The 60,948-nt window shown below is 38.1% G+C and overlaps 1 protein-coding gene across 1 annotated transcript; it reads right to left on the bottom strand.

Moving 5' to 3' along the window:
• Positions 1 to 17,932: 17,932 nt before the first annotated feature.
• On the bottom strand, positions 17,933 to 20,350 carry tpbgl (trophoblast glycoprotein like). Its single transcript, XM_067433466.1, has one exon. It carries the CDS (start codon positions 20,173 to 20,175, stop codon positions 19,135 to 19,137), a length of 1,041 nt encoding a protein of 346 aa, XP_067289567.1. The 5' UTR covers positions 20,176 to 20,350; the 3' UTR covers positions 17,933 to 19,134.
• Between the last annotated feature and the right edge of the window lie 40,598 nt (positions 20,351 to 60,948).

The following is a 60,948-nucleotide window of genomic DNA, read 5'->3' as shown; positions in this document are numbered from 1 at the left end:
TTAGAATGTTGCTGAATTTGACAGTCATTTCAAATTTCACTCAGGCTTACAGGGGCAATGGACTCTTTAAGGGTTAGTTCACCCAAAAACGAAATTGATGTCATTAATGACTCACCCTAATGTCGTTCCTCACCCGTAAGACGTGTTCATCTTCGGAACACAGTTTAAGATATTTTATATTTAGTCCGAGAGCATATCCAAGTGTATACACATTATACTGTCCATGTCCAGAAAGGTAATAAAAACATCATCAAAGTAGTCCATATGTCACATCAGTTAGTTAATTAGAATCTCTTGAAGCATCGAAAATACATTTTGGTTAAAAAATAACAAAAACTACAACTTTATTCAGCATTGTCTTCTCTTCCTTGTTTTTTTTTTCAACCTCAAATAGAGATTCAAATGGTTAGGAATCAGTGAATCGATCGAGGATTCGGATCGCCAGTGTCAGATATTAGAGCAACTTTGGTGGTTCATGTGGTAAGTCATGGCTCTGACAGTGAGGGAAGCTGGGCAGAGAGTCCACCCACATCTTAGCCAGTTCACAGTTGCATCCATAATAAGGACATTCAGATTGGAAAACAGCAACTCTCCATTCCAGACTGTATCTATCTACATACTGTACCGTCACACTACTGTATTGCAATTTGGCTAGTGCTCCTTTAGTAACAAACATTTTTTTTAGTTTTGTGTAACATATAGTACAGTACATAGCACTGTTCCATTGAGATTGTACTGTAGTGTGAAGTATAGTACTGTGATGTACAGTATCATGTCATTTGTAACATTTCAGTACTTTCATTTTTGGTTGTTGTGAAAACCTTTGTTGGAAAAAACGAAACTATAAGTGTTGCATTGCTTCACAGAATGCTAACGGATGAACTGAATAAAAACAGTGAAAATTAAAGACTACAGTGTTTTATATAAAGTAGACTAGTGTGTTCTCCCTGATCTGAAAGTGTATTCATATGATGCAAGTGTGTATCATTTTGTCATCAGAGTTACATTTTGACAAACGAATGTTAGGTTTTGGTAGCAAAGTTTAAGTTTTGATAGTAGAGTTTCAATTTGACACAGATGTGAATGGTATATTTCCCTGTGTTGTGATATGTTTACTTGTGTGTAGAGTTTTGGCACAACGAGCGAAGTTTTACAAAATGTGTTCAAGAAACGGGCAAAAACTGTAAACTGTGTTCCGAAGATGAACGGAGGTCTTACGAGTTTGGAACGACATTAGGGTGAGTCATTAAGGACATCAATTTCATTTTTGGGTGAACTAACCCTTTAAGTCAGAGGCCTTATTATTTACACACTGCAGAGATGCTGAGAGACTGGGGTCTGGAGTAGTTTGTGAGATTAATATGTTTGAAATAAATGTGGGTGAAATAAAATCAGAGTGAAAAAGAAGATTCACCATCTTTGGAAGGAGCTGAATATAACAGAAGGATGATGCTTAGGCATAATTTTTCCTTTTATAATCTAAGACTTGAACTGATGCCATCAGCACATATTGACACCTGCAGCATTCTTGGCCAAAATCAGCACTTGTTTTGCAATATTTTGAGAACCCTCAAAACTCTATTTTGAGTATGTTTTCTGAAAATACTTTTAACACCATTTATTTAATACAATTTAGGGTTTAAAGGTGCACTATGTAGTATTTTTGCAGTAAAATGTGACCATGTGAAAACCCTCCTAAAGTCATTTTTTTGTGATTCACTGTTTTCTACATAAAATCATCCTACATAATGTAAAGAACATTCTGTTAAAATATAACCTTGATATCTCTTATATTAACTTAGTATGGCTATGTTAAAGTTTTGCTGAATGTCAGGCCTCAGAAAATAAATCATGTTTTTGAAAAAAATTCCAATGTAAACACAAGCTTATTTTTGAAACCGCAACACATTTGATGCATAATTATCCTGAATATGAGTCAAATACCACATTAAAGCTGAGATTCTGCCATTTTCAGTGATATATGACACATTTATGGGAAAATTCTTAAAGGTTTGTAAAACAGGCCTATTTATTATGATGCGTATGTCCAAAAAGCACGAATTGGGGGTACAAGAGCTTGATTGTAGCAACAATTACCAAGTCAATTAATTGAAATTATTTGTATAACTTTATTAATAAAATTAAATATCCATGGAAAAAGTCATTAATATATACATTTATTAATATATTACATTTCAGTAGAAAATCTCTAACTTAAATTATTTTACTTGGCTACATTAAGTACAGTACTGGAGTAAAAATAAAGAGAGGGATAGTTCACCCAAAAATGAAAATTCTGTCATCATTTATTTACGCTCATGTACCCTCAACATGCACTTTCTTCAATAAACCCGGTTATATCATTATTCGGGGTAATTCCACCGAGATTAATATTGGAAAAGCTGTTTAAGCAATGAGCTATTTTCTGTTCCTGCTTGCGTTTAAGTGCTGCCATGTCAAATAGCCTAGATAACTTAATTCATGAATCCAGTGTTTCCCAACCTTTTTTCAGTCATGGCGCACTTTGAAAATGTTCTAAATTTTGTGGCACCCCCTCGCATACGTTACGGTAGGGGTGTAACGGTATAGATTGCTCACGACTCGGTTTTAGGTTCACAGTTTCAGGTTCATGGTTTCTGTATGGTTCGGTATTTGCTATGTTTATGGAAAAAGGACTACTGTCAAATAAAAATAAAGAAAAAAACAAATAACTTAAATAAAAGCAGCAGCACAAATAATTACTATTGAGGAAAGATAATAAAATAATGCTTTTTTCTTTTCTTTTCTTTTCAGATAGGTCTAACATTAGTTTTAGGTAAATTAATTGAATAAAGTAATCAAATGAAAAAAATACTGCATATTTAACTGTTTAAATTAAATATTAATCTTTATTAAACTTACAAAATCTATTCAATCAAGAGCAGTGGGTGATTCCTTATCTTCTTTTTTTGGCATTAAACAGACAGCAGTAAAGGTTACTGCTCCTTTAAGACCCAGGGGTATCGCTTTCTCGACTCTATAGAGTTCTCTTAAGGCATATTCAGACTATGTCTGCTTGGATACTCATCAAGATGGACATGTTGACATCGGCTACTTCTTGTGTGAGTTTGTCTGTTCAAGCGCAAGACTTGAAAGAGAACTCAGTTTGCGCACTGAGACGTGCATGTGTGCGCTTTCGGATGATCGCACAGAGACAAATCTTCTCACATTGCGATCGCACATGAGTTCTCAATCGCGTCTTCTGGCTCTACAACCGTATTCAGATTCAAAGATACAGCAGCACTCACATGCATTGAACAATGTTTACTAAGAGAGTCCGTTTGCCCACGTTTTTCTTTTATTATCGCTGTTGTTGTAATGTATAACTGAGGAGCCAGCACGTGTATCCATCGACAGAAACATACATAAAGCATTATTTTCAAGTTACAACCTATATTAAAGATGCGTCATCAGATGTGAGATGAACCGCGATGCAAGTGCGCGCTGAAACCTTTACGAGGCACCCCGCGCACAGTTGGGAAACACTGCATTAATCTGACGCACCACCATCCACAACATGTTTTAAATAGACACATAGCAGGCCTAATATGACTTTAAATTAAGATGGTTATTATTGGCACAATGTTGAGCAACAAAACAAAGAAGAAAATATTAAAATATTGGTGATGACACGAAAATATCTCGCCAGACATCTGAACCCGGCTTAAGTCGCAATGACCTGATTGCTGCTTGTGCCGATTGATATTAATGTCTTTCTCTTCCTAATGGTAAAAAGAATAAGTTCCTGAACCGATCTATCATACGAATCAGCTGGTCTTGTTGTGATGAAAACCCCCTGAGATGATTAAAATTGACGTTTAGGGAGCCCCCATACAATATTTTTTGTGCAAAAGTATAAAGTATAGTTTCAATAAAATCATTAATTTCAGTATTTATAATGTTATGAATTAAAAAATGAGTATTGTATCTCAAACCCCTTGGTATAATTTATCATTTACAGCAATAAACACAAATTCCCTATTTTCGTCATTTTTATGGCTATGGCACTTTGACGATCAAAATCTCATAATTAAATTTTGCGACTTTAGCCGGGGTTTCACAGACGGGGTCACAAATATCCAAAAACCACTAAACCACAAAAACCAGTGTTATATTTTGTTCAGTTGAGTACTTACAATATCCCAAATGTTTCCAACTATTTGTAAATTGTGAGAAAATAGCTATTTTAACCAAGGACCCGGGATGTGTCAGCATAGTGTTTGAGGGAGTCTTCTGTCAATTGCGTCATATCTGCGTTACCCTCAGTTTTATTTGTCAGAAGCACTTTACTCTTAGCAGTGAGAACATGTCACAGTAGCGCCGAGCGAACGCACAGAGTAACGTCATAACATCATTTTAAACACACTTAAATGTATCTAAAATGATAAACAGAGCTGCATTATGTGGAAATAGTGCAGGTGCCCAGTGACTGTGTCCCGTCCCGTCATAATAAAAGTCCCGGTGCTCGCGAGCCATGTGTTTGTGTAACAATCACTCCAGCAGCCATGCTCAGCTCCACAAAACTTGGTCCTGCTCTGCTTCATACTACAGTAGCATTAAAGTTTTTCTCAATTGTTTACACACATTTTCTGAAAGCATGCCTCATATTCTCAGAACTCTACACACAAACCCAAAAAAACGCACACAATGGGTAAAACCCCTCAATTCTCCTGCAAAATGAAACTTTACATTCAAAACAATGTTATTTCTTCTCAAAATGTGATTTTGTTTTCAAATGACACACACAAACCATCATATGTATAGACATTTATAAGATCCAGCTGAACACTGATGTGCTCAATGTAAAACACTATGATGAAACACTTCTCCATTCATCATAATGACTTAGGCCTTTTTTGGTTCAGTGTTACACTTACTACAGACAGTACAAATATAAGTGTGTTGTAAAATATTTAAGAATATTGTTTTTATACTCAGAACACACAAATACACGGTACAATTTTATTTTATTTGTCCTGCAAAAACAATGTACACAGTGTACATCCCATTCCCAACCAACACAAAGTTGCACATACACCACATACAAAACAACGGAAGAATTTACTGTATACAGTTACATTAAAAAAAGAAAAAAAAATACCTATGCAGCATCCCTCTGTTGCCTTTGATGCTAAAGCTTTGATTGCTAATTGTAAAACTGTGTGACAAGTGTTTGCCCTTGTGATGAGTAAGTGTGCATATTTGAATGGCAGTGTGTTCCTTGTGAAAACAAGATATTTTCTGCATTAAAATTGTGCCAAATGCAGATAATTGTGTGTACTGTTTTGAAAAAAGTGTGTTTTAGAACTGCAATTTGAGTGTAAAGCAGGAACTGTGCTTGTAGTTTAGCAAAATTGGTTCAGGGGGTTGGTGAAAGAGTTACATGCTGTGGACATTGTGTCTCAAGTACAAGAATTTGTGTGTAAACAATTGAGAAAAACTGTAATGATTTAGATAAAATTTTAAAATCAACACAGATCAGTAACACAGGTCGCCAGTTTTTAAGGAAGGGAAGATCTCCCTTTTTTGGTAACAATGTTACGATTGCCCTCTGGCAACTCAGTGGAAGTTTCCCTCGGTTAAAACTTTCCAGGAAAACTGCATACTCAAATTCCAGCAGGCTCTATAAAATTCAGCTGAAAGACCGTCCAGACCCGGGGACTTCCCAGGGCTCAACTCCTCGACAGCAAGAGAGAGTTCTGCAAAGGAGATGGGGTCCTCAAGTATATTTTGATCTTCATCTGATAGCTGTGGTAGATCACAAAAGTTCTTCTGCCACTGATCTGTCACATGGCTCAGCACAGTAGAGGTCCTTATAAAAGGAAAGTGCGTGAGTTTGGATCTCCTGCTGATCAGTTGTCACCCCACCTTGTGGTAAATTCAGTTTATAAAAATACTTATGTTCTCTTGTTTTTTTTTTTTTTTCCCTAAACCAAAGAAGAATGCAGAAGGAGCATCCATTTCATTGAGTTGGGAATATCTGGTCCTTAATACCCCTTTTCCACCAAGGCAGTGCTGGTGCTAAATCGGAGCCAGAGCCTAGTTTCAAATCGGTTCTTTGTGTTTCCACAGCCAAAGCACCAGCTCCGAGCCAGAAAAAGTAGTTCTTAAGTAACACCAAAACATTGCTGGGCTAGAAGTAAGAACCGCTTGCGTCACCGGCTGGGGGCGGCGTTACCGTGATCAACAAGATGAACACAAACCTGTGACCGCCATTTTTTTCAATAGCAGCTAATCAAGCTAACAGCTGCTGGATTGTAATCTCCATCTATACAAATCATGGAGAGCTGCACAAATGCGTTGGATTTGCGGCGTTTTAATGCTGATGTAGGATCATAAAGCCATGAGCCACTGAGGGAAGGCTTGTTCGAGATGCATCGGCGCGCGCTGTGCAGACTGATTGCGTATGACATCAAAGTAGAGCGAGCGCCAACGACCCCTTATGCTTTTGAATCGCTCGCGCAGTATTTGGATATCATATGTGGGTTGGTCTGCGCAGCGTCAATGCATTAGATAGAACACGCCTGGAAATTGTGTGTGTGTGTGTTTCCCGCTGCCTCGCTAGCAGTAGAGTCCTGCAACGGATCGGGTACCCGCGGGCATAAAAGTGGCTAAAACAGGTGGATTGTGACATAAATTATAAAATACACGGGCGGGGTGCGGGCGGATAATTAATTCCGTGTGAGCGGGTAGAAGCGCGGATGAAAAATATGTGCAATATTTTTCTGTGCTGTGGCGAGGCGGAGGAGCGAGCGAGACCGGGGCGTGATGGCGAATGAGTGTCACCTGTGAGCCACACCGGTCTCAAATCCTCTCACGAGGGAGCTCGGCGGCATATAAGGACGAGAGATCACCACCAGACCTGGATTTTACGTTGAGTTGTGTTTGTTTTATTATGTGTGTGCGTGGCAGATGTCCGTGAGGGGCCGCGTTACTTTCGCTTTGTTTGGTTAAGTCTTTTAAATGTTCGCCGGTTCTCGAAAAACGATCAAAACGATCCGGTCGTCCTTCTTCCCCCCCAAACATACTGTATTACAATTTCTATGTCCAATTTACCATTACACATACACGCAACAACTATTTGCCATTTGATCCATCACGTCACCACCACTGTGACTTTTGTTGATGCCACTCGTAGCCCAGATGGAGCGAGCTTTGCAGGATAAGCAATGGATGAAGTAAAAGTAAAGTTGGTGAGTGAAGTATATAAAATTGTTGACAACGAGTCTATAAAGGCACTTTAGCCTGTTTCTTTAGCCCATTCATGATGCTGTTGATGTTGAGAGAAGTGCAATATTAAAAAAAAATAAAGCATTTTAATTGGAATGATTTTAGCGTGTGTGATTTATTGCGGGCACGGATCGGGTAACGGGCAAATATTAACGGGTCTGGGATGGACCCGTGCAGGACTCTGGTATGACGTAAGACCTGGCTCTGTTGTGGCTCTTAGCATGTGGAAAAGAAAACGGTTCTTAGAAGGCTCTCAAGTCGAACCAACTTAGAACTGACACTAGCACTGGCTCCGAACTAGCACCCGGTTCATTCTGGTGGAAAAGGGGTATAAGAGGGCTTTCCTTGCTCCTCCAACAGTGTCTTTAAAAGGAGTTTATTACTCTCAATGGAATCAACAGAGCCACCATGGTTACTTTGTCTCAAAATATCTTCTTCAAGTGATCCCATTTTGTCTTTAAGATCTCTGGTGTTATGGGCAGTATATTGTTGGCAAAATAACTTAATATGCACTTTGCCCATGTCCCACCACAAGGAAAACTACATCTCTCCTCTCTCCAAAATTGCCAAAAAAGGCCAAAAGAGTGATCCTGTAATAATCTGTTGTTAAAGTGCCAGTGTGATTTGTGAATTTTAGAAGATATGTATATATAATAGAATCAGATAGAAAAGATGGTACTCTTTGGCTATTATAAAACCTACCACTATTACTCCCAGCAAACATAAAATTTTATGTTAAAACAAGTCTTGCTCCCGACAAAGTGTTTGAGTTAACTTTTAACTGTTTAACCCCTGGAAAACTATCTCTCCATAAATCAACAAAAATCATTATACCCAATAAAAAATGTTAACTCTTCTGCAGAACTTGATCTAAATCAGGGTTTAATGTGCCGTTAAAATCCCCTCCTACAACCATAACATTATCCTGTGGGCACTGTGACAAAGCATCTGACTTTTTGTTTTTGTTTTTTAAACGCTCATGTCCAACATTTGGAGCATATACATTAAAAAAATAAAACCTCATTTGTCCAACCACAATATCTGCTCTTAAAAGTCGTGTTTTTTGAGCCTGATCCTTTTGAGCCTTTTCGGCAGATCAAGCTCATCTAATGTTGCCTTTCTTATTGCTACTGTACAGGAATCAACGAAAATGTACAGATCTGGGAAGTATGGTTTTCGCTGATTAAAGGTATCATCTGAAAAAATATTAATTTGACAAACTGTATAATAGGGGTGTTTTAATTTAAGATTGTGACGCTCTGCAAACCTTCCCTGACAATTTACAATAGAAAGATTTTCTGCCATATCAGACGCATCTCTATCAGAGTCCATGAACTTCACTTCTGTCTGTGAGAGAGAGAGAGAGAGAGAGAGAGAGAGAGAGAGAGAGAAGAGAGAGAGAGAGAGAGAGAGAGAGAGAGAGAGAGAGAGAGAGAGAGAGAGAGATTTACACATAGTTAATAAAATCTAAATTTATTTTGATATCGAATGACATGTCTGTCTGGCCTTCTGATGTGTTTTTATTGTCACATGTTCCATTGTTCATTTTCCCGCCACTCCTGTGTTGCCATGGTCACCGTCATCATGAGTTAATTTGTCCCAGCTGTGTCTTGTTAATTAGTCTAGTAATCACCTTGTTTGCACAGTGTATTTAGTCTTCAGTTCTCCCTCAGTGTTTGGTGTTTGTTGTCTGAAACAGTTAATTGTTGTAGCAGTTTTCCCTTTCTGTTTAGTATGAGGTTTTCCCCATTCCCTATGGGGAAACAAGATACCTTGTGTGGCAGACGCACTTCCCAAACCACTCGCTCTCAGTCTTTTACCATGCCAGCCTGAGCGAGCGGTCAAATGTGCGTGTTCCAGCGACTGGTTCCAAGGTGGAGTTTGCTGCTTTCGTGGTGTGGGTACTGGTAAACAACCATTCACTATTTACCATCAACTCTGCTGAGGAGGACTGACCAGTCATCCACCGCCAGAGACCAGCCATCTGCCCCGACTGGGGCCAACACGAGGAAGTTGCCACAGACTGTGGAGACCAGTCTGCCGTGACAGATGAGCCTAGACCCAGGATAAAATTGAGCGAAGTCATCACCCCAGAGCCTGGACCACTGCAAGGGTCTGACCAAGTGTGTGAGCCGGTGGAATGTTGTGTATTGTGAAAGGAGTACTCATGGAGCTAGAGGGCTGGGAAAGGAGCCCCACTGCGATGGAGGAGATGGTGAGGACCTCTGGTGGCTATTTGAAGGAATTCAAATACCTTTTTGAGGTGACTTTGGTTGACTGGTATTCTGATGTTTCTCCTGCGTCTCCAGAGTTCCCGCCGAGCCTCCCTCCTCAGTCAACCAGTTACTCAGCCCTGCCATCGCGGCCCTTCTCCGTGTCCTCAGTTCATCAGCTCCAGCCAGTGCAGAGGATCCCGTCATCACCCCCAGTCTCTGCACTCTGGGCACAGATCCACCATCTGATCTGGATACGGCTGACTGCCGTAAACCTCGGGATAAACAGAGAGACTAACTGCCTTTTTTTTTTTTCTAATACTATTCATCACCTTGTTTGCCCTGTGTATTTAGTCTTCAGTTCTCCCTCAGTGTCTGTCGCTCGTTGTCTGTTAAAGGTCCCATTGTTTTTTTTTTTTTTTTTTTTTTTTTTTTTTATAAATGTTTCCTGGGGTGTACTTATTGTTAGTATGTTTTTTTTTTTTTTACTTCAAAAAAAATGTAATCATTTAGAATTAAAAGGCTTTTGTTTTTTTCTATAATGATATTAGGCCTCTGGCTGGAATGCTCTGTTTCAAGGGGTGTGTCTGCTGTGAGTCTTGAGTGAAAACAACCACTGTTGTGATTTGCTGACAATTTTGCATTTGAAATGAGATTATGTGAGGAGGGGGCGTGGTTTAGTCAGGCACGAGCAGAAGCTGCACTGCTGCCAGTTGAGAGGAGTGATTGGAAGTTTGGTTCTTTTCCGCGAACCAGTTCTTTCGGACAGTTTGTTTCAATGAACCAGTAAAAAAAAAAAATGGATCATCGGTTCAATACAATGTGTAAATGGATCATCTGTAATGTCTATCATACCGGCAACTTAAAATACATGCAAACGCATTCATCTAAAGTATTTGTAATCAAAACTTAGTATAGTAATTATTATTGCCATTTTGGATGTTTTTTTTTTTTCGTTCATGTTTTGCAAAAGCACTCAATTCAGCCACTGTCATGCAAACACTGTTTTACACAGATTAAATAAACTTACATTGATATAACAAACTTTCTCTTTCTCAAATTTTCACCCATGCTCATATTATCAGCATCAGCTGTCAGAGAGAAACGGTTTGGTTCAAGACGACGCTACGCATGCTCAGTATCTCAGCTCATCGGTTCTCAGAATCGAACATGACTGAAAGATCAACCATGTCTGATAGAAACCGTTTTCGATTCTGTACTTGTGATTCGAAAGATCGACTGTGTCAGATAGAAACCCGTTCCTGACTCGAGAACTGCTGTATCAGTGTATGTGTGCTGAGCTGCAAATCGCTGCAAGCTGAATATGTAACTTAGTCTGATATTGAACCTACTGTTTTGATTACATTTTAAAATGTGTATCGAATTAAATAAGAAAAAAGCTGTTCCTGAAAATATTAGGAACCAATACCATTATTGATCAAACAAATAAATGTTTAGTTTTACAATCCATTGTGTTTCCAAACTTTAAAATAATACAGTGATAATTTTTGTGATGCTTTGTGATGTTTCCAAACATGAATTGTTTTATACACTTAACCTGCATTTCATTCCTCTGAATAAATAACACGCATGCTCAGATCATCGGCTCATCGGTTCTCAGTATCGAACGTGTCCGAAAGAAACGGTTTTCGATTCTGTACTGCTGATCTGCTGCATGTTCGGTTACACACGCATGCTCAGTATCAGCTGCTTGTGAGTTCATCAGATCTCTCAGGAAAGTCACAGTTCAGTGAAATGTTGGAGTTACAACATATAATTCAAGATATTAGTTTATTTTTATTCAGAGGGACTGTCATTCATGTCAGAATGTTAGTAACTATAGTAACACTGATTTGAGACGCAAACCGTTTAGAACGATTCAGTCCGATTTGGTGAACTGGTTTGACCAGTTCACTAAAAAGAACGATTCGTTCACGAACCGGACATCACTAGTCGAGAGGAAGACGGAGCTGGGAAAAGATTGCTGAGAAAGTGTTCTTGTACTGAGTTTTTGAGAGCTTGAGTTTATTTAATTTGTATATCTGAGAGCTCTTAATAAACACGAGTGAACTTTGCAACATTATTTCTCTCACAGAATGCTTTTACCACAGCTAACAACAAACACGACATCCATCGGAATACAGTAAGAGCTTCTGTTGAGCATAATTACTAGAGCAGCGTCATTCAAACGGGTGATTGACAGATCTGAACATTATAAAGAGTGTTCTTTGATTGCTCTCTGTAGTTTAATCATTTAAATAATAGATTTGTTTCATGCTGCTAACAGAAATGACGTGAAGTTGATGGTTTTGGTCACTGGCTTGATGCATCACTGATGCATCAAGACGGCCGATTTAGAAAGTCTGTGTGAACTTCAATGATTAGCTACACATCAGAACTCACTGATCCCAGATCAGGCATTAATGAACACTGTGAGTATACTCACTGTTTGTGGCGGTGCTGTTGAATCCGTATGGTAAAGCCTGTGCAAGAATTTAAGATCAGCTTGTCTAAGCTCTCATTTTCTCAAAGGCAGAGAAAGACAGCCAGAACTCATTTTACACCGATCAAAATTTCTAGCCACTTGGGGACAATATTCAGGCTAGGGGAACTCATATTAATGTTGAAAAACCTCATAAAATTAAAATGTCATGCCAAGGGACCTTTAACTGGTGTTTCCCTGCGCGTTTGCTGTCATTAAAGTCACTATTTAGTTATCCAGCATCTCTGAGGGTTTTAATCACCAGAGTCTGTAAAAAATACAGCTTCAAATGATGATGGAAAAAAAAGATGCCTGGATAAATTACGGAAGCCCTGAACTGCAAAGTAAAAAAAAAGAAAAAAATCTGTCGAATTTCGAGAATGAAGTGGAAACATTTCTAGAATAAAGTGAACACATTTAGAGAATGAAGTGGAAACTTTTCTTTTTTTACTTTGCAGTTAATTGTATTCACTTAAAAAGTCTTGTTTCGAGTTTGTTGCATCCACAAAAACATTTCTTAAATTAGCATGTAATAGGAAAAGCTCACAAAACTCATTGGTTCACACATATATCATCATATTCAAATTCAAATTGAATGTTGAGAGTGAACAATAATTAATAACTAGAAAAGTCTCCAGCACACTCAAAACGTGAAGTTAATAAACGTAATTTCGGGAGGAGTACGCCCATCTAATCTTTCAATTAATACCAAGGTATAAAACCAGCAGCTTACCTCTTCCCCTTTTTGGTTCCTGAAGCATCCCTCCTCCTCCCCTGCTCCTCCTTTTGTACACCACACTGGTGGTGGTTGAGGAGAGATCCCTGACACGAGTGTAAAGCGCTTTGGGTGTACAGTAGTACATATGAAAGTGCTATATAAATGACTCATTCATTCATTATTTTATTCATTCAATTTGCCTGTTATAGGGGGGCAATCGGAGCTCGGGTAGAATATCCTCTCCGAGCCCCTCTATAGCAGACAGCAAGCCAAATCTGTTTACCACTTTCACTAAGATTATATGGGCACACAAACTCGTGAATAGTACTTAAAATTACTTTACCCAACTTCTCAAATTTCTGTATTACAGAAACCATTGAAGCATAAGAGGCAATGCAGTGAACATTAATAACAAATGTTATATTAAAAATGATTCAGGCTAACTGGACGGAAATTGGTTTGCACAGTACATTCATTTTTTTGTTCAGAACCCACAGGATTTGTATCAGGGGTTGCTGGTGTAAGAATGACCTTGTGTTTAAAATCAAACACCCAATCATAAGGAACCTAGTAATTAAACCTGGGCAAATGAAGCAGCTCAGGGGCAAGACCCAGGATTTATAGGATATCAGCCTCTTATAGTTATGACCCTGATGTGATTAATCCCAGCTATAATTATGTCACAGATTCATCTTCAGCCAATGCCTCTGTTCTTTTATTAGCAGCAAATTATCTCCAACTATCATCAGTATTGGGGTGAGATAGCCTCACTCCGTTATTTAAGGAGAGTGATTGAGATTAAACAGAAAAAAAATGCAATTTAAAAGTAGGGATGCATGACATATTGGCAACAATATCAACTATATACAGGTCCTTCTCAAAAAAATAGCATATTGTGATAAAAGTTCATTATTTTCAATAATGTAATATATTTTAGATTCATTGTACACCAACTGTAATAATTCAGGTCTTTTATTGTTTTAATACTGATGATTTTGGCATAAATCTCATGAAAACCCAAAATTCCTATCTCAAAAAATGTGCATATTTTTTGAAAAGGACCTGTATATGTATATATGTATATATGTGTGTGTATATATATATACACACTAGGGATGTCAACGATTAATCGATGATCGATTAATTGTCGATAAGACATTTGATCGATAAGACTTATCGATCATCGATTAAGCAGGGTCATGCGCGTGCGTGAGGAAAGGGGAGGAGAAATGATGCGAGCGTGCCCGAGTTCTATTTGGGACCATTTAACAGCTGGAGTTACACCTTCATCATGACTGCAAGCTTGCATGTGCATTCACAGCCTTTTGTGCAAATGTAAGTTATAATATTGTGTTTATTTTGTGCAGGCCTATCTTTAGCTGATTTATCTCATAAGGATGCATTTGGTTAATAATTAACGGTAGAGGCGAGCGGTAGTAAAAGCGTGGCAGTGATCAGCTTCAGCTCCAACAGCACTAATAATGACTATGATTGGGACTGTCATATTACACAACATTAATGAGAACACTATTGTAATAAAACATTGTGATTGTTAATTATTTGGGTTTATTTGCCGTGTGTTTCATTGCGTTGATCCAGGAAGAGCGCGTGCACAACATGAGTCACGCATTCTGACTCGCGCCTGTAACTTAGTTCAAGTTCACTTGTGCATTCGCATCAGATTGTGCTGAAGTAATTTGTAATATTACATTTATTTTGTAACGTTATATATGTGATCAATCATATAGGATGCGTTTCTTTCAGCGAAATAAAACGCACTAACAAATGGCTTCAGTCAGTAATGGCTACCGGTTTTCATTCAGTTTAGCGCATACAGAGCGATGCATAATAACGATGATTGGGACAGTCATATTATATAACAGAAATGAGAACACTATTATAATAAATGGTTGTAAAGTCATTGGTTTTAGGTGCCGTGTTCAGAGCATTGTTCCAGGAAGCGCGTCTCCCATTCTGAATATGAATATCAGCAACTCAATTCAAGTTCACTTGTGCATTCGCATCATTTTGTGAAGATATATAATTTGTAATATTTTGTTAACTTTATATAAATCTGATTAATCTCATATAGGAAGCTTTTTGTTGAGTTAAATAACGTGCTAGCAAAGAGCTTCAGTGTAACTTACCGGTGTTGATTCAGCGCATCGGCTTCAGCTCGCGCAGTTCAAACCGCAACGCACGACTAATAATAACTATGATTGGGACGGTCACATTACATAACATTAATGAAAACAATATTTTAATAAATCGTTTTGAATTAATTGGGTTTAGGTGACGTTTCAGCACGTTGTTCTTGAAAGTGCGTCCACACATTCTGAAGATCTGAGGCGGCGTTCGTGTTGTATTACATGTTATATTTGGTTATTAAATAAGTAATTTAATTAAATTATAAATAACATCGACTAGTTTTACAATCCCATAGCCCTTTGTTTAGATAAAAAAAAATCCTTCTCATTTATTTGGTGAACATGGCGTTTTGAGCAGCATTGCACATTCTGTCATGCTGTCGGCTATAAGCCACTGCTGTAGACGCCTATTTCAGTATTATGGTTAACGATTAATCGATTAATTGACCGTTAATTTAAACGACGATCGATCATGGGAATTTGTGAAAATTGACATCCCTAATACACACACATATATATATACACACACACACATATATATATATATATATATATATATATATATATATATATATATATATATATATATATATATATATATATATATATATGATTAATAAAATAAATACAAATAAAAAATGAACCCCCCCTCTTAGCAGATTTTATTTTGTGGCAACTGATGCTCTTTTCAGTGGAAAATGTCTTTCAACTATTTCATTATGGCATTTGGCCGTAAGGTTTAATATGGAGTCAGCCAACCCTTTGGAGCTCTAACAGCTTCACCTCTTCTGGGAAGGCTTTCCACAAGGTTTAGGAGTGTGTTTATGGAGATTTTTGACCATTCTTCTAGAAGCACATTTGTGAGGTCAGGCATTGATGTTGGACGAGAAGGCCTGGCTCGCAGTCTCCGCTCTAATTCATCCCAAAGGTGTTTGTAATAACGCTCAAAAATATGGGAAGAAAGGAGGCGGGAACCGGCGAACGTTCAACAACTTTTAATCAAATAAAAATAAACAAAATGAAAGTAACACGGGCAGTCCTCCATGAGGGACACACATAACAAAACGTAAACAAACTCAACGTAAAGTCCGGGCCTGGTCCTCTCTCGTCTTACACTGTCTTCGCACAGCTTTTTCCTATTAACTCTTTCCCCGCCAAACACGGAAATTTCCGTTATTTGTGAGAAAACGCTTCCAGGCCAATAACGGAATTTTCCGGGTTTCCGTGTTTTCACAGTCGGGTGCTAGGGGGCCGCTATTGTACATCTTCTGAATGAGTCCTGAATGTCCTGATCAAAACACATGCGAGTAAGACGCAGTGAAACGAGTGATTGCATGTAATCATATGCATATTAAAAATAATGTGATCATCCTCATTAAACAGCAAATGAATCAAAACTGCCTAATGTTACTGAATGAAATGTGGACCCAGGACGAGCCACAGGACTGTCTAAGCATTAGGGGTGTTGATGGACTCGATCTACTCCATCTGTGTTTGATCATCACTCTGAATCTGATCTGGAAACAGTCTTTCTCAAAAATTTGATTTTCTCAGCTTTTTGTTCAAAATGTTGCTTTTTTAATGAAACCTACCCATATTCAAGTGTTGATAAAAAAGGAATGCATGAAGCTAGAATAAAACGATTTTTTGTTTAAAAGAAGAGGGTCAGTTCTTTATTTTGATATATTGCATGCTCAGATATTCATTAAACAAAATATTCTATGGGCTATTAAATAGCCCATAGAATTAAATAGCCCTGGCGGGGAAAGAGTTAAACTATGTTATTCCCTGTACTAAGACGAGTTGATATACCTCTCTCGTCTTAGTGCATGCACTTAATCGCTCTGACGTGTGGTGACATTCTGATAGCATTTAGCTTAGCCCACTAATCCGAGTTCATTCATTAGGTACCAAACAGAGATTAAGTTAGAAGCAATCAAATGCCTCCACGTTTTCCCTTTTTAAATACAGTTATACGAACAGTTGAACGAACAAGTATGGTGACACAAAATAAAACGTGGCGCTTTTCTAAGCGGATTAAAAAGGAGAACTAATGTATGGCGGAATAGCACTTCTGAGAGTACTTCGACTCGGCGCAGTAAAAAGTCACGGCTGAAAACATCCTCCCTCACATCTGTATAACAGTTTAATATGAAAAAGTGGTGAAATATCCCTTTAAGGGAATAACATAGTTTAATATGAAAAAGCAGTGGATTATCCCTTTAAAATAATTTCCTTATTGTCCATTCGGAGGCTATTTCATGCATGGCACATGCATTTTTATTCTTTATACGTATTCAAGTAATGTTCAATTACTTTTTTTTTTGTTTTTGTTTTTTTTTGTTAGCAATATAATTAACATTTTTACATTGAGGTTTCATGTATTAACGCATTAACTAACATAATGTTAATATTAGTTATAAAATGTTCATTAACAGTCCATTCACAGTGCATTACTTAATGTTAACAAGTACAAATTTGGATCTGAAAATGTTGAGATTAACATGAAATAAGATTAATAAATCCTGTAGAAGCATTGTTATTCATTGTTTGTTCATATTAAATAATGCTAACAAAACTGAAACCTTATTGCAAAGCATTACCATTTTTTAATAAAGTAAGTTAGTTAGTAAGGCCACAGGAGTGTACAATTTATTTAAAAAGAATCTTACACTGGTTCAAAATAAGCTGTACTCTATAGGCTTATGTTGATGTGTTTGGGACAGGGTAGGTTTATCAAAATTTGTATTTAGATTTATCGGCCAATATCAGCTTACAAATATAAAGAATTATCGGTTATCTGACAAACATTTTCATATTTTTTTCCCCCTATTTAAGAGTTATTCTAATGAGTAATGTTATTCTAATTACTAACTGCCAATTATGTCAATGGCGCCAATCAAATGGCACCTCAAAAAGTGTTTGTGATTTTCTCTCAGCATGGATTGTTTAATTCAGTAATTAAAAAATTAAAATAAAGCATAAAGGGGGGGGGGGGGGCACTTTGTAACAAAAACACTCAAAGAACATTCATTGATATCTTGAGTTTTATTGAGGATGCAAGTATAGTTTGTTTATAAAAGAGTATTATGTCACTGCTCTATATTGTAATTTCATTACTGGGCTGCATCACAGTCATTTAAAATATGTAAAGATTTGATGATGGATAGAATTGTACATCTTTTGTTAAAATCTCCGTACATATAAACAAAATCCAAGGTCTAAATTAAACATTGCCAAGAAAAAGGACTAATGTCATTGTGTCTCACTCTAGACCAAGAGTGTCTGAACTTGGCACTGTATAGAAGGTAATGTGGGCTAATAAAAAATAAAAATAAAGCAGTTATCCAGGAAGTGCATATACTGTTTGTGCATATACTTCACCCTAATGCACTTTAACAACATTCACAACATTCTCATACTATGTCACAGGAGCTGATCATTTGCATGTGTCCATCAAGGCTATTTGTTATTATTATTATAATAAATTATATAGTATTTTTATGCTGCTTACATTTTCCCAGATTTTAATAACTGGATTGTTTGACAGTGTCACTTGATTGAGGGAAGCGCTGCCTATACATATTCTGCACCCTCATATTATTTGGGATTGTTATTTATGTCTTACTATCTTTTTTTTTTTTAATTGCTAAATGTATTTACAGTTGAACTTCCTTAATCCCATAGCATAATACAAATTAACACTTAAAGCATAAAATCGCTTAACAAGCCCTGTTTATTTTCCTGTGTTTACATGGGGGGGGGGGGGGTTCAATTTGTCACAGTCTTAAAAAATTATTATATTGCTTGCAATAAGAGCTACTGTGTAATATCTGAGAAAGCTATCTGTTCCTATTCATCTCAATGGCATTTTAAGCCGCAAAACCAAACCCCTTGATTTATAGTTACAGGCAGATGGGAGGGACATTCTTATTCCAAGAAAAAAAAATGGGACAAGAAAAAATTGACATGCATATGAGTGCAGGAGGAGATATTGAAATTCCATTTCCATTGAGATGCATATGCCATTGAGATGTCTCATTTCAGAAAGAAAAAAAAAAAAACCTCACTCCTTATGAGGCATAAATTATTATTTCTTTGGAATATAATGATTACTTTTCTGAAATTAGTCAACCCAATGAGGCCAACAAATGTGACATGGAGGATGTAACTGCTGAACATTAAATTGGTCAACTTTTAAGAGTAGCCTACGTTAGTCTCTGAGCTAACAGATAAAAGCCACAAAACTTCAGTTTCGTTGACATAGCGTCTCAGCAGAGTTCAAGGAGATGTCTAAGGTTCCACTTAAACGGCAACGTTTGCTAGTCTGGGATCGGAGTCCTGTTCATATCTGTAATGATACACCTCCATTTGATCCCGGCAGGCCTCTCTGATGTTATTGAGCCACCTCTTAATGCCTCGTCTGTTCAAGTACAACACCATGAGGAACACAACTCCGATAAGGGCTAACACAATGCCGAGAAGCACATAAGAACCCAAGTCTTGAGGTTTGCATACGTTCATCACACGTATATCCTTCTTCTCTTCAGGTTGCGCACATTCCAGAATTTCCGAGTCTACACATTGGGAGCTATTCTTAAGCCATGCATTAAACTCCTTCAGTTTGTCACATTTGCATTCAAACGGGTTATGTGATAAGTAAACACTTATTTCCATGAATGCATACAATTTTTGTAAATCGTGTTTATCCAAGGTCGAGATTGAATTATTTGACAGTATTAATGTGGTTAAATTGAGGTTGCCAAACCCAGAAAGAGGAATTGCTTTCAAACTGTTTCCAGACAGGTCCAGTGTCTGAAGATTACACAAACTGTCCGTGGAGAGCGCGATTGGTAATTGGCTTGCGCCTGAAGCCATTAAGGTGTTACTGAGGTAAAGATTACGCAGCTGTCCCAATCCAGAAAAAGCCCCAGGAGTCACAACCATTAGACGGTTGTAACTCAATTCTAAGAAAAGAAGTCGGGGGAGTCCACAAAACGCACAGTTTTCGATCACCTGTATGTTGTTGTCCTCCAGTGACAGCGCGAGCAACTCCATATCTGTCCCGTTGGCTATAAACGCCCTCTCTGTTAAAACGGAGATATTATTTCTGTTTAAAGTTAAGTTTTGGGTCCTTCTGGGCACTTCAAGAGGTAGTTTGATCGCTTTACTGTCCACACAGATCACGGAACTGTCATAACATCTGCAGGAATCTGGACATTCATACGCATCAGCAGACAAAACAAGCAAACACATCAGCCCCACATTAAAATTATATCGCTTTGATATAAGTTGTTTTCTGTTGATTTCCATTTTAATATTAAACGAGTAACACGAGTCTGTCATTCCAAAACGGAGAGGTTTAATTGCTGCATAAATTCTCTTCGTAGTTTGAATTCAGTTCGCTTCGGGAAACCGTTTCAGCCATCGAGGAAAGCAGCCCGCGAGGCCAGAGAGTGAGTGTTCAGCCCGGCAGCATTTTCTCTTCCAGCCCAGCAGCTCCCCTGACGACGCCTACACTACAAATGCGATCAACTGCTGTCTAGCAGCATCCCTGAGGTGAGCAAAACCTCGCCCACTTCCCTCCGTGAAAGAGAGATACACACAGCCGTTCAGTTATAACAGAGAGCGACACTGAATGAACCTGAGAAAACAATGTCCAAAGCATTTTAGAAACTACATGGTCTATATGGGGTAGCCTACCTAAGTTAAATAAAGCATTTTTTTGTGCTTTAGATCTAAAACTTGTTCCCTGAGATTGTTAAACTGCTATGTGCTAAAAGTGTTTACGTAGAAAGACTAGTACTAGTATTCTCGTTTGTTTTGAACTGCTATTTTCTATGTACTGATATGTGACACCAATTCTAATACACACATTTTTAGAGGGGAATGGATAGAATAAGGAAACATCACAACTACAATAATGATAATAATACATTTAAAGTGCTTCAATACAATATAAAAGTAAACATCTTTAAAAAATAGACAATAATATATTAAATTGAGGTACAGATAAATCAAGTTTTATATAGTGCTTAATACAGATCGTTTGGCAGCTTTGCAGTGATAACAGGAAAAGGCAAACCGAGTTCATTTAGACTGTGCAGCAACTCTAAAAGAAGATAGTGTCATTGTTCAGCTGTTGTCAATTCAGAGTTCAGTCAGTTCCGTTGTAAAGATCATAAATTATTAAAAGTAAATTTCATCTATAAAGCAGTTCTGCATAGTGATGTCAGCTCAGTTCAGTTCTTACCCAATAATGTCAGTGCAGTCAAATCAATAATATTGTTAGAATAATAAACAAAATCAGTTAATCCTTTTAAACAAATTTAAAAAGATGAGATTTTAATAATTTCTTGAAACAACTTAAGGTTAATTAAAGTTTATTATGTTTGCTTCAACTTTCTTTATGATGTCAGGTAGGGACATGGAAGGAACCACACATATCTATTCATGAAGCACTGTTGACTTTGAGCAAACTCTACCCACAGGTCTTACATAACAAGAATTCTTCCACCTAGAAAAACGATTCAGACAACATAACATCTGAAATAACAAACTGAAAAATTAATGAAAGTAAAAATAAAAAATATGCAAGCTTCACATTTCTGCATTTAAACCCTCTGGCTGTCTTTGTACTCTAGTAGTGCACAACCAACAACAATAAAGTTGTTGCTGGATCTAAAGTGATTATTGTTTTTTTATGCTTAACATACTGTGATCGCTCCTTTAGTTAATTAATTAATGAATAAAATTTTACTAACCCCATATGCATGGATGGCTTAAAGGTGTAGTGTGTAGTATTTATTCAATTTTCACATTTATGTATATAGCGCTTTTCACAATACATATCATTTCAAAGCAGCTTGTTTGTTATCAGAGGACACTGTGTCCAAGTTATGTATTACAGAAATGTATATATGAAAGGCACACAGTTAGCTAACAATATATTATTAATCAATATAAAAAACAAATTAAGGCACAGACAATGGGCTACGTAAAAATGAGAATGCATGTTGTTAACAATGAATAGGGTATATAGAAATTGAGTAAGGGTGCATGTTGATGCAGAGCCGCATCCTCTGAAGTCCTTGTAGGAGTTGGAGTCATCTCTCTTTAGAGGTAATGGTCATCTGAGAGTCTTCATAAGAAGCTGGATACAAACTGGAATCTGACTCTATAGTTACCTTGGGATGGGCATCCCGAGAAAAAACAGAAGAGGAAAATAATTAGTGTAGCTGGTGTCCAAAGCATTAAGCAAAGACAACCATGTGCACTGACATAAGTACAAGGTTATTAGATGCTTTATGTGAATGCTTGACTAAAGGGATATGGCTTTAATCTGAGCCCCGATTCCCCAAACATTTTCAGGAAGACTGTTCCAGAATTTAGCCTGTAGCGGCTGCATTTTGGACTAATTGTAGCTTGTTTATTGAAGATGCAGGACAGCCAGCTAGTAATGCATAACAATAATTAAGTCTAGATGAATGAATGAAATTCTACATGAATGCATGAACTATCTTAGCAATGTTTCTGAGGTGGAAGAAGGCTGTTTTTGTAACATTTGAAATATGATTTTAGAAAGGCAATTTGCTATCTAATATAACACCCAGGTCTTTAACTGTAGCGGATGAAGTAACAGTACATCCTTCTAAGAGATTCTGTGTACAGTTTTTTGGTCCAATAAGTAATACCTCAGTCTTATCTGAATTTAATGGAGAAAATTACAGCTCATCCAATATTTTATATCTTTAACGCACTGTCAGCTTGGATAATTTAATGATTTTATCTGGTCATGCTAAAATGTATAACTGAGTATTATCAGCATAACAGTGGAAACTTACTCCATGTTTTCCAATAGTATTACCCAGTGGCAGCATATACTGATAATAACAGTTGGCCTAACACAGATCCTTGTGGCAAATTAGTAACATTCTGATATCATATAAACCACTTTAATGCCTGTCCCTGAATATCAGTGTAATTTTGTAGACAATCTAAGAGTATTTTATGATCTATGGTGTTGAATGCGGTACTAAGATCAAGTAAAACTAGTATTTAGATACAGCTTTGGGGCCTAAAGCACAAAAATAGGATAAGGGATTAAGCCGGGATATCTTGGTGATCCTGGCTAAATTTATCCACTATACAGTTATCTTTCGTTGTCATTATCGTTCTTAATGTAAGTGCATTTAGTGTTCAGGGTGCATTTACATGACAGCGGTGTACTAAATTTTGCATACAGATGACAAGATCACCAAGATATCCTGGCTTAATCCCTTATCCTAGTTTTGTGCAATAGGCCCCTGATCAGCAGCTAGAAGTATGCTTTTGTAATGTTAACAAGCGCAGTTTGTCTGCTATATGATGGGGTCTGAATCCAGCATGAAATTTTCATTTTCTTGTAAGTAAGAACACAATTGAGCAGACAATTTTTTTTTCTAGAATAAATTTCTTTAGACAGAAATGGAAGATTAAACTAATTTGTGTCTGTAATTTGTTAATTCTTTTTGTGATTTCTTAAAAAGAGTTTAAAGGTTTAATAACTGCCATCTTGAATGGTCATTGGACACGACCTAGAGATAAAGATGCATTAATAACATTGAGACAAGGTTGCATTAATATGCATTAAGTCATGCTTAACTAATGCACAGATAATCATGAGTTAATGTATTACTAATGGTGAACTAACCCGTTTAATAATGATTACTGCATCAGCAACTAATGAAGATTCTGCATGGTTAATTAAATAATTCAGAATTAATGAAAAACTCATAACCACAATTACATATTACTTAATATGTTAGTTAATAGTCATGTGCCCCAACAATTAAAGTCGTAACATAATGATACCTTACTAATTTATTAGCTAATGATTAATTAAAGCAGAAAACTGGAAGTTGAAATGCATGGCTTTGACCCCTTGTGGTAATTAACACGATAATTTACATTATTAGTTAATATAATATGTTATTAATGAATAAATACATTATGACACATTTAACAAATAACATTTTAATGATTACTTAATAAATGAATCATGTAGTTGCTGATGCAGTAATCATTAATAAATGGGTTAGTTCACCATTAGTAATACATTAACTCATGATTATCTGTACGTTAGTTAAGCATGAATTAATGCATATTAGTGCACCCATATTGTAAAGTGTTACCGATTATTCAAAATATTGGAGATGATTTTAATGAGGCTGTCGTGTCGATGCAGTATTTACATCGCAGAGTTTAATTGACATGGTCTCTGCAGATATTTCAGGGATGGTCATGTCCAGTGCAGGTCCACCATCTGACCTGGATACGGCCCAGATACGGCTGACAGCAGTAAACCTCAGGATAAACAGAGAGACTAACATTAGCATAGATGCCATACTTCTTATGATGTAACGAGTACATCAGGTGTTATGGGAAGTGTTGTAGTGTGGACTGTGTGGAGGTATTTGAAAACGATGATGCATGTTTAGTGATGCATGTTGTACCAATTGATATGCATGTTTATGCATATGCATGTGTTATTCACTTTCACACAGTTGCTCAAATATGTTACTTTGCACACTTAATATCACAGTACTGCAAGGATGACAGAAAATGTACTTGCATTTGCTGTCCTGTGGCAAAACAGTTGAATTCCGTTTTAGACCAAACAATAATTGTTGACCAAGTGCGACCATTTTATTCAGCAAAATATCTCACCCTTCACTTATGCGTATTAGTGAATGGTGAGATATTTAGCTAAATAAAATGATCTGTATCATTTTAGTGAGCTTTTATGAGGTATTACACATGCGCAGTGAGTTGAATTTGGCGCTTACTGACGTTTCAGTGTGAATGAGAAACTTTTGGTGAAAGCATTTTGAAAAAAAAAAAACCCTTTCCGGATTAATGTAGACATAGCCCTAGTTAATGCCGCCTAACAATTATTTAAAGGGGGGGTGAAACACTCAGTTTCAGTCAGTGTCATGTCAATCTTGAGTACCTATAGAGTAGCATTGCATCCTGCATATCTCCGAAAAGTCTTTATTTTTTTAATAATTATATAAGAAAGATGCGCTGTTCCGAGTCTTTCCGAAAAAAGCCGAGCGGGTGGGGGCCGTGTCGTGTGAGCGGAGCTAAATAATTACGTGTGCAGCAGCGCGCTGTGTGTTGAGTCGAGTGCATCGTAAAGCTGTCTCATCTCTAACAGCGGGAAAAAAACTTTATTCAAAATAAAAATATGGCTTTTAATCAGATACAGCCATACATCTATGATCCGGAATCAGACCCAGAGGCTGCAGTTGAACAGGAGCAGCAGCAAAAACGACTAAAGCAGGACGTCTGTATGTGGTACAAGTTATACACTAACTATATAATATGCTTAGCGGCTTGTGTTATTTACATATTTATACTTGAATTATATCGTCATATTTTTGTCTTTGAAGGTGTACATGTGGGAAGTGCAGTTGTGCACGTGTGTGTGTGTTTACGCGTGGTTTGTGTAGACGTTAGTAAGCGGACTAAAAAAAACACAGACATTTGAAGCAGTCTCACTCACCCTTCTAACGTTGGGACTGCTCCATCATTCAGCATTAGGCGATTGGGAAAATCCGGCGTCGAGCTGGGCCTTGTTTATGAAACAGTCGGCACCGAAATGCAGCGAACAGATATAAACATTCGCGCAACTCAGTTGCTGATCCGGAAAAGCAAATTACGTCCACTGTTGCCTTAACGCGGGGTTTTGGGGAATATGTGCAGGACTGTCTTGGTCTGGCAACCAAAAACGCACTTTTTTGGTGACATTGTTATGTGCACATCACCTGTCCAGCATCCTACAAGCCAGCGCTTTGATGGGCGTAGGCTGTTGCTTTCGCTCTCTCCCTCGCTCTCTCTCACGCGCTTCCGGTAGAATTGTCCGTAAGGCCCATACAAGGAAATTCCGCCCCCATTAACGTCAAAGGGGACGCATGATCTCAAAAAACTTGCCGAAACTTATGACTAACCGGAAGTAGTATTTTTGACAAAGAAATACTCCCATCAAACGTCCACCTTAACTTTTGAAACTTTGTCTATGTTTAGTATGGGATTCCAAGTCTTTAACAGTGTAAAAAGATCAGTATGCATGAAACAGCATTTCACCCCCCCTTTAACTGATTTTAAGAATATAAATTGATAATGTTCTGTGTGTATGCCATAGAAAGAGATGTGTTTTTTGTGTAGATTTAAACGGTCTAGATTTAAACTGAGTATGTCATTCTGTGCGAAATGTTGTCTTTCCATGTGATTTTGAAGACCTCTAAATTAGTTTGTTTCCATTTGTGCTCTAGATTAGAGTTTCTCTCTTGATAGTGTGAGTAATATTGTTGTACCATAGTTCAGTACTTTTCTCTTTAACCTTTTTTAATCTGATCAGTGCAACCGTTTCTAATGTACTAGAGAAAATGTGTTCATATTGCTAGTCCATTTGTGTTTGTGTACACTGAGCAGCTAAGAGGGAGAATCGTTCTACCTGTTCAATAATGCGGAGCAGTATGGAAAATTGACAAGGTTGTGATCAGTTTCATAATCACTTTGCAGTATGATACCAATCAGCAGGATTGGTTCCATGTGATATAATTAAATCTAGTGTATGATTAAAACGATGAGTGGGTTCAGTCTTGTGAGCGGTGAGGAGTGGGTTATTGCTGTTCACAACCTCACTGCTAGATGCCGCTAAAATTCACACACTGTACCTTTAACCTATGCTCACAGTTTACTTGCATGCCCAACAACTGAAGTATAACTAAGTTTTGCATTTATAATCAGGACGTAGATTTCTATTTTATTTTATTGACAAAGCTACTGGGAAAAACAACTGTCGCACTATGAACCTGTAAGTCTTTCGTTCATCTTTGGAACACAAATGAAGATCTTTTTGATGAAATCTGGAAGCTTTTTGTCCCTCCGTTGACAACTACGCAACTACCAAAGCATCAAAAAGTTCATAAAGAGATAGGAAAATGAACCCATATGAATTGAGTAGTAGGCTTTTACTCGCATATAAAAATTCACATATCCGTTGTGGTGAACAGAAGCTCAAGCAAGTTTGCTTGACGTGCAAGAACCAATGAGGTTAATTCTTGTGTTACACGTGCTGTTTGAGCTTTTGCAAGAACCAGTGAGGTTCATTCTTGTGTGTCAAGCAGATTTGGTTGAGCTTGTGTTTATGAATGCTGATCAATGTTTACATGTGAATAAAAGCCTAAATTAAATCTGTTCATCATATAAAGTGAAAACATTTTATTCAGAAAATGTGGACTAAATCATTTAATTCAACGGAAGTCTTAAAGGTTTGGAACAAAATAAGGGTAAGAATTGACAGAATTTAAATTTTTGGGTGAACTAACAATTTTATACATGAACACAATTAATATATTCTTTAGAGTCTTGTACAGCCAAAGAATAACTCAGCATACATGTGATGACATATTTGATTTGCTGTAATTGCTTACAGTGTGGCCCCTGCAATTCAATCTATATTGTGAACACCAGCTGTCTACAGGGTCTAATGTTACTTCATCCTGTGGGGTACAATCTATTGGCAGTTAAAGCCTTTTTCAACCCATTGCAATTTTCGCTGTCTTAAAACAGGTCCATGAACAGTATTTTTGGAGAACAATTTCAACCACTGTGGGTTATTGTTTAATACTGATGAGGAAATATCCAGGCACCATGTTGGCTATAACATGGTAAAATAACTTTACTGGCACAATCATGTAGACAAATAGAGACAAGTTATAGGCTGAAACATTTTAGGTGTTACGGGACATTAAATAAAGAAGTTTGTGTGCCCATATAATCTTATTGAAAGTGGTAAACAGATTTGGCTTGCTGTCTGCTATAGAGGGGCTCATAAAGGATATTCTACCCGAGCTCCGATTGCCCCCCTATAACAGGCAAAATTGAATGAATAAATAATGAATGAATGAATGAATGAATGAGTCATTTATATAGTGCTTTCATGTACTGTACACCCAAAGCGCTTTACACTAGTGTCAGGGATCTCTCCTCAACCACCACCAGTGTGGTGTACAAAATTGTACAAAAGGAGGAGCAGGGGAGAAGGAGGGATGCTGAAACTAAAAAAAGGGGAAGAGGTAAGCTACTGGTTCAGGGTATTCTCACAAAAATGCGTATAAATAGTACGAGTGTGCAATGTCGTGGAATGTATACGCCAAAACTCATTTTGGCGTGTTTATGGCACGCTGTTTTTCGCGCGCATATGATACGCATTTTATGGCGTATTATACATACAAACCCCCCACCCCACTACCCTAAACCTACCCAAGCGCGTGTCATATATATACGCCCCACTACCCTAAACCTACCCAAGCGCGTGTCATATATACGCCATAAAGAGCGTATCATATGCACGCGAAAAACAGCGTATCATATGCACGCCAAAATGAGTTTTGGCGTATACATTCCACGACATTGCACACTCGTACTATTTATACGCATTTATGTGTGATCGGGTTGGCTGGTTTTATACCTTGGTATTAATTGAAAGATTAGATGGGCGTACTCCTCCTGAAATTACGTTTATTAACTTCACTTAATTTTAGTGACAAAGCTGAAGCCGCTGGTTCCTTCAGTAGGATGTGGTCACAGAATAAGTCCCTTTTCCATCAAAGGTTACTCGAGTTCAGACGGGAGCACTCAGCATTCAGTCATTTTCTCCAGTCAAGTGGAGCATGTAGCTTTTAACGCTTGGAGATAATTCAATTTTGCGGTATTTCATTACAGTAACCCATCCTCCACCCTTTAGCCACATGAAATGTTTTACTGATCACTATACTTTAAAAACTACCCTTCTGGTTTCCATCTTAACTCAGTATTCAGCATTACATCAACATTGGACTGAGAAGCAGAATCGTAATCATGAAAAATGCATGCATCAGAAGGGCTATAGCCTAAGTGATAGCTGTTATCGAGTGATGCACCATGATTATTTTATTCAGTGGGTACCTGACAAAGTGGCCTAATTGTGATTGTCAATCTATGGTAAATTGGTTTGAGGTGTGCAACAGATATGAGCGATCATGTTCCAAATGGGCATCTTGGTCGGGTACGTTACTTTATCCTTGAGACTGTCTGTCTGGAGTATCACAGCTGGCAATGTGTCACCATGTCTGTCACTTGTACTGTAGCAGGCCTTTAGCCAGAAAGTAGAGATAAATGTGATATGACATTAAATATTGTCTGGAATTTCTCACTTGTTTTAGACCTAAAGCATTGTGTAGATCCTTTTATTTATGACCATTAAGCTTTTGAAAACAGTTGTATTGCTTAATATTTTTGTGGAAAGAATGGTAATGGTATACGATTAAAAAATGACAGTAAAGATTTCTATTTCAATTAAATGTTCTTTTGACCAAAGCATCATGAATCATGAGTCATGAATCAAGAATCCTGAAAAAAAAGCACTTAATCAGTATATTAAAATGATTTCTGAAGGATCATATGACACTGAAGACTAGAGTAACAATGCTGAAAATTCAGCTTTATCATCATAAGAATAAATCAAATTTCACAGTAGTAATGTTTTTACTATGTCTTTGAACAATATAAGAACAATATCATCCAACTGCGGCCACAAGTGAAGTTCACAACATAATTTCGGGAGGAGTGAACCCATCTAATCTTTCAATTAGCAACGTACACAAACGCAAGTTCGAGAGGCGTGAACCCATCTAATCTTTCAATCAACCGCAAAGCATATAAGCAGCCTCCTACCTCTTTCAGGCATCAGTCGTTTTGCTCCCTCCACCTCCCCAACTCCACCTACTTACATTTATGTTTACCTTTCTCTTCTTCCTAGCACTAGTAGTCCCCGGGGGGGTAAATCTAAGCTCGAGTTGAAGCAGCGCCCTCGAGCCCCTCCACCGTGGACAGCAAGCCAAATATGTTTAAACCTTATCAGCTAAAGAGTATATGGGTAAACGAACTCGTGAAATGGGGGTTATCGTGCTGGTGGGGGTTACTGTTTTCACAGACTGGAACGCCTCATTTTTCTTCTTCGCCTCTTATGCTGAACTGCTAGCTGTCAACATCAGGATTCATTTTTCCAACATTCGCTAGTTAGTTTTTCTCAAACAGAAATAAGATCTAGCATCTTGCAACATGACATCATGACTTTGTATGAACATACAGCTAAGTGTTGTGTTATCTGTATGCATTTTGAGCTATCTGCATGAATGTGTACGCCTAAATGAACCATCTGTCACGGTTCATGAATTAATCGTCTCATTCTGTCTGTGTTGTGTGGTGTTGTTGGAGGCGTGGTCACTGATTATCTATCACCGATCGCTCTCACCTGCTGCACCTCATTACCGGGCCCATGTATTCCTGTGTCTCACTCAATCTTGTGTCAGATCGTTACTATAGCTGTGTCCCAAAGTGAAGTGCGCGCACTTCGAAGGCCGCATTTGAAGTGCGATTACGTCATACCTGCACTACGAAGACTGTCCCAATGTGAAGGCTGCACCCTCTGAAGGCCACATTTGAAGTGCGATTACGTCACAGCGGCACTACGTAGGCTGTCCCAAAGTGAAAGCTGCACCTCTGAAGCGCTCTGAAGGCCGCATTTGAAGTGCGATTGCGTCACAGCGGTGCGACGAAGGCTGCCGCAATTCATGAGCGACTTCAAAATGCGCTCTTCGGTTCTCAGGCAAAGGAAGGGTACAGCAGATGGGACCTTCTCATAACTTCGCAGCCTTCCCTATCCCAGAATTCATAGCACACTGGTGACTACAGGATTTGACTGGTCCGCATTCCCGCGGCACTCGATCAGATTCCAGTTAAAGACGGTAGCGGTCGGTAACTCAAGTGTAGCCTGGGTACTATTGAACACAACAGCGCAAGCGCTTGAAGTAAATAAAACGTTCAACGTTAGTGCATTCACACAGTTCCCAGTTCCCTGCCCTGAGCAAGATGAACTTTAATTTCCCAATTTTTAAATGCTATTTATTTCTCAACCATTATCTCAAGAAGAGGAATCAGTCCATTATCACCCTTTTCGCTGTTCCCCCCCCCCATACACTTTCTTTAAATAGCCTTCAAAATATAATCTGCGCCGCTGTATTTTCGTCCTGCTCCCGCTATTCCGCACCGCACGATCCGCTCGCGCAAAATTCACTCAGTGCTCACCCGCTATAAATTATTTTATTCCCGACCCGACTGATCCAGCTAAATTTAGATTTTGTTTCCAGATATCTTTTAAATTTCCCTTACAGAAAGAGAGACACTGGATAGGAATTGTACGTGCAATCATTTATTTTTCTTACAGCCTGCTGTAGCCTATGTCAACACCGTAACTAAAACAAATATCACAGAAAAATAGGCTAAATCAAATGTGACATCTGTCACTCAGAATTATAAGAAAAAATACAAACAAACGAAAACTGCTGACTTAGATGCTAAAATAAAGTTTTAAAAAAAAAATATATATATGAATTAATGAATGAATGAATGTTGACGACGGTCAACGAACATCGATCCTCCAAAGGCTGAATGCGTGGCCGACACAGAACAATTTAAATGGCTAGCTTATTATTTTTTATGCAAGTTATTTGTAAATTAAACGAACTGCTGTCTATTGTTCATTTTCGTTAACTTCAAACGTAGGCTAAATTAAAGAGAAGTGGTTTTTCTATAGCCTAGCTATTGTTTATTTTTGTAATGCACGTTATAATTTGGAGCTACATTAAATGTTTACATATATTTTCTTGTCATGTAATTTAAAATGTGTAAGTGAAAATAAATTGGTCTATTAGCCTACGTAGGCTTTTTACAACTATAGCCTATTTATAGACCAATAAAATAACAAGTTTAACATTAGAAACAACACATTTTTATTATCAGCCAAACCAGAAGAAAACACTTTTCTACACTTTCATTGCACTGAGCGGGAGAAGCTGAGCTGGACCGGGATGGGGAATAATGCACAATAGAGACTCTGGTAAGGCCTGAGCGGGACATCATCTTCTGGGATGAGTGCATATTTCCACTGTCCGCAGCTCTGCGGGGCCGAATCGGTCGACGGCTGCATGGCATGCCATAAAAAATGCATCTGAGATGAGTTGAATAAAAATAAGTAGGCCTACTTAAAAAAAAAAAAAAAAACTTGGACGTATATAGGAAAATATATTGTAACAGTTACATTTAACATAAGAAATAAACTGTTAAATAATATTTGCAATTTGACAATATTTAACCGGCTACAGATTTACATGCTTATGGTCCAGCCCATCGTCGCAGGCTTTGAAGCATGTCAAAACCCAATAGAAAGCTCAAAAAAAGTACACATATATATATATATATATAGTACATATATATATATAAGTAGTAGTATATGCTCCATTTCTCTTTTTAAAACTCCTCACGAACGTCCGCTGTCAGTTGTCAGAACCTGCTCCATTAACGGCGCTTTGGTTCATTGTTGCCAAGTCTGGAATGGGGTTGCATTTAGGCTACTGTTGCTTTGGGGTGTTTGTAGCCTATAGTCCACAGGTTACGTTGTCTTTACTTAAGCAATATTTCTACTGCCCGCGCCCCGCATTTTGGGATATTTTGGCCCATTCTGGCCGTGATTCCGATACTTTTGAATAACAATTGGAGGGGTTTTATTATTCAGACCTGGCAACCCTATCTCTCGGTTCGCCCTTCGTGCACTTCGTGCACTTTGAAGGCGTGGCCTGGTCTGGCCTTCGAAGTGCATGGCCTTCGAAGTGCGCACCCTTCACTTTGGGACACAGCTAGTGTGTCCTGGTGTTCCTGTCTGTCGTGTTCTTTGTGGGGATTGCTTCGCTCCGGTTTTGGTTCCAGCCGTCCGCGTCTGCCCGATTGCCTCCTTACTTCACAAGCTTCTCAGTGCCCAGCAACTCTTCTATGGACTCTGCTGTTATCAGCCTTTTGACTTTCTGATCTATAATTCTGGTATCTTGAGAGAATAAACTTTTATCTTGAGACTTCCTGGTAAAATAAAGATAAATAAATAAATCTAATTCGCAACTGGATCCTCTGTTCTTTCTCCTAGCGCTTACGACAGAACGATCTGACCAATCATGGATCCAGCGAAGATGATAGAACTACAAGGATATCTGACTGCTAACAGTCAACACATGGAGCGGCAGGAGGAGCATGTCACGGGCCGTGCAGGCACTCGTGAAGCAGGTGTCCGAGCTCACGACTCAGTTGAAACAGCTGACATCGCCCACTACGCCCAGCCCACCATCCGTTCCCCACAATCCAGCCGCCATCATCAACACACACGAGCCACGCATCCCAACACCAGAGAGGTACGTGGGTGAGCCCAAGTTATGCAGACCTTTTTTGACCTGTTGTGCTCTCTTCTCTCACTACAGCCCTTTACGTTCGCCACGGAGAAGGCAAAGGTGGCGCTGGTCATCAACCTGTTGTCAGGCCGTGCGGCAGTCTGGGGAGTGGCGGTGTGGGAGAATGATCATCGTTGTTGCTCTTTGTTCTAGGCGCACTCAGCGGAACTCAGACTGGTGTTCGACCATGCTGCCACAGGTTGCGAGGCGGCCCGCAAACTCTCGGATTTACCTCAAGGCAAGCATTCGGTATCTGAGTACATCATTCAATTCTGGACCTTGGCCGCTGAGAGCAAGTGGAATCTAAATTCATTGGCCCGTTTCCTGTCACTAAAATCATTTGCCCATTGACAGTCCGCCTCAAACTACCTCCAGCGTATGGGAGGATTCATCCCGCCTTTCACATCCCCCCCCCCAGGAGTGCTTCGCTCCGGTTACGGTTCCAGCTGACCGCGTCTGCCCGATTGCCTCCCTGCTTCACAAGCTTCTCAGTGCCCAGCAACTCTTCTATGGACTCTGCTGTTATCAGCCTTGTGACTTTCTGATCTATAATTCTATGGCAAAATGAACCATTATGTGTGTGTGTGTGTGTGTGTGTGTGTGTCCACAATGTAAATGGATTTATTAACGTACTAAATTGTTTTTTGTGAAAATGTAAAACTGCTGAATGTTTATTGTGATGGGTAGGTTTTGGGATCAGGGTTGGGTGTAGGTAATCGTTTTTGTGAGTGACATGGCCAATGAAATGTTTAGAATCGGTTGCAGGGCATTTCCGCTGAACTGGTTTGAGGAAATAATCACGCATATGGAAGGGGAAATGACATCATACTCATTGTGCCTTGAGAAACTCATCGTGATTGGTCAATGAGATGCTACCAGGGAACACCCAATTAACTTTCTTGTTTCATGACGGGAACGCCTGAGCCGCAGCTGGACCCTTCTTGATCAGAAAGACATTTTCTGAAACATAATACAAATAAGGTCCAATAATTTGACCGGTAGTAGAAATAATAGAGCACACATTTCTTTTAGGAATGCAAAAAAAGAAAAAAGTAAAGAAAAGAAATTGTGACCTGAACTTGTGTTTTTAGATTGACATCTAGATTTCGAATGGCATTTTACATTCAAAGTAGTTTTGTGTAATTGATTGAGTGTATAGGAGTTTGCATCACATGCATTGTTTGTAAAGTGCATTAATTATGCGTTTGTTCTATGCCTGTCACATTAAAATGTGTGAATTGGCAGCATGTGAATAGCTTTCTGCCTGATGGATCAGTAGTAACTGTGCGCTCTCTCTGGGTCCTCTAATAGCTCATTCTCCATTCTGCTCACTTCCTGTCAACCCAAATGCTTTGCAATAAACCTAACCGCACATTTCCGCAAATTTCCAACATTCAACCCGAGAAGAGCACTTAATCAAACCAGTGCACAGTCACTCAAAAGTCACTCATGCAACACATTAGAACAATCAAAACCAGAGTGCTGAACTATTAATTTGTATACAGCTCAAATAACAAGATTATTATAGTGATGATGTTTTAAAATAATTTTGAGATCAATATTTTATGATACATTATTTAAACTGTAAAGGATTTATTTATGTTAGTATTTGTCTTAATGTAATAAAAGAACAGAACATAAGTTCTTCCCTATGATGTACTGTATTACCAAGTGAAACGGTTTCTTGAACAAGAAAAAATGTAGGGCGGAACATGATTTTGTCCATCAGGAATTGATTGGATGGTTGTTTGCTATAGCTCGATTTCATGTGAGCGACATGTCAGAGAAGAGATGACATTGCAAAAGGGAGGGAAAGTTATTTTGATTTATCATTAATGGGCACATGAATTACAAAATGAAGTGCATGGCTAAATCGGTTATAATAAATACTGCAATGTTCTACTAAGTAAAATATAATTGTCAATTTTGATGTCATGCTTACTTTACACATTTATTACTTTATGTTTGTGTAGATCAAATAAAATAATTATACTATTATAGACAGATCAGGCATAACTGTGGTGAAGTGAATAACACTGATTATCTCTTCATCACAGCACCTGTTAGTGGGTGGGATATATTAGGCAGCGAGTTAACATGCTGTCCTTAAAGCTGATGTGTTAGAAGCAGAAAAAAGCTACTGGGTCAGAGCATCTTCAGAACTGCGACTCTTGCAGTGGTCAGTAACTGTCAAAAGTGATCCAAGGAAGGAACAGTAGTGAACTGGCGACACGGTCATGTGCGGCCAAGGCTCATTGATGCACGTGGGGAGTGAAGGCTGGACCGTATGGTCAGATCAAACAGATCACCTACTGAAACCTCAGTTGCTCAATAAGTTAATGCTGGTTCTGACAGAAAGATGTCAGAATACCCAGTGCATCACAGTTTGTTGCATTTGGGGCTGCATAGCTGCAGACCAGTAAGGTTGCCCATGCTGACCCCTGTCCACCGCCGAAAGCTTTTGCAGTGGTGTGAGCATCAGAACTGGACCACAAAGCAATGGAAGAAGGTGGCCTGGTCTAATGAATCATGGTTTCTTTTACATCACATGGATGGCCGAGTACATGTGCATCGCTTACTTGGGGAACACATGGATCTAGTATGCATTATGGGAAGAAGGCAAGCTGGCGGAGGCAGTGGTGCTTTGGGCAGTGTTCCTCTGGGAAACCTTGGGTCCTGCCATCTATGTGGATGTTACTTTGACACGTACCATCTTCCTAAACATTTTTGCAGAACATATACACCCTTTTATCAGTGTTCCCGGGTGGCTGTGGCCTCTTTCAGCAGGATAATGCTCCCTTCCACAAAGCAAAAAGGGTTCAGAAATAATTTGAGGAGCACAACAACGAGTTTGACATGTTAACTTGGCCTCCAAATTCCCCAGATCTTAATCCAATTCAGCATCTATGGGATGTGCTGAACAAACAAGTCTGATCCATGGAGGCCCCACCTCGCAACTTACAGGACTTAAAGTATATGCTGCTACCATTTTGGTGGCAGATACCACAGCACACCTTCAGGGGTCTAGAGGAGTTCACCCCTCAATGGGTGTTTTGGCAGTAAAAGGGGGACTAACTAAATATTAGGTCATAATGTTATGCCTGATCATTGTATATATTATTATTTTTTTTTTTTTTTTTCTGGAGTGCAATATGTTGCTCTGTATCTTATTTCTCGGTTTTATCCAACAACAAAATAACTTTTTATTTATTAAAAAATTAAGATTCACCATATGTTTTGCAGTACTGAGAGATTTACTTCACATTTCAAAGACTTTTAAATAGTAAAGGGCTGCAATGTAATAGCAAAGCCTGCAGGTATACTGTTGCCAATGTGTGTTTTGTTTTTCATCACACCAAAGTATGTTTTGTTTTTCTCTTGTGACCCAAACAAAAGGGTTGGTGGGTGGATGGTGGAGCCTGGAGGAGGTGATTATGGTTGGACTGCTCTTCTGCTTGCTCTGATAAGCATTAACAGAGGCTTTTATTTCTCATTAACTCAAGGTGCTTTCCTCTTGGCTGCACGGAGGATGAGGAAATCACACAAGGGCGTCTGTGAGGACCTGTATGATGGCAAGCACCTGCACTCAACCATGACGTCTGCTATCAAAGCTGTGTCTACACTGCATGATTACCCTAAACACAGATAAGAAACACTGTGATTATAATATTACAGCTGTCACATTAACCCACAGGTTTGACGTAAACAAGGGTGTCATCCACTGCAATGATTGCAGATGAGAGCAACTGACATCTCTGCCTTGTACTGTCAGCAGAATTTTCTCATCACTTTGTGGTCCCACACATCAAATTCCTTCATCAACTAGGATCTATGTCATTGTCAACAGACTTCTTACCTGAGAAGACTTCCAAGCCTGACATGTTCATTTAGATCAAATATATAAGCCCTTGCCACCGTCGCCAATGCCACCTTTGGCTTTTGGCTTGCTCAGTTGGGGACACTAAATAGTCAACTATATTACTGCCTGCATTGACACTATGATAACTAAACTCAGCTGGATGACATCACTGCTTTCTCCTGAGCGGCTGTACAGCCGAATCAAATTCTGTTGCATTATTTTTATTTTATAGTTAACACTGTGAAGCTGCTTTAAAACAATCGGGATTGTAGAAAGCGCTATATAAATAAAGGTGACTTGACTTATACAACTGCTCACTATGAGACTCTCATACATTCTGAACTCATGCAGATGGTAGGAAAACAATTAATTTTCTTTGTAAAGCGTTTGATGTAAATGAGATGTGATTGGCCTTCCTTTAACAGTTTATCACTGTATTTCTCCTCTGGCAAACATACAAACAAACCTTACCAAGTCAAGCATACACTTTTAGGCAAATGCAACCACATAGACATCATTACATAAGATATAAAATACTATACCAAATACTCTTTTAAAATACTATAATCAAAATGTATTTCCTGGTACACTAAAAAATGCTGGGTTAAAAACAACCCAAGTTGGGTTGAAAATGCACCGACCCAACAATTGGGTTGTTTTAACCCAATGGTTGAGTTGTTCTTACCCAGCAAATGGGTTGTCTTAAGCAACATTTAACACAACCACTGGGTTAAAACAACTCAACCACTGGGTTAAAACAACTCAATTGTTGGGTCGGTGCATTTTCAACCCAACTTGGGTTGTTTTTAACCCAGCATTTTTTAGAGTGTAGCGATTTTAAAAATGTCACTGCTTTTGAAGGACTTACACCGTAACAAGAAGAAAATATATTTTAATATGAATATTCTTTTCATATAAATATATACAAATGTATTAATATATACACAAATGTATTTATTTGTATATATAAATATATATACAAATTATAAATTGCATATACAGTCCAGAAAAAAAAGTTGCTGTTAGGATTTTAATTTGCAAATGATTAAAAGTCAATGATTGGCATATTATTGCAATGTTTTTTATGTTTCTAGTATGTTATATATTTGGCAACAGTTCTTAAAACCCTAATTGGTGGAGTGTGTAGCTTTTCATTTCTTAAAGGAACTGTATGTGAGAAATGTATTTCAATGAATCATAAAATTGCCTGGATATGTCACTAAAGATTAAAGGACAACTCCGGCGAATTTTTAAGTTTATCTTGATCGCTATATCTTTGTGAGTACAGTCTATGGAGGAAAAAAAACGAAAAAAAAAAAAAAAAAACGGATTGGTGCTTGCAACACGGAGTTATTACAGTTAATGCCCAGAGCCCCCACTTAGCCATTGTTTAAATTCATAACAGTGTGTTAGATGGCTAGCTGTGTCTCGTGCTGAAGTCCCGTGGGAACTCAGCGGTAGGCAGAAAAATAGGGAGTCCAGTTTGGAGGAATATCGCGTGTGTAAAGCACGATTATTTTATTACTGCACATCTTTCCTCAAGCTGTGTGTGCCCAAATGGAAGGATAAATAAAATGTACATTACCTCCACAGTGGCTGCACCCGTCTTTAACCATGGAATGGCATTTTTCTTCAACCGGCCCCGCTGTGTTGTGTCTGTGTAAGTTAGTCAAGCGTTCGCTGCAAATTTTCAAGGGATCCCATGGTGTTGAGACTTGTATGGCTTAATATAAAATAAATGATGTCTCTTACTGAATTATGTAGTAGAAAACCCATGAAAGATCTACATTATTTAAAAATCCGATTTTATATTTGGACCATGGGCGGCGCCATTTTGTTTGCGTTCTAGGTTGATGACGTAGAGTGGTTGCACTACTCAATCAGCTGGCTTTACCCGTAGCCATTTTTACCACAACGCAACTCGAAAATTGTTTCAGAGTTAAACAAAACCAATGAATTGCTTTGTAATTGTACTTAAAGCACACTCAAACATACATGTGCACACAAACTCACCTACACAAGTCACAAACAGATCAGCGGGCGGGCACACACACCTGAGAGACTGCGCTGTCTCAATCGTGATGTTGGGCTGCTCAATCTCCACGACAGGGGCTAAATCTGAAATCGACCCCTTATACCCTTAAATAGGGCATTATTTGAAGGGACGGCCATTTGTAGTGTTGTCCGACACCATAGTGGACATGTTCGAGTGCAGTCATTCAGTCTCACGTTGCACCGCAATAACGAGTGTACAGCCGATTTACAAACAGCTGTCCGACTTCACGCACTCGTCTTCATTCACTCCTTCAAGTTGTATTAGTGAACAAAAGTAATTAATGTTATTTGTGTCTTAAAAGTGAAAGTTTAAAGATTGAGGTTAATTCACTGAGCTTGTGCTCAAACTTTAATGCACAAACCAATCCCACGCATCATCACCAAAACATCCTGCCTCTCTTCCTCACGTTACCCTATCCCATCGTCCTACAGATATTTCCCTCTGCTGGATAGGCATTACAGTTAATCTACTGCATATCAACAGTCTATCTATGATATCAACACAGGGATTGAGGGTTATGTATGCGCATTATTATTGTTTGTTATATTAAGCCATACAAGTCTCAACACCATGGGATCCCTTCACAATTCGGAAAGGCACAAACGCGAACTTCTTCTTCACTTGTGAGCCCGATCGGATCATCACTCTAGTGATGTTCGGTTCACGAACTAATCGTTCTTTTTAACTAGTTCTTTTTAATTTGGTTCTTTTTAGTGAACCGGGCGAACCAGTTCACCAAATCGGACTGAATCGTTCTAAATGGTTCGCATCTCAAATCAGCGCTGATCACAGCTGAGTGGGGGCTCTGGGCATTAAAGGGATCCCATGGTGTTGAGACTTGTATGGCTTAATATAACATAAATGATGTCTCTTACTGAATTATGTGGTAGAAAACCCATGAAAGATCTACGTTATTTAAAAAATCGATTTTATATTTGGACCATGGGCGGCGCCATTTTGTTTGCGTTCTAGGTTGATGACGTAGAGTGGTTGAACTCCTCAATCAGCTGGCGTTACCCGTTGCTATTTTTACCACAACGCAACTCGAAAATTGTTTCAGAGTTAAACAAAACAAATGAATTGCTTTGTAATTGTACTTAAAACACACTCAAACATACATGTGCACACAAACTCACCTACACAAGTCACAAACAGATCGGCGGGCGCGCACACACACACCTGACTGCTCTGTCTCAATCGCATGCATCATCACCAAAACATCCTGCCTCTCTTCCTCACGTTACTTTATCCCATCGTCCTACCTAGATATTTCCCTCTGCTGGTCACATTAGGCATTACAGTTAATCTACTATCAACAGTCTATCTGGGGAACAGGATGTGTTGAACAGGATATACACAGGGAATAGATTGAGGGTTATGTATGCGCGCGCAGTGCGTGTGTGTGTGTGTGTGTTCGCGCCGATCTGTTGGGTTGTGTGTGTGTTCGCGCCGATCTGTTGGTGTGTGTGTGTGTTGCTGTGTTCGCGCCGATCTGTTGGGGTGTGTGTGAGTCTGTGTGAGAGAGAGAGTTTGTGTGCACATGTATGTTTGAGTGCGTGAAGTCGGACAGCTGTTTGTAAATCGGCTTTACTCGTTATTGCGGTGGAACGTGAGACTGAATGACTGCACTCGAACATGTCCACTATGGTGTCGGACAACACTACAAATGTCCGTCCCTTCAAATAATGCCCTATTTAAGGGTATAGGGTCGATTTCAGATTCAGCCCCTGTCGTGGAGACTGAGCAGCCCAACATCTCGATTGAGACAGAGCCTGTCGTGTGCGCGCCCGCCGATCTGTTTGTGACTTGTGTAGGTGAGTTTGTGTGCACATGTATGTTTGAGTGTGTTTTAAGTATAATTACAAAGGAATTCATTGGTTTTGTTTAACTCTGAAACAATTTTCGAGTTGCGTTGTGGTAAAAATAGCTACGGGTAACGCCAGCTGATTGAGGAGTTCAACCATTCTACGTCATCAACCTAGAACGCAAACAAAATGGCGCCGCCCATGGTCCAAATATAAAATCGATTTTTAAAATAACGTAGATCTTTCATGGGTTTTCTACTACATAATTCAGTAAGAGACATCATTTATGTTATATTAAGCCATACAAGTCTCAACACCATGGGATCCCTTTAACTGTAATAACTCCGTGTTGCAACAACTAATTCGGTTCGGGTTGTTTTCTATAGACTGTACTCATAAAGATATATCGATCAAGATAAACTTAAAAATTCGCCGGAGTTGTCCTTTAAGAAGTCATGTTAATTTAAAATACTTATTAGTGATGTCCGGTTCGCGAACGAATCGTTCTTTTTAACCGGATCTTTATAGTGAACCGGTCGAACCAGTTCACCAAATCGAACTGAATCGTTCTAAACCGTTCGCGTCTCAAATCAGGGCTGATCCCACAAGTTACTGTAGTTATTAACTTTCTGACATGAGTGACAGTCTCTCAAACTAGAAATAATCTAATATCTTGAAGTAGATGTTGTAACTCCAATCGTTAGCTGAAGTGAGACATGTTTTGCTGAGAGATCTGATGAACTCACGAGCAGCTGATACTGAGTATGCGCGTGTAACCGAACGTAGCGGTTCTCGGATCCTCGGATCAGCAGTACAGAATCAAAAACCGTTTCTGTCGGACACGTTCGATACTGAGAACCGATGAGCCGATGAGCTGCGCATGTGTGTTATTTGTTCAGAGGAACGAAATTCAGGTTAAGTGTATAAAACTAATCACGTTTGGAAACATCATAAAAAAGCTGTCTCATCACTGTATTATTTTAATGTTTGGAAACATCATAACAAAGCTGTCTCATCACTGTATTACTTTAAAGTTTGGAAACAATGGATTGTAAAACGGTCAAATTAAACATTTATTTGTTTTATCAATAATGCATGATATTTTCAGGATCAGCTTTTATCTTATTTAATTTCTAAATCGATACACATTTTAAAATGTAATCAAAACAGTAGGTTTGATATAGACTATTCAGCTTGCAGCAGTTCGCAGCTCAGCACCCTGTGCTCAGCACACACACACACACTGATACAGCGGTTCTCAGGTCAGATCGACCGGTTGCAACGGATCACTGGTACAGAATCGAGAACCGTTTCTATCGGACACGTTCGATCTTTCGGACATGTTCGATTCTGAGAACCGGTGAGCAGAGATACTGAGCATGCATGATAGCATCGTAACCGAACTGTTTCTCTCGGACTGGGACAGCTGATGCTGATAATACATGAGCACGGGTGAACTGAGGATTTGTGTAAGTATTATGTCAATGTAAGTTTATTTAATCCGTGTGAAACATCAGTGTTTGCACGACAGTGACAGTCTCTCAAACTAGAAATAAAACTAATATCTTGAAGTAGATGTAACAATCGATTTCAGTGTGATTTGGTGAACTGTATTGAGTTGCAAAACATAAATTAAAAAATGTATCCAAGATGATGATGATGTCAATAATAATTATTACTACACTTAGTTTTGATTACAAATACTTTATATGGATGTGTTTGAATGTATTTTCATCCCCCGGGATGATAGAAATGACGTCATTACGTAAAGACGTAACAGAACCGGTGATCTGGTTTTTTTAACCGGATCATGGAAACGAACTGTCCGAAAGAACCAGTTCGCGGAAAAGAACCGAACCCCAATCAAACACACCTGAAACAGCTAATCAATGCCTTTATATGCATTGCAGGACAGTGGCCCTCCAGGACTGAGATTGAGGACCCCTGCAATAGAGCATCTTTGGAATGTGGTGGAACGGGAGCTTTGTGCCCTCTATATGTATCCCACAAATCTCCATCAACTTAAAGATGCTATCCTAATAATAAGGGCCAACATTTCTAAAGAATGCTTTCAACACCTTGTTGAATCAATGCCACATAGAATTAAGGCAGTTCTGAAGGCGAAAGGGGGTCAAACACATTATTAGTTTGGTGTTCCTAATAATCCTTTAGGTGAGTGTGTGTGTGTATATATAGTGGCAGGGTGAAGGATCGCACAACAATGAAATTGATGAAATCTCCCAGAGGGTGGATTTATTGTGCATCTCAAATGTATGCATATCCTTTGCATTACTATGAGCTGTACAGGTTTGTATTTTGACAGGTTTTTGTATGGATATAGATATCCCAGCTTATGACTTGTCTCAAATCTGTCAACCAGTTTCTATAAACGTCTCTGGAGGTTTACAAAGGCCATGAAAAGTTTACACGCTGAAAGTGACCTACAGAAGCAATGTGTCAGTGGAGATTAAAGCTCGTGTTCACAATGTACTCCCATTTGCTTCACATCAGGGGACTGCTTATGTCCCAAATGGCAAGGATTTGTGGATAAATACTGCTCATTCTGTCCCTCCCATCACTTGAGTCCTTCAAAGCTGCCTCTAAGCAAAGGGTAAGGAGTTGAAGGACTGTGGTTCACTATTCTTGCACAAACGCAAGGCTGTACCTTCAGCAAGAGGATTTTCATACATCACGCACCACCACGTACATTTAAATCATCTGTCTGTGTGACAAACGGCTCTGCCCTTATAAAGGCAGACACGTTCCTCATCACTCAAAAGGCAACAAGGTTATTTTTATATCAAGCTCAGAAGGAAATCTGTGTCCTTTTGCTTTCCCCTCAAAGTCATTAAATCTTATAGATCAAGTATCACTATTAATGAATTAGACACATGATCCTCCAAACTGCCTTTTTGCAGATGTATTTTATGATGGAAAATCAATCATCGTGCTTATCAATCTCATCAAGGTGTCATATATCTCCATCTCGAAGACGGTCTATAACCCTCCTAATCACTTTCCAGGTCATACAAATGCAAAATAAATCCTGAATGCTCTTCTTATCCATCTTTCTACAGTAGGCGCGTTTACATGGAGCACTGTAATCGGTTTAAAAGTCCAATCCGAATGAAAATGCTCCATATGTAACAGAGGCCAGCTAGTAGTAGTTGCTGTGCGAAAACCTCACTCCTCTGACCTCAAGAGACGCTCTAGCGACTGACCCTTACGAAACAAAAATATATTGCAGTATATTGGAAAATATCATGTAATACATTAGGCAATATATTCACATATATGGGATTTAATATTTATATTCTCCAATATATTGAAAGCGGCAATCATTTGTATATTTTGCAATATATTACAGGAATATATAATATATTGTATAATACCATCAATATATCATTCCATGTATTTACAATATATTATATTTCAAGTAATATATTGGTAAATATATTTTCCCTTCGTAAGGGGACGCTAGAGGTTGCAGCCTTTAGCCTCCTTGTTAGAGTGTCCGACTCTCATGCCGGCGGACCCGGGTACGAGTCCCGGTCTGAACAGTAGGGGTTACACATATAAACACCTCAATCTGAATAAAAATGCCCAAACCGAATTAAATTGTATTTTGTTTGAGAGGGGTGGGATAAACCTTTTCATGAACCGATCAAACAAGAAAACGATTACTTTTGAGTGTGCATCCTTATATAACGTGACACACAGTGCGCTCCTTCACCACTGACTGCACTCCGCAGTCACACGCAGGCTATAATGTTGAGAGGAAAGTACATGTTAAGGGGGAGTAAGCTTTTTATTTCCTAAGAAGTTATGAAGATAATGTTGGCATAATGACACAGGCATAGCCTGCCTACATCCTCTCATCTTGACAGTGTTTGTCCCAGGCACTTTTTACTTTAACTGCACCTGACAAAAGATTTTTATATATATATTTATTTTATTTTTTTATAAAACCATAAGTCCTGGTGACCGACCGTTAAGAGTTGCTATGGCATCCGTGAACACATTGTGGAGATGCACAGCGTCCACATTTCTGATGCGGCAGACAAACTGCTCTGTGATGATTGCGATTGAAAGTCAGCTCATGTAAACCCCAGATCAGTTGAGATAACATCTCATGTAAACAGTCCACTGAATCTTTCAATCGGAATTATTTTAATCGGAATGACAAAAAATTGTGCAAGTAAATGTGGTTAGTGAGGCTCCTGAGGCTGCAATCAAGCTGGTTCTCTGAAGCTCGGCCCCGGGGCCAGCAGAACACTGCAGGAGTGCAGAGACACACTACTTAAACACTACTCCTGAGCCATGTGAATTAATAATGGAGGTGGATTCCATCTTTGCTTGGTCACTCTGGATGTGTTATACCTGTCTATTGGCCGGAGAGTAACAGATACTTATAAAATGGTGTCACCTGTCAGAGAGGCATTAATTAGTCATCCACAGTTGTAACGGAGCGAGCCGTGTTCAGACGGCAGCAGGAGCTGCACAAGGGCAGTGTGGCATGGTATCATCTGGTTGCTTGTTCCAACATGGCCGTCTTATAATACATCTCATTCAACTTCTTAAATAAATGGCTTCTAAATGAACATCAACACCTTTGGGACAACAGCATCCCATCCTGATACTTCTGGGCAATGCTCAGCTGATAAACAAAATATTAAAACTGGTGTGGATCTACTTCCCTATATAAAAACTTTATATAAGCAAGTGGTTTTAACAAGCAAGTAAAAAATAAAATGGTAACACTACTAAGGTACTAACGTGAACTAATAATGAGCAATATATTTTTACAGCATTTATTAATAAACCTTTGTTAATGTTCTTCATTTTAGTTAACACATACAAATTTTGATCTTAAAATGTACAGATTAAAGTCGACATGAAAAGGAATCTGTGATAGTTTTTCCTATCACAGATTCCTTTTGTGACATTTTTTAGTGGTTTCTGGAATAAGAAAAATGAATGGTGGGATTTGATTTGGTCCTTTTGATTAGTTCAAAATTAACTGGATCGTAGGAAGTTGGGCATTGCTAACTAAATGGAGGCAGATAAAAAATATCTTTTTTTTTTGGCAAACAAAAGAAAATACAACAGTATTTGAAAATGATTTTCCTTTAAAGGGTCATGAAACCCCCCTGCTGCAGCGGTGTTTTTTCACACCTTTGATTTGAAAAGGCTTCTTAAAAGGGGAGTGGTCGACTGTGAAAAGGTGGGATGGTATTGTGTGGAAAGAGGGAATGGTTTGCATAATTGGGGAGTGTCATATAGGTGCATTAAGATTAGTGATACGAACAGCAGCAGTTACAGTGGTTCTGAGACATGTTCTTGGTTCACGTTGGCATTGTTTACCACAGTGAGATTAAATGAGGGATGAGTACAGCGAATGAGAGAGCTATGAGTGGCGTGCAGCAGAGATCACAAATCATTCAGCTCTTCAAACCAGCATAATTCAGTGAGAAATTAAAATAAATGTTATTCTGCATGACAAAATATTTTGCAAACGTGATAAAACTATATTTGTCCAAATATGCACGCTGTCTGAAATCACTCTGAAAAATGTAAAAATAACTATTTTCCACATATGAATACCATTAATGAGCACCCTTAGTGTTTTCAATGATGTGCAGCCTATACATATCTGTTTACATCTCAAAAAAAGTGTTTTGAGGTTTCATGACCCTTTAAACTAAAGTATCTGCCAGGGGCAGAGCCAGACAATGTAAATATTTGGGGCTTACATTTTAATTTTGCTTTAAAAGCTTTACTTACTTTAAAAGGAACGTTGTTGAACTAGGCTTAATAAAATTATCAGTTTTCCCCAAATTATGTATTTTTATTTTAAAAATACATAATTTAAAAAAAAATTATTATTAAAAATATTTTTTTTTAAATTATGTATTTTTAAAAATACATAAAACTGTATTTTTGTACAGTTTTATGTTAAACATTGGGAGCTCAAAATTAAGAGTTTTAATGCTGCAGTAGGTAACTTTAGTAAAAATGTATTATTATTTTTTTTTACATATTTTTTAAACCTGTCATTATGTCCTGACAGTAGAATATGAGACAGATAATCTGTGAAAAAAATCAAGCTCCTCTGGCTCCTCCCAGTGGTCCTATTGCCATTTGCAGAAATACAACGCTCCCGGTAAGAAACAACTAATCAGATCCAGGAGGAGTGTCTTAGCAGTGTCAATCAAGCTCGTATGCGTGCTGATCACAACCCCGTCATGCACATCACAGCGCATTCAGGCGTGCTTGCGCTAGTAGTGACAACAATGAGGACAAAATCATATGTTGAAACTGGGAGCTGTACAATACATCTTCATACTTTATAGGCAGGCAACACACCGCTAGCGCAGTGTGAGCGTGTCGGCTGCGTGACATGTCCGTTTTTTTTTATTTCGGCTCCCACGTTAACAGGTTAGAGCTTGCAAACTAACCACGTGACGCGAAAATGCATCCATGCAATAAATAGAAACAACGCCTATTTTTCATGCGACATGCAAGTGTTTGAAGTGTTTCCAGGCAAAATAGAATAGGAAAAGTTGTTTATATGTCATTTTGACACAAATGCATATTAATAAATTACATTTTTGACGTTTGAAAGTCTCTAGCCACGTGGCGGCTGCGTGGCATTTTCTATGCTTTTGCACACCAGGAGCATGTCTGACGCGGCGCTGCTGCTGCTAGTGTACGTACAGGGAAGGCCTATACTTCATATTAAACATAAATATATGGCCTACTGATACAGCAAAAACAATGTTGCCGCTTGACGGCAAAATAGGCTACAGAATATTTCGATAGTCAATATTTGAAAATTATTATGTATTTAAATTATTATTATTTATATAAACACGTCTCCGACGTCCCCTGCCTGATGCTCCGCGCACACCACGGCTTCCTCTTCTGCCCGTCCGTTGACTCCTCGAAGTCGCTGTGGGTGTGAATTCCTCGTCGGAGCCGTTGTCAAAACTCTAGCCGTTTAACATACAGATAAAATGTCACGCTCTGTGCAAAGCAACTATTGAAACCTACTAATTCACTGACTTGTCATGTTGCTGAAATAATTTAGCATTACATATCGATAGAATTACTTGCATACTGTAACGTTAGTTACTGTTATATCTTACTATCTATTTATTACTTATAGAAATAGTGCAACATCATATAATTACATTACATGTATTGCAAAATACGTAGTGTTTTGAGGGCCAAGTTTGGAGTCAAAGTATGGTGGGCAGGCCATAGTCTATGTAAATCATATTGTTGATGTTTCGTCTGTACCAGTGAATGTGCCATAACTTTTTATCCACTGGTGGCACTGTGTTGCTTACTAACCTGTGCGTTCACGCCACAGCAGGCTCCATCGTGATAGGGGTGGAGCTGTGGAGGGAGGGCTGTAGAGCAGTAGAGAGCAAGGGGGAGTGACCTGTGCTTGTTCAAATTTTCAGGCTAAATCAACATTTTCTAAAAACTCCCTATTGCAGCTTTAACCTGTGTACAGTGTGCACATCGATCAAAGAAAAGCACTGACTTGTACCTAGATATTAAATACTTTTTACAAATTTTTTCACTTGCAAGACATAAACCCTTTGAGCTTTTATTTCGGAGAAAACACCAGATCACCAGCTGATCGTGTGAGCAAAGTGCGCATAGCACAAACAGACTCCCTTAATTAAATCACTTATAAAACAGAAAAGCCATAAATACAAAATACAACATTAGAGACCTTTTATGTTTTACATGTTCGGTTCATTATGAAACAGTGGTGGCACAGGATTCTTAATGGGAAACACTGAATGAATCACCTTTGGTTTTGGAGAGCGCAAAAACAATAAATGAAAAAATCCCAGGAAAATGGTATAAAACAAGGCAAATATGAATTAGCAATTATGACTAAAATGCCCAGGTGGAAACTGTCAAAACAACAATCAAGAACATAATTGACTTAACCCCTTTAGAAAAACATAATTTTCAATGTCAACAGTAAGAATAAGCCAATTTCAGTGTAAATTCAGATTGAAAAAAAACAATTAGTAGGCATTTCACAGATGTTAATGCACACACCACTACCAAAATGAATAATTAATTGATACTGTACAATAATTTGCCAAAAAATAACAACAACAATGCGCTTACCTTTTATGTTGTGCTTAGACAGACTGTAGTAATATTATGTCATAAAGTATGTAGAACATAATGCATTTAGCAGAGTCAAAACTGCGTTGTTGATTCAAACCTCTTTCAGCAGCTGTAAGAGACGAGTACGGTCTAGGCGGATTAAAACTGGCAGATGTCCTGGTCAGTGTTAACATGACGATGGACAGGAGTCCTAGTCCCATATTCGATTTAAATTCAAGCCATTCAACTCTCAAAGTTGGTTATATTTATAAAGAGTCTTCGAGTTATCTTCCACCACAGGTGTAATCCTTGTTGGATCACTCTCACACTTTTTTACTTTAGATACACCTTACTGTATATTTATGCCACTTTAGCATAACGATCACTTAAATATACAGCTAACAAGTTACAAGCTTATCACTTGTTGGCTGGAAGTGTGTGCTCATTGGCGACATCAACACCAATGCCAGCTGACTCTGCGTGTTCCTCTCAAACTATTGGTAGGCGAATTCGAACATGATACCAACAATTTTTTTAATGTATTTCTTCAGCCAAACTTATCGCTTACTAATGTAACGAGTATTGCGTATGTCAGCTTACGCTTATAGGAAAACTCATTTTCTCGAGAATATAAAATCACAAATTATTCTTATAATTTTATATATGTAAAACGCAGTGCAGCTGCACAGCAGACCCAAGCAGAGCATACTAGCGCGCTGATTGGCTATGCTGCGGTAACTGCACAAACCCATGGCAAGGTGGCGTATGAAGCGTATGAACCAATCGGGTGACTTCCCGCCCAAGCACAGCTCCTACCAAAATGGACATGGCTTATATTATGCCATAGGATTCATTTTATATCGACTGAAGCGATCACCTAATCTAAGCACATTAGCATTAGGTTACGCAGAACTCATTCCCTTCTCTCGTGGAGCAGAGGTTACATTAGTAACAGTGAAGTAATCTTGTGTTACGCAAGTTAGCTTATGCTTATGAGAACCCAATTTAAAACACTATGGATGCTTGAAACAAAAGAAAAACTTTGCCCCATACTATGGCCTGGAGAGCACTTTAAAAACTTATGTAATTGTGTACAGCTGATTGGTTGATTATAATTCATTACATACTTTTCTATCAAAGTTATCTGACATTATCAAGATGAATTTGTTCCGACACAGTTCTCGTCATATTTTATTTCCATTTTCTATAGCGAATAAACTGTGATTTTATATATTTGCTATTTTATCTAAAACACTTTGTAGGAAAAGACTGAAAATGTTGTCCCCCTTTTTTTTCTTCTGGATGCTAAAGACAGCAGTGGTGCTTGCTTTCTGCCTCTGGGAGTGACCTTGGTGGGACTGATGTGTAGCCTGGACAGTGTCTACACACAAATTCAATTATTTATGGTGTGGCTGTGTAGAACTCTAGTGTTTGCTCAGAGAAGAAACGCTCTCATCTATCTCTGAGAGCTCCAGGGACTATGACTGAATGAAAGGACATCTGTTCAACAGGAAACAGATTTAGGGAAAATAAGTTATTCACACCAACATTGATAGTGCACAAGAACTATTTAAAAGGGTGATTATGTAATCAAAATAATGAAATTGGCCTGATTTCATAAAACAATAAACCAATCTTAAACACTGTTAGAACACTATGCTTTGTGTTTTATTACCTTGGCATTAAATTACAAAAAACTTTTTTCTGATTCAATAGCTGAGGGAGTGACATCAAATTTGACAGATTTTCTTATCTGAGCAACATAATCAATCGTTCAGTATTTTTCACCTTTTGGTCACACACTCTAAAAAATGCTGGGTTAAAAACAACCCAAGTTGGGTTGAAAATGCACTAACCCAACAATTGAGTTGTTTTAACCCAATGGTTGAGTTGTTTGAACCCAGTGGTTGAGATGTTTTAACCCAGTGGTTGGGTTAAATGTTGCTTAAGACAACCCAATTGCTGGGTAAGAACAACTCAACCATTGGGTTAAAACAACCCAATTGTTGGGTCGGTGCATTTTCAACCCAACTTGGGTTGTTTTTAACCCAGCATTTTTTAGAGTGCAGAAACATCAAACCATACCGTTCTTCACCTACGGTGCGGCATGCACGTGCATCGCGTTTCATCTTACATCTGTCGAAATACTTATAATATGGTTTGTGGTAAATGATAATGTGTAAAACAGACAGAGTCAGACTAATTTAATTTTCTGTTGATGGATACACATTCTGGTTTCTCAACACATTAAAACATGATCAAAACATGTTGACAAAACAGTCACTCTTGTATGTATGGTGACGCATTGCTGCCAAAGTTATTACATTTAGTTTTAATGACAGCTTTTCTCGTAATAACGAGATGTTATGTCGTAAAAACGACAATTTTCTCGCTAAAACGTGAAACGATTATCCACTGAGAGGTGAGTTTATTTGTACAACTTAAATCCAACACATCAACCAGACTTGGCTTGGCAAAAACAAACAAAAGACTTGACTAAAACAAACATAAGTGTTGACTTGACATAAAGACAAAGACTCACCGACTAGCGGGTTACAACAATTAATATCAGACAAAGACTATGGCAACATGAGGGCTTAAATACACAAGGCTAATGACTAGACAAGGGACAACTGTGTACAATGATTAACCCATAAACTAAAGACAACCCCTGCATCCCAATTTGCATACTATCCATCCTAAATAGTAGTCGAAAATAGAATTAGTATGTCCCATATCGTAGTATGTTGAAAAAAGTATTCCAAAGATTCCCGGATGGTTTACTATTTCCGGTCCGAATTCGAAGTATGGATTGATGGGCACTCTAACGGCTGATATTGCCCACAACCCATTGCGAGTTGGACGAGGATTCGATTAGAACTACCAACGCGGATAAAAAGTGTTAAAAAACTACAAACATGACGGATGTGCGAGTTCGACGGTTAAGTAGAGAAGTTTAGATAAAGGGGTTTGAGTGACCAACTATCAATATTTAACCTGACAAAAATATATTTATTCAGTGTTGTCCACATTATATTTCACCAGCAGCATTGTGAAGTTTTATAATGACACGTTTGGCCATTGACTTTTAAATGCATCATTATATTTAAACTGAAAACACATGAGGAGAGTCTGACCCACAAAGACCCACACATGGCAGATCAACGAGCGGCTGCATTTCTCTCCGATACGGTAGGAGATTAAACTGAATGTGGAGGTTTTGAACTGTGACGAATCTGATGATGATTGACAGGGCACTTAAACGGCGCATGTAACTAAGCGACAGAGTCCGTTAAAGATGGCGAAGTAGTATGTCCCGAAGCTTGCATACTTTTCAGCTACACACTCAAAAGTATATACCTTTTCTTCACAAAAAGAGTACATACTTTTAGGACGTAGTATAAGTAGGCGAATTGGGACGAAGCAAACGGTTGCGTCTGAAAACCTAGCCAGCTGACTCGTTGCCTCATCAGACAACGACTCTGCAGGCAGTGTTTTGTGCATGAAGGCACCTCATGAAACTAATTTTGGACAGACTTCTAAGGCAGTGTAACAGTTTAATGATCTACAGCTAAATAGAGAGAGCTTTGGTGAGAACTAAACACATTTAATTACTACAGTAGTGATTTCTCGCTAGAAATTATATCAGAAGTGTAATATGTTGGTAAAAAACGTACATTTACACAAAAACTGACTAGCAAACGCAACTTCTGGACGCCATCTTTTTCCCCCAGCTCAACTGTCACTGAATGGAAAGCACAGGATTGTGTGATATCAATGGTAGCGAAGGACACATGTATGCTGCCTTCAAAAATGGATCAGATGAAGGTATCTCAGGAGGCAGGAAGTGAAGCAAACATTAGATTCGGACGTGGCTTGATGCCTTCCTGCCTTCAAATGTGTCCTCCGAAGGCAGCATTTTACAGGTTTCGAACGCAGCCAACATGACACAGGAACACAAGGCAGGAACACATGAGGGCTTGGGGTCACATGACAATAGAACTCAAGACAAAACCAGTAAGTGCATGACAGAACATGGCATTGGCTGCGGTTGCGGTGAACATGGCATTGGCTGCGGTGAATGCGATCTGAACTTTATGCGCCATGTTGACGTTACCATGTGACCCATGATGATATCACAAGTGCAACAACTTGTGTGACAGGTTTAATTCATCTATCTATATTAATATTGGTTTAAACTTGCTGATTTTGTGGTCTTGTTTAAGAAACAGCTGCCCATTTTTGTCATTATAGTATAATAAATACATTTTAACTCTACTAATCTGACAATTTCATCCTTTTTTATCCGTGCAAAAACCCAAAATCGGGATCTCTTGAATATGCTGTTAATTTCTTTAATTTATATGCAAAAAAAGTCATCCACAAGAAAAGTGGGCTAAATCTCCTTTATATTTCCCTCTTTTTCTTGTTAAATTTAACTCCTGTTTTATTCCAGGTTATGAAATAACAACTACAACAAAAAATTAATAAAAAAAATTATTGCATTATGATGATTTATTCAAAGAGATTTTTCTGTGTATATAATGTACACAAACCCATATTTGTTGTATCATTGATTGTTCAATGTTCTCACCCTTAAACTCTTACAATCATAATGACAAATGCTGATCAATACTTCAAATATTACTTTTTTATATCGTTTTAGTAAAACAACCAAAAGGCAACTTGTCATATTTTATAGCAACGCATGCCATGAATACACATTAGACAAATGTAGCCGATGTGAATACATATACATTTTCAGTCAAGCAATGAATTAATGCATATGAATACTTATATAAAATATTATTTTATTTACTGACAACAACAGGGAACATGAATAAATGAGTAAAATAATTAATAAAAGTAAACATCACAATAAATTAATAAACGTCAACACATGAAACAAAGCTTTATTCAAACATAGTGTTATAACGATCAGACATTTACAGTTGGTGAACGCCACATCTGCTGCCGTCTCAACACAGCTGTGCCAGTTCTGCAGCTTTATATTGATGAAGCAGTTGACCACTATGAACACCTTCGCCTGTCCTAGCTGTCCATTATGTCCCTCGTAGGATTTTGACTTTTTGGTGTAGTGGGCTAAAGCACTGAACTGATAAGCAGAAGGTTTTATCTCCGTAGACGTCACCAGCAGTGTGTCCTTGAGCAAGGCTCTTAGCTCCAGGGGGATCGTCCCTGTAATAAGTGCTCTGTAAGTCACTTTTGGTATTTTTCTAGAAGTCTCACTGGCTCTCGGTTTTCTGAGGATGAAGAGACCACAGCAACATCTGGACCAGATTAGGCAATATGGGCAGGTGAAGTGATGAAGGGTCCAGGATCCTCAGTGCTCATACCCGTCTGCTGACATTTCAGAACCTACCAGAATACACAAACATAATACAAAAGCACTCATTTTAACAGCACAATGTCATTTGATTTCTTTATTAGAAGTAACTAAATGATCTTACCTTATTTATTTTTTTCAGGTTTTCCCACACGTCATCATCCCCGTGTCTTGCAGGTCCTGCTCCATCACAAAAGCTCTGCGGCAAATACTCAGATAATCAGAAAAGTGCTGAAATAACAGTTTGAAATTGAAATAAAATACAACTTTTTAATCTAAGATTTAAATAGATGTTTTATTCATTTCTGTAGTATACTGACTCAAAGCCTCGGATGACAGCATTCCTTTATTAGCCGCTCTCCACCAGACAGACAGACAGACAGACAGACAGACAGACACACACACACACACGCGCGCGCGCGCGCGCTCTTCTGTCCCTGTAACATCAGACAAGATTAACGTTACTTCTGTAATTTATGTAACATTTAAATGTTGAGTTAGTTGCTGATGTGTTAATGTTCCTCAGTTTATCGACAGTTCTAATGGACAAATTAAATTGATAACTTATGTTTAGTTACTTTATGTAGATTTGTTTATTTACATTGCTGACATTCAACTCTTATAGCGCACACACATCATTTGGATCTATTCAGATTATGCTTTATAAATTCTCTAATGTGGATAAAGGCATATTTTTGTACACATCATAAAACACGTCCTTATTAGGAAAATATATATGTCGTTTTAACAAGAAAATTATGTCGTCTTTACAACAAATATCTCATTATTATGAGAAAATTATGTTGTTAAAACCATGAGTAAATTGACCCTAAAACTGATAAAAAAAAAAAAATAAAAAAAAAACCTTGAGTAAATTGAACCGTTACGCCCCTATAGAAATGCTGTCTTGTATTTTTTTTTCTTCCTATTTTAGCAAATGGGAATGCAATATTTCATAGATTATATATAATGACATGAGTTTACCCATGATGACTTCTGCTTCTGAGAACACCAGAATCAATCAATCAATCAATCAATCAATCAACTTATTGACTTTTTTTATATAGCCCTTTTACAATGACAAATGTTTCAAAGCAGCTTCACAGTGTTAAACAGGACAATGCTGCAACAAAATTTGATTTGGCTGGTTTGATTTGGATAGTTTAACTTAAATTAAATATGACCTAATTAATACATTTAATTTGTATATTTAGTTGAATAACTTGGATCATAATTTTAGTTTCCCCAACTGAGCAAGCTAAGCCAAAGGCGACAGTGCCAAGGAACCAAAACTCCATCAGGGCGTGATGGAGAAAAATAAACCTTGGGAGAAACCAGACTCAGTCGGGGTGCCAGTTCTCCTCTGGCCTATTATCAAACAGTGTATAATTATTATTCTCCCAACCCTGCAAGTCATAAATCATATTAGATAGGAATATTCAAAATTCTGGGTATCACGCAAGAGACAGGTTTATTTAGGATGCCATGTCGATTACACAAGAGTATGAATACTTGAAAGATCGGAGTTATTGCGTCGGAGACGGGTTTATTGAGAAATGTGAAAAGGGTCCATTGTCACTGAAAGACTATACAGAGAACATGTATTTCTGTTACAGGAGATCTTAACCGCATACAGTATTCCAAGGATTTGCTTTCTCCTTCCTCAACTTCCAATTTTAGAAAACTGCAGCTGAAATTACATCACCTTTCAAATAAACTTGACTCAGTTTTCCCTCTCTAATTCTCTCTCTCATTCTTTTCTGCTGACCTAGTCTCTTGCCCAGGGAGATGGTTAAAATAGCTCAATGTGCTTTATAGAGAAGGAGAGTGATGCATCTAATGTTGTTTTGATAGATAGATAGATAGATAGATAGATAGATAGATAGATAGATAGATAGATAGATAGATAGATAGATAGATAGATAGATAGATAGATAGATAGATAGATAGATAGATAGATAGATAGATAGATAGATAGATAGATAGATAGATAGATAGATAGATCTTATCAAACAACACTGAAACCTTATCAAATCTAAGCTAACACTGCCCCACTTTGCTGGTAAAAATGTAGCTTGATTAAAGTTTAATGGCCCTGAGACCCTTCAATTAGTGAGTTTGGCTCATACATTAAAATAATGACTCTAATGAGGAGAGTAATGACAACTTTATTATGCACATGGAGAGGAGATTAAAACTGCTTTATCAGCCATTATGTCACTGAGCCTGCTAAAATAAAATGAAAAATAAGGTCATAGAAAGTGTAATGAACAATGTGTTAATATTTAGCACCTCTGTAGGTCATACTATGACTATTACTGTTCTTTTAATAATTATTTTTGACATTTGTTCTGTAGGGTGGAGATATGTACGATATGTATGGAGCCATTCCATTTGCTAAAAATCATTTTAGTTCATTTTTCTTCTCATTAATGTACACACAGCAACCCATATTGACAGAAACACAGAATTGTAGACATTTTTCAGATTTATTAAAAAAGAACAACTGAAATATCACATGGCAATCGGGGGAGAAGACCTTTGGTGAGAGAGGTAAAGAAGAACCTAAAGATGACTATGACTTAGCTCCAGAGATGCAGTCGAGAGATAGAAGAAAGTTGTAAAAGGTCAACCATCACTGCAGCCCTCCACCAGTCGGGGCTTTTTGGCAGAGTGACCAGGCACTGCTCATTACCTGTCCAATACAGTCCTGACAGTAAAGCATGGTGGTGGCAGCATCATGCTGTGGGGGTGTTTTTCAGCTGCAGGGACAAGACGACTGGTTGCAATCGAGGGAAAGATGAATGCAGCCAAGTACAGGGATATCCTGGATGAAAACCTTCTCCAGAGTGCTTAAGACCTCAGACTGGGCCAAAGGTTCACCTTCCAACAAGACAATGACCCCTAAGCACACAGCTAAAATAACGAAGGAGTGGCTTCCCAACACCTCCATGACTGTTCTTGAATGGCCCAGCTAGAGTTCTGACTTAAACCCAATTGAGCATCTCAGGAGAGACCTGAAAATGGCTGTCCACCAATGTTCACCACCCAACCTGACAGAACTGGAGAGGATCTGCAAGAAGGAATGGCAGAGGATCTCCAAATCCAGGTGTGAAAAACTTGTTGCATCTTTCCCAGAAAGACTTAGATCAAAAGGGTGCTTCTACTGGGCAAAGGGTCTAAATACTTAGGACCAGGGCTTGATATTAACACCTGCCATCCCGCCAAATGCGGGTAGATTTTAGCTGTGGCGGGTACGGCAGCCACTCCCACTAGCCACTTTGGTGGGTTGAATATAATTTACAGCCAAATGAAATGCCAAGACCGTCGTATCACAAAATTAGCTACAATTTAACTACAATTGTTTATCGTTTAACAGTTAGTGAAGGCGAGATAGGCGGAATCACGCTGAATGACATTCAACAAAAGCGCGATCAGTTCTCCTTGCTCCGGAATAGTCAAATACACGCGCACACAGATGTCAAACTGCAAAATGTCCATCACATGGAGTATCTCGCATGATCACATGGCTTAAATGTATGTAAACAGGTGGGTAATAACTGGATATGTGTCAGAATATTACGTCCATGCATTCAGCAGCCCAATTAAATACCTGTTTGTCCTTAATGTTAGCTAATCAAAAAACTATGTTAAATAAATGTATACATATTAAATAAATATGTATTAGTATCTGAATTTATTTTATTTTTATTTACTATTGTTTTTGTAATTTGCCTATTTGTTTTGTTTTTGTTTTTTATATATAGCCTTTATCTTAAAAAAAAGTGCTTGACATTAACGCTTGTCTGAGACAAGTGGGTTTTTTGAAGGGACAAGTGAAAGAATTTTACTTGCCCGACGGACAAGAGCCTGATTAAAACAAACACAAAAAAACTACAGAATCACCAAAATGCAAGAATGATTGTGCATTAAATTAGTGTAAGTGGCGATCGATAGTGAATAATAATGTATAACAGACTAATAATGTAATGTATTATGAAGTAATAAGTAATAAACAAGTAATTAACATTCACTTACATTAACATTCACTTAAGTCACTTAAATTGTATATGCAATTTGAGTGATTTTGTTCTAATTCAGCAGTGAAAATCGTTCACAGCAGAACCATCAGAAGTGTGTTAGTGAACGATTTAGCGTTTGAATGAATAATTTGAATGAACGACTCAATGACTCACTCCTTAAGACGGCCACCTGCTGCCACCTATTTGAGGTTTAGTTTCATGTTTAAGCATACTTTCCAACATTTGTTATTTGTCTATTCAAATCTACAAATCTCATAACAATTTTGAATGCAGTTTTTCAGTGAAAATTATTTAATTTGATTGGTAACAGCCCCTATAGTGTCTTATTTTAATTTAATGTATTGATCAAATTTAACAATATAAAATGAAACCTGAATCATAGCCTGTATTTAAATATTCAATTAGATGTGGTGTGGAAATGCCCTTAAAATATCACAAATTTGAAATGATTCAATAATAATAAAACACACACACACACACACACACACACACACACACACACACACACACACACACACACACACACACACACACACACACACACACACACACACACACACACACACACACACACACATATATATATATATATATATATATATATATATACTGTAATTTTTTTTTGTTGGTTTAACTTAAAAACGTAAGTAACCTGGTTGCCTAAAAATTTTGATTTTATTGAAATAAAAAATTTGAGTTGATACAATGAGGGACATTTTTTTAATAAATAGAAAGTCAAAATATTATTGTATCTGAGCCAGATAAAAAAATTAATAAATCATGAAAATAGCACTATTTGGCAAGTTTCACTGCGTCATCAGAAATAAAACACACACAATTAACCAATATGCTTACGAAAAATGTGAATAATGTTTGAATAAAGGTTGTCGAATCTCAAAAAAATGTTCATTGTTTTAACTCAAAATTTTAATTTCAATGAACTCAAAATTTTAAGGCAACCAGGTAACTTTTTTTCAAAATATTTTTTTACAGTGTACACACACACCCAAATAAAAAAATATTGAACTTTTTTTCCCAGACAAGCAAATGTTCTACTCAGACAAGTGAATGAACGATTTACTTGTCCGAAGGACAAGCACATGATCATGCTTAATGTCGAGCCCTGTCATATCATATTACATTTCTCATATTAGCCTATCATATTGCCCACCTGCACATACCACCTGATATACAATTTAGTCTTGATTTGGGGGTCACTGCATTTGAAAGTTTGAAAGGGTTTTAAATCTTCTAAATCAGGTAAAATTTCTCAAAATCAAGTAATTTAAGCATGCGAAAGTCAACTTAATGTCATTTCCAAACAGCAAAATTGTAGCCAGTGAAAATGCTGAGTGGCTAGTAACTTTGGAAAACCACTAGCCACAGTGGCTGGTGAGCAAAAAAGGTAATGTCAAGCCCTGCTTAGGACCATGTGATATATCAGTTTTTCTTTGAAAACTGTAAAATAAATCTTTAAAACTGTCAACAATTCTGTTTTTTTGTTGTCAATATGTAGTGCTGTGTGTACATTAATGAGATTTTTTTATTTAAAGCTGCAGTAGGGAGCAGCCTGCATGCCTGTGCTTTATTTTATACACCTGTGGCCATTGAAGTGATTGGAACACTGATTTGAAGGGGTCTCCCAATACTTACCTATAAACAAACAAACAAACAAACAAACAAACAAACAAACACACACACACACACACACACACACACACACACACACACACACATATTTATATGTAAAATAAATCTGTAAAACTGTAAAAAATCTTTAAAAAAAAATATATATATATATATATATATATATGCACACACACTAGTCCATATTGTGGTCATCTCATTCCTACCTATTTGCATTTACCAGCAAATATGACATTTCTTCCGCTCTGTGTATGGCCAAGGCATTGCAGGCCCGGATGGAGAAACCTCAGCTGATGCATTATAGTTATTGATTGCAGTCAGACACTTGATAGTTTAGTTCAGTTGCAAAAATGTGCACAACATTTTTTTCATATAGTATTGAACATAAAGGTTTGGAACATAAAGGTCAGGTTTGGAACATAAAAGTGATGACAGACTTTTCAGATTCTGTTACATTCTATCATGTACGTGATTTATCAGATTTCTGTAAGTAATTTGCAAACATCTTAATAGTTGGTTCCTGTTTTCTTCAGTCAGTTTTCCTATGAAAAATATTTTAGGCTGGCGATAACTCTTTGACCACCTCTCTCGCACTTGCTGTTTGCCTGTCATGACCTTGGTTTATACATTTCGGTTTGATTGACAGTGGAGCGTTGTGCTTGGTGGGACAGCTCACTTATCTCCCCAGCAGCTTCACTGACAGTTTGAGAAACTGACATCAGCAAAACACACTCTTACACACATATATCTCTTGCACAGCTCTGCTGTCAGTCAGGTTTCTCTCAGTCAGTGAGATTGGCTCTTTCATGAGTCAGTATATCATAAAACCTGCATGCAGACAGTTCACATAATCAGGTCTGG

Source organism: Pseudorasbora parva, chromosome 23 (assembly GCF_024679245.1).
Source record: "Pseudorasbora parva isolate DD20220531a chromosome 23, ASM2467924v1, whole genome shotgun sequence".
NCBI lineage: Eukaryota > Metazoa > Chordata > Actinopteri > Cypriniformes > Gobionidae > Pseudorasbora > Pseudorasbora parva.
Note: the sequence above shows the minus strand (reverse complement) of the source record. Positions and strands in the feature narration are given on the sequence as shown.

Bases quoted from the DNA above. Each gene is read 5' to 3' on its own strand.
- tpbgl (XM_067433466.1), bottom strand. From the start codon at position 20,175: ATGACAGACTCGTGTTACTCGTTTAATATTAAAATGGAAATCAACAGA.